The sequence below is a fragment of the Typha latifolia genome, chromosome 14 (genome assembly GCF_019914945.1).
Source record: "Typha latifolia isolate L0001 chromosome 14, TyphaL0001v2, whole genome shotgun sequence".
In the NCBI taxonomy this organism is placed as follows: Eukaryota; Viridiplantae; Streptophyta; class Magnoliopsida; order Poales; family Typhaceae; genus Typha; species Typha latifolia.
The window spans coordinates 4807308-4879396 of record NC_133099.1 but is presented as its reverse complement, the minus strand read 5'-3'; the positions used below and the strand labels follow the sequence as shown (position 1 = coordinate 4879396).

At 36.7% G+C, this 72089-nt stretch overlaps 2 protein-coding genes across 5 annotated transcripts; both read left to right on the top strand.

Moving 5' to 3' along the window:
- The first annotated feature begins 30023 nt into the window (after window positions 1-30023).
- LOC140800657 (pentatricopeptide repeat-containing protein At3g53360, mitochondrial-like) lies at window positions 30024-41415 on the top strand. Of its 4 annotated transcripts, none has more exons than XM_073155422.1 (7): window positions 30024-30685; window positions 30758-32206; window positions 33192-33330; window positions 35529-35719; window positions 40659-40755; window positions 40866-40952; window positions 41025-41415. In XM_073155422.1, the coding sequence occupies exons 1-3, from the start codon at window positions 30094-30096 to the stop codon at window positions 33227-33229; spliced, it is 2079 nt and encodes a 692-aa protein (XP_073011523.1). In that variant the 5' UTR covers window positions 30024-30093; the 3' UTR covers window positions 33230-33330; window positions 35529-35719; window positions 40659-40755; window positions 40866-40952; window positions 41025-41415. The 4 variants fall into 4 exon arrangements, with proteins under 4 accessions (XP_073011523.1, XP_073011521.1, XP_073011522.1 ...); XM_073155420.1 differs by adding an exon at window positions 34529-34567 and having other exon boundaries at window positions 30024-32206; XM_073155421.1 differs by having other exon boundaries at window positions 30024-32206; window positions 41038-41415.
- A 10025-nt stretch (window positions 41416-51440) lies between these two features.
- On the top strand, window positions 51441-62882 carry LOC140801412 (AT-hook motif nuclear-localized protein 1-like). Its single transcript, XM_073156519.1, has 5 exons — window positions 51441-52399; window positions 53292-53359; window positions 59363-59494; window positions 61900-62061; window positions 62294-62882. Exons 1-5 carry the CDS (start codon window positions 51973-51975, stop codon window positions 62558-62560), a joined length of 1056 nt encoding a protein of 351 aa, XP_073012620.1. The 5' UTR covers window positions 51441-51972; the 3' UTR covers window positions 62561-62882.
- The last annotated feature ends 9207 nt before the right edge of the window (window positions 62883-72089 follow it).

Genomic DNA, 72089 nt, shown 5'->3' with positions numbered 1-72089 from the left:
AAATATTCGTAGAATATTGTACACATATCTAAATAAAATCAAGCTAACCATGCATTGTCAGCTCGGCCAAGGGGCCAAAAATGAGCCTTGCTGGCTAGTTTTCTCCCGCACAGGCCCATGCCAGGCGCTATCAGCCCGAGCGTTCGATTAGCGTTCGAACCAGTTGGATAAGGTCACCAATCTCTAGATCTATAACTTTGATATTCATGACTTCTCCAGATTCGGAATCTATCTGTGACAAAATGAAAGCTTAATCTGAGAGGTAATCGGGAAGATAAGAATACTGGGTTTAGTTGGTTTGTTAGGGTTTCATATTGTTTTAGGACTTGTTGGCTAGCCTCTATAAATATACTTCTCCCTCCTCCCTCTTCACTATCCCTCCACCTATACCGTTGGCAAGGTTTCTCCTAACTTCTATTCTCCTAACTTCTAATCTCCCTCGACTGTCGAGCCACCGCTCTTCTTTGGGATCTCCACCTACACCCCTGTACCCATCCATAACCCTAACATCCGCTCCACCCATCACCACCACCATCACCCATGTTCTTTCGTATTTTTGTCCCAGTTACAGTTCGAATCTGTGAAGGGCGCAAATATAAAAGTTTTAGATCAGGAAGCTACATATTTAACCCAATTAGTTTTGTAATTTTCTGACTATCGAATAATATTTGACAAATATTTTCCCACAGTTGCGCGGACTGCTTCCTGCAATAAATTCAGATCTTAAGAAATTATTCCGTAGACAATCTTTTGATACAAGAACCCATCAATTTGGTATTAGAGCTTATCATTTGGTATCAGAGCCTATCAATTTGGTATCAGAGTAGGTGAACCTCAGACCTCTATTAATGGTTGAAACAAGGAAGATGACATCAACAAGGAGACCTATGAAGAGTACTCTAATAAGGGAAGATTCAATCCACGATGACCCTAACCATGAGGTCGATTCCTTTGGAGCAACCACGGCAGGATTGAGTCAACTAACGTCCATGGGTTCGAATATGGATGAACTTTAGGGCATGCTCCAAACATTGTTGCATAAAGTTAACAACATGCAAAAGGAACATGATGAATTCAAAGAATATGTCGTGAATCGATTGGGTTCGTCATCTCCTCGACGATGAACGGAGTTTCAAGAAGGACCAGCGATGGAACCTCATCGAACCGATACCCCACAGGTTTCAGGTGCGTCATATGAGTGTCAATGATCTCCTCTTACCTACGCCTTCATATCATACCCCACCTCCGTTACAAAATCCAAGATTAGCGGTGGTAGAACTCGAGAGGCGTGCGAAACCGGTGTGCTCCGTCGATGAGGAGGAGTGGCACTATGAGGATGACGTTGATCCCTGTGGAGATAGTGATGGAAGTGCTCAAGGATTTAGAGAATGTGATCACCATGCACAAAAGTTTAGACCTGAACCAAGGATCTTTCGCGAACCCGATAATGATATTCGGGAGAGAACTGCACACTTGGACTTTTCAAAATTCCAAGGTGGTGATCCAACGGATTGGGTGTTTCAAGTTGAACAATATTTTGATTGTCAAGTTACATCGAAAGATGCAAAAATCTAGATGACAAGCTTTCACCTCCAAGAAACGGCATTGCATTGGTATAGATCGGTTATTCGTGGTGGTGGATTTACCGGATGGGCTAATTTTTGTAGGAGGATGACACGTAGATTTGGGACAACGACATATAAAGATTTCGCTGCCATATTAAGCAAGATGGTTCAGAGGACGACCGTATTGGAGTACCAAGCTAAGTTTGAAAGAGTTAGTAGTCGTTGTGAGGCACTGTGGCCCGAACAGACATTGATGAGCATATTTATTTTAAGGGCTGCGAGATGAGATACAAGCAGATGTTCATGCTCTATGTTCTACTACTCTTGAGGAGGCCTTTGAGAAGGCCCTGAGGATGGAACAAAAGCATAGGGCTCTAAAGATGGTAGTGAAAACCAATTGGGGCAACCGAGATGGGTGGTTTGCACCAAGAACACTGACTAGAAATTCTGCGGTTTCAAAAATAGCAGCTGCGAGCATTAGACCACGACCACCTTTGAGAGCTTCTTCTGATGTTAGAGGAGGCACTAGATCCCCCGTTCGAACTCTCACATCTTCCTAGGTGGAGGAGCGAAGAGAGAAGGGCCATTGCTTTCGATGTGATGAACGTTTCACCCCCGGTCATCGGTGTACTAAACCGATCGAGAATGTGATGCTTATCGACTGTCTTGAGGAGGATGATGAGGTTGTTGATGATGAGGAGTGTCCAGAGGAGGTCCATGAGGAGGCTGTTGTGGAGGGCGTGGAGGAAGATATCCAAGCTGAAATATCAATGCATGCCTATTTGGGTACTTCTGCACCGATGACGTTACAGGTAGACCGACTCATTAGAAAGCATTGTGTGCACATCCTCATCGATTTAGAAAGTACACACAACTTTCTAGAGGAGAGGTTAGTGAGGAGATTGGGTTTGGATGCCGAACAGACTACGAGATTTGACGTTGCTATTGGAGATGACACAAAGCTTAAGGCGGAGAGCTTGTGTCATCGGATTGGTATACGGGTGCAAGGACACGACATCATTGTGGACTTATATCCATTGGCACTACGAGGTGCGGACAGAGTTTGGGACCCGCCACATTTGATTTCCGGAGCATGTGGATGAAATATAAACAAGGAAACAAAGATGCGGCTTGATGGTGTTCAGTCTTCGATAATTCCTGCGATTCAGCCTTTGGTGCGGCTGCCTTGTGCGTATGATTTGGCCTATCTTTTTTAATTAGGACCAGCAGAAGATGAGCCTCAATCGAGTTCAAGTACTACTATTGAATTGTTTAATTTATTAGATAACTTTTCTAGATTGTTTGAGTAACCATAAGATTTGCCACCGAGGAAAGCAACGAACTATCACATAGAGATTGTACCCGGGGCTGCACCAGCGAACGTGAGGCCATATTAGTATCCACATATGCAAAAAGAAGTTATCTCAAAATTGGTAACCGAGATGTTGGAGCAAGGCCTCATTCAACCAAGTCATAGCTCATACTTATCCCCCATGCTATTAGTGCAAAAAAAGGATGGGACATGACATTTTTGTGTTGACTATCGAGCACTAAACGCTATTACCGTTAAGGACTGGTATCCTATTCCAATTATTGAGGAGTTGTTGGACGAGCTTGCAAGGGCGACTATATTTAGTAAGCTTGACTTGAGGGCCGGGTATCATCAAATTAGAGTTCACTCGACGGATGTGCACAAAACTGCATTTCGGACTCCGGACGGGCATTACGAGTTTCGAGTGATGCCTTTCGGTCTCACCAATGCTCTAGCTACATTTCAAGGCCTCATGAATGATATATTTTTGCCTCTATTGTTAAGGTATTTCTTGATATTTTTTGACGATATTTTGGTGAATAGTAGGACTGAATTGGAGTATTGGCGGCATTTGGAGGACGTGCTGAATTTGTTGAAGCAAAACCAATTGAAGATCAAGAAGTCCAAGTGCCTATGGGGAGTACCACAAGTGGAGTATTTAAGCCACATCATTTCAGCGATGGTGTAGCGGCGAATCCACAAAAGGTTGCATGCATGACCGCTTGGCCTATTCCTACTACTACCACCGGATTGAGAGGATTTTTGGGGCTGATCGGATATTATCGACGCTTCATCGCCGGATATGGCAAGATCGCTGCTCCTCTTACTTCTTTGTTGAAAAAGAACTATTTTAGATGGACGGATGAAGCCACTTCAGCATTTGAAAAATTAAAAATAGCAATAATGACGGCACCCGTTTTAGTGCTACCGGACTTCACCAAAGAGTTCATTGTGGAATGTGATGCGTCGGGTGTTGGCATAGGAGCTGTACTAATGCAAGGAGGATGTCCCATAGCTTTTCTTAGTAAGGCTTTATCATAAAAATCTTAGCAATTATCGACTTATGAGAGAGAGAGAGAGATGTTGACAATTCTGCATGCGGTGACAAAGTGGAGACCTTATTTAATCAGTAGGCGCATTCCAATTAAATTGCTGAGGTATCACTATCCGAACCGATCAGAGGAGCATTCCATGCTTTATACGACAGTATATACACACTCCGACACAGCAGTGATGGGTCACAAAATTACTGGGGTATGATTATGAAATCCAATACAAGAAGGAAATGAAAAATAGAGTGGCGGATGCAGTATCGCGCCAACCCGATACTGCCGAGGTTGCAGTCTATTCTTCTCCTACCTTTCCCTTTCTTGACGAGCTGAGGTATGCATGTACATCTGGCCAAGATATTGGAGATTATTGCAGGAGGTGATGGATGATCTAGATCGCCATCCAGAGTTAGAGAATCGAGGCAGTTTGCTGCTGGACCGCGGATGCATTCGAGTGCTCGCAAATGATCAATTGCGGCAGAAGTTGTTGGAGCACTTCTACCAAACTCCAAAGGCTGGTCATGAGGGTGTATTGAGGATTTATAGGAGGATATCTCAGAGTTGCACATGAGACAGGATGTGAGGAGTTTTGTCCGTGCTTGCAAAGTCTGTCAAAGGGCTAAAGCAACCACCTTGAAACTAGTCGGATTACTACAGCCTTTACCTATACCGGACCGTGTTTGGGAGGACATTACTATGGATTTCATAGAGGGTCTTCCGCTGATACGTGATTATTCTGTTATCTTTGTGGTGGTTAACAGATTGAGCAAGTATGCCCACTTTTCGGCATTATCACATCCGTTTTCAGCTAAGTTGGTGGCTGAAATTTTTGTTAGAGATATTGCTCGGTTAAATGATATGCCACTCACGATTGTCTCAGATCATATGATCGTGTGCGACTTTTGGACGGAGATTTTCAGATTGCATGGGACTCGATTGAATTTCAGTTCGGCCTACCATCCACAGATGGATGGCCAAACTGAGGTGGTTAATTGAGGCATTGAGTAGTATTTGAGGTGCTTTATTGAAGAGATGTCGAGACGATGGTTGGAGTTCTTACCATAGGTGGAGTGGTCTTATAACACTGCCTATCATAGCAGCATTGACATGAATCCATTTGAGGTGGTGTATGGACGCACGGCTCCGATGTTATGCACTTTTGATCTAGTGGCATATACAGATCGGACGGAGGTAGACTTAGCGTTGATGGATAGAGGCGCCACATTGAGGAGGTTGCGTGCTCATCTTAATCTTACTCAAGACTGCATGAAGCAAGTTTATGATCGTAGCCATAGGGAGCAGGAGCTTGACATCGACAGTTGGGTGTTTGTGAGGGTGCAACCGTATTGATAGTTGACCTTACGCCTGATGCAAAACCAAAAGTTAGCACATCGTTACTTTGGTCCGTTTCGGGTGTTGGAGCGTATTACTCCAGTTGCATATCGTTTGGAGCTGCCGGAGAGGTCAAGAGTGCATCCTTTATTTCATGTTTCATTGCTGAGGGAGCGCATTGGAGATCATGAGATCGTTGGATTAGTTCTACTAGAACCATTGGAGGAGATAGAGACTGTAGAGCCAGTTCATGTACTTGCTAGGCACCGACGACGACGACATAGTACTGGATTGGAGATGGAGATTCTTATTGAGTGGCTTGGCAAGCCATTCGATGAAGCAACGTAGGAGTTGGAGACTGACATTTTGGAGCATTTCCCTGACTTTTCACCTTGAGGGCAAGGTGGGAAAGCGTGGTGGATTGATACGAATCGAATCAAATTGGATCACATTAAAAAGAAGATTAGGTTCAATGGATTGAGTCTAATTATCTTATTTGGTTATTTGGTTATTTGGTTTAGTTAGAGTCTTAGTAGGTTTGGATTTTATTTAATTAGCTAAATTCAGCTGTGCATAATTTTGGAAAAATATTCGTAGAATATTATACACATATCCAAATAATATCAAACTAGTTGTATAAGGTCTCCAATCTCCAAATCTACAACTTTGATATTCATGACTTCTCCAGATTCACAAACTATCTATGACAAAATAAAAGCTTAATCTGAGGTAATCAGAGAAAATAAAGAATATTGGTTTAGTTGGTTTGTTAGGGTTTTATATTATTCTAAGACTTGTTGGCTAGCCTATTTATATGGATGTCAGCCAACTTCATTATAGAATTGGATTATTGATTTTTTACTTCCTATTTTCTCTCTACACTTCTCTCTCCTCTCTCTTTATCATCCTTCCACCTCTACTGTTGGTCTACCATTAGTAAGGTTTCTCCTAACTTCTAATCTTCCTAGACTGTCAAGCCACCCCTCTTCTTTGGGATCTCGAACACTTCGTTTTCTTCGTCTACTTTCGTTAATCACATCCACAATCCACCTACACCCCATACCCATCCATAACTCTAACATTCACTCCACCCGTCACCACCACCATCACCCACGATTTTTTATATTTTTATCCTAGTTACAGTTCGAATATTTGAAGGAAGTAAATATGAAAGTTGTAGATCAGGAAGCTACGGATCTAAACCGATTAGTTTCGTAATTTTTTGACTATCAGGAAATATTTGACAAATATTTTTCTACAGTTATGCAGACTACAATAAATTCAGATCTTAAGGAATTGTTCCGTAGCCGATCTTTTAGTACAAGAACCCATCAATTTAGTATTAGAGCCTATCATTTGGTATCGTAGCCTATCAATATCCTTTAAGTAAAAAGGGCAAAGCTTTGCATGCTACTTAAAACAATACTAATAACTTTGATGATGAAGACTCATCTAAAAAAGAAATGTATACCTTTTACCAATGTTTTGTTTTTTGTTGAACTTTTTAACGACTCTTTGGGTTATAGACGAATCAGATTTAGATAGGTCAGATTTTAAAGATAATTCAAAATTATAAAAAACATATAAAGAGTTATATCAAGAGTTATATAAGTTATAAAAGATAAATAAGAAGCTCTTAACCAAGTTTATAGGTGCTGAATCTGAAAAAAGAAAAGCTTCAAGGAAAATATAAAGAACATGAACATTTATTGAGACAGCGATCAGTTGAACGAGCTTAAAGAGAAATTAAAGGATGCTGAAATTTTAAATGCCTAAATCATAGGCAAAGACATGTATACGGTCTTAGTTAAACTAGAAATGATGATGAAGCCAAAGACAAACCATAAAGTACCTAGGAAGACAAAGCCTAAAGAACCTAGGAGTACCATAAACAACGTCGGTGGTGGCTATTTATGAAGTGGAAGAAAGATCCTCCTAGTATCAAAACTCACAAGGTAAGAATCACAAATTTGGTACCTACTTGTTTTCATTTTGGTGCAGTAAGATACATTAGACCGCACTATAATTTATTACAAAAGATCTACACATATTTTCTTATATATGGTGAAAAGTAGAGAGGTGTGAATTAGGACGAAAGATCTTTTTGCACCTTTCAAGATGGTGCTATTGAGTGATTCATTAGTGTGATATGCTAGCTAAGGAGAGTTTAACTATTTATTTATATTTTATAAATATATGCTTTTATGTGTGTATTATAAAAGCTGTCTTGGTTGTGTTCAATTTGACACTATGCTCTATTTTAAAGTATGTTTGGTCTTCATGAAAATTAGAAAAAAAAATATATGTGCATTGCAAGAAAATAATTATCTATACCTGTTGAAAGCCACTATTGTACCGATGTTATTAAATAAACAAGAAAAAGATAATTAAAAAATTTGTGGGGGGCAAGATAGGAGTCTTAGACAGACTAGGTTTAGAGATATAAAAAGTCAAAGCCCAATTCAAAATCAAAAGTCAAAAACTGAATTCTAATTGGTTTAAGAAAAATTGATTCCTACTAGATCTAGAAAAAAAAAACAAAATGAATCGAATAAGGAAATTAGAATCAAGTAGAAAAATCTGAATTCTACCGTTATAATAAACCAAACTCAAGTCTGTATGTGGAAAACTAAATAAGAGTAGAAAACTAAAATAAGAATACAAATAAGAAAAGTAAACACGATTAACACAAGCTGACACATTTTTTATGTGGAAAACTTTTCTCAAATAGAGAAAAAAACCACAAACCCCTCTAAAGCTAATATGATCTTATTTCACCACGTAATAAAAACAAGGCATACCTATAATCCCTTCCGATATTCTAATGTCGTAATGTTAAGTAACATTTTGAATAGGAACTATCTAATTAATTATTCTGTGAAAAAAGAATTGCCTTCTTTTGTTTAGCATCCGAGCAATAGATTAATACTTTATCTAATGTTATTCAACATCATAGTATAAGAAAAGAAAATGAAATTAGTTAAATAAATACGTAATAAATTTTTTACACTTTAAGAGAATTAAAAATACTTATTAGTTTTCTATTAGGTGGCGTTTGACTTGAGTTCATGGCTAATCTCCAAATATGGTTAGAGACCCTTAGCTATATTTAGTAACCAAACACTATTTTTTCTATCAAAGTTCAAGAGACGAGAGAAGAGAGAAAATATAAATGAGTATGTATAAGTTTAGATTTGTGGTAAAATGACTTGCATTCATATTTTACGCCAACTCTATTTGTTTATTAAATATAAGGATTTCTTAGTTGAAACTACCTAAGTCTATAGCGGATATTATAGTGTTAGTTATCTTCATTATCAAGGTAGATTTTGTACCATGCAAGGATGATCCCCTAACGCAATTGTAGTTGTACCAGGAAAAAGATGTCAAGCAAGTGAAGCTTTCATAATCTAGAAATAGTATAGAAAATGAGATGTCTTAGTTTATGGCATCATCGTATTTATATTATACATGTACATATATTTATTTACTATTATTAATGCAAGCAATCTATGTTAATTTTACTTACTATTCGACATAATTACACTTATCATGATTATTATGCATATTCATGAATATGATTATGTATGAAAGCACTAATACATAATAATGATGCATATTCCATTATGTTTGTTTGTATTGTATAATATCATAATACTAGCACACATGCACTATCATGAATGTAATAATATATGCGTTTTGATAGTATCCAACACCTCCCCAGCCAAGGTAAGGAGTGAAGAATATATATTATTAATATTATTATAGTATAGTTTATGCTTGAGATCTTAGTCTATTAATTCTAGACATTTAGAGAGAGAGAATGGTAAGATGACGTAGACTTAATAGTACCTGATGACGTAAGGTGAGGATGTCCTTAAACGAAGACTCATGATTTTCATATGATGGTGCAATGATGTGGAGTTGAGGGCTCGGAGGATAGTATCGATGTGCAATACAGACTTATGTGATTGGCTTATGATTGAGATCATTAGTCTGCGGTAGCAGACGATCGGTCATGTTGTTCGTTAGGTGATGAGTAGGTGATTCTATTGCTAAGGTCTTTCCTCTATTGCGGGTGGGTGTGAGTGTTGTTATAGCCTACAAGCATTGCTCTACATAAGCCTAAGTGAAGACTTGATCATCTGATTTGATGCATATCATATGTATAGTGCTGATATGGCCTATGAGGCCTACAAGCATGGCTCTATATGAGCCTAAATGAAGACTTGATTATTTGATTTGATGCATATCATGTATATAGTGTTGATATAGCCTATGAGCAGAGCTCTAAATGAGCTTGAGTTTGATAACATAATAGTCTAGATTTATGCATGTCATATTATAGATTACTAATATATGTGCTCATTTGATATAAATATGATGAGTATATGGTATTAATGCATTGATTGTGATCATGATGGGCATATTCATATTTACCACATTGTTACAACTTTATTTACACTATTTTTAGACTATATAAGTGTATATTTGCTAGGCTTTATACTCACCACCTTTTGGTTGAAATAGTTTTAAATTAGTAGATTATCCCGAATCTTCGGAGGAGCTTATGAGGATAGTTGATAGTGTTTATATTTTATTTTTATTCTAGTAATTTCACTAGGAATTATTGTGGCCCTTACGCGAGCATTTGGACTTGCTGTATGGATATGTATTTTGAGGTTTATTGTAGCTTTTATATCTTTTTTAATTGTATTATTTATAGAAATATTGGGCTTTTATTCGAGTATATTGTGTAGAAACTTTGACTAACAAGTGATGCGGAAACCCCAAAATTTACAAGAAATTAGGCACTCGATTTTTGAAACTAGTAGGTTGGGTATTAGAGGCTTGTATAAGTTTGAGGCATGCCAAACTTTTTTCATAGATTTTTATTTGGTAGGGTATGAAGATTAATCCAAATAAAGTTTGGCCCGTCTCAAAGATAATTTTAATAGTTTTTCCTTAGTTTTTGATATTTACAATCTCTTTGAGAAAGAAAAGTTTCTTGTTATTTATGGTTTCGTCTATCAACGGAATATATGGATGAGTTGTGGGTTCAAATTAAAATATTTATCTATATTTTTCTATTATTATTTTTTTCAGTGGAAACATGAAGTGCAGAGTTGAGGTATCCTCATGGATATTTGTCTTCATTTTTTATTATCTTGGATGAATATCTACTAGTTGGATATGGCTGATTTAGTCTAGTTATAAGCTATCATGCCAATTTGATATTCTTGATTCTCGTACATGGTTAGAGTGAACTTGTTCTCCTATTTCAAATATCTTCGTATTCTATTGAACTCTATTTATCTTCATCTCACTTTTGTAAATTCTCGTAGGTTTTAGTAATCCCTATGCTAGTGCCGAGATCTTATACTAGAGAAGATGTGGTAGAGCTCCAATGTCATGGGAGTGATGTTTGCTTGCATTGCGCGCTAAGGGCTTGCTTAGCAGCTAGAGCAAGGCTTGTAGAACCTGGTTAGTTTTCTGTTAGACTTGTTACATGAGTTCATCATGGAGACATTCTTGTGCATCTTATGATTTATGGGTATTTTATTGCTCCACATAATACTCAGCATCTAGCCTTGTTCTTTATTCTTTATAGTAAATATTTTGAAGTATGCTTGTTCAGGCATAGTGTCATTTTCTTTTATTAGAATTGCATCAGAGGATTGCTCCATATACATCACAACATAATAGTGTGCCCGAAAGAAAAATAAAACTCTAATGGATATGGTCAATACAATTTTTGATAATTCGAGTTGTTCGGACAATCTTTGGAGTGAAGCAATCCTAACGACTACACATATTCTTAAGAAAATACATTCTAAAAAGAATATGTCTTATGAGTTATGGTTTAACCGAAAACTTAACTTAGAATATTTGAAATTATGGGGATGTCTAGCTTATGTTAGATCGCCTAATATGAAAAGATTAAAGTTAGGGCTAAGAACCACTAAATGTGTTTTTATTTGTCATGCTTCTAATAGCAAAATATATCATTTTCTAAAGATAAATACAAAAGTCGTGATTAAATCTAGGGATGTTGAATTCTTTGAAGAGAACCTTTAAATAATCTAAATCTCTAGAATCTAATTTAAATAATCAAGGGAAATACCTAGATCATAATTCTTTTAAAGATGTGAAAATTAGAAAATCCAAAAGAAATAGAAAAGAAATGAATTTTGGTCCTAATTTTGTGACATACCTTAGAGAAGAAACTTTAAATTCTATTTTGAATGAATTATTTCTTTGTCTTAATATGAAAAGTGATCCTTCTAGTTTTGATGAAGTAATAAAATCAACGGATGCTACTTTTTAGAAGGAAGTTATCATTGATGAAATTGAGTCTATTTTATCTAATAATATTTGGACTTTGGTAGACTTACTTTTAGAATCTAAACCTATTGAATTTAAGCAAAAGTTTAAATATGATGGATCCATTAACAAGTATAAGACTAGATTGGTAGCCAAAAGATCTAGACAATTTAAGGGCATTGATTATTTTGATATCTATGCTCATGTGGCTAGGATATCTTTGATTAGAATCTTACTTTTATTGGCATCAATATATAACTTTAAAATCCATGAAATAGAAGTGAAAATGACTTTTTTGAGTAGTTATTTGGATAAAGAAGTTTATATGGATCAACTATAAGGTTTCATTTTGCAAGGTTAAGAGAATAAAGTATGCAAATTAGTTAGATCATTATATGGTCTAAAATAAGCCTCTAAGTAATGGCATGAGACGTTTGACAATATTGTGCTTTCTAATGGATTTCAATTAAATTAGGCGGACAAATGTATCTATTATAAGATGATTAATAATGATATTGTGATCATATGCTTATATGTGGACGATATTTTTTTTTTAGTAAGAGTAATTTATGTATTAAAATAACTAAAATTTCTTATCATCTCACTTTGATATAAAAAAATTGAGTATTGCAAATACTATTCTTGGTATGAAAATATACAGAAATGGAAACTATCTTGCATTATCACAAAGTCATTATATAAAGAAAATTCTTAAGAAAATTTCTCATTTGTTTGATAAAATTTCAAGAGTTACTTATAATACAAGCTTAAAGCTTGATATGGATAAAAATCGATATATATCACAACTTGAGTACTCACAAGTTATTAGAAGTCTGATGTATGCAATTTGAGTACACGCCTAAATATTGCTTATGTCGTAGGCAATTTAAGTGGATACACTAATTATCCTAAATTTGAACATTGAAAAGTAATATCTATTATATTAGAATATCTATAAAGAACTAAATAGTTTGCACTATATTTTGGAAGAAATTCATATGTTATTGAAGGGGCTAAGACCAATTGAATAATATTACCAAAGGATGATAACCCTACCTAAACCATGGATTTTTATGCTCTAGGTTCAAAGTGAAAACAAGTCTGAAGTGTGATGATGTAGCAAGTGCTATGCTCCTGTAATGAAAAAGTGAGGTTGAGTTAAACTCTTAATTTACATGAGAACTGAAAAAAAAAACCTCTACCTATGTGAGTGCAAAGTCAAAATGCTTCTGTCAAAGTTCGGTCAACTCTTAGCACACTCGTGAAGTTGGGATCTGCACATGGCCATTAACGCACAATTAGAAAGAACAATGAGATTTTGATATAGATATATGTGAATTCTCCATTGTGTCATAAAGTTTGTCAATTTACGTCTATTAATACCTTGATACCATTTTAAGGATTTTACAAAAAGTGAAAATTTAAACTCTATGGTATTTTCACTTATGTATTAATGTATTTGTATAATAGCAAGTATATTTTGAAATCAAAGTTAAAAAACAACTGCGCCTTGGTATTCAATAGTGCATGAAAATATATCAACAATAAGTACAAACTATGAAACAATATTATAGGAATGCTCAAAACTTCAAATAAATGGAACTCTAAAGAACCTAATTATCATAATGCCTTGTTGATCAACAATCAAAGAAAATGAGCAATGAGCATTTGCAGGTCATTTACACCCACAACTTTTGTATTGTTCTTTAATCAATTTTAAATATAAATGAGGTCAAGTTTTTTCATCTCCACAGGAAAAAATGGCTGAATAAAAAATAAGTACTATGTGCTCAATAAGTTTTACATCATCATTTATCTATCCATCCACTACATCTATTGTCATAATAATTATGTCAGCAACCAGAGTAGCAGCTTCAGATCTTTATACACCTGAATGTGCGAATAGAATAAAAAGATAAACTTGTCAAAATATTCTCTTCGACATTCAAAGAATGCAGAACATGTGCACATAGAAACAATAGTCAACTCTACATTGTCAAAAACCTACATGCATTCCTTTAGTTAACAAATGAAAATATTTCACCAATTCTTTCTGCAACATCATCAGTTGCTCTAATACCAGCAATGTCGAGAAGAGAGACAAGGATACCCTCTGTTAAGGAGGTTACATATGTATCCACGTGTCCATCACGCAGTCCTTAATTGTAGGATCTACCAAACTATTTGTTAATTATTACAACTAGTTGTTGTTATAACCAAGTTGTTATTATTATAACTTATAACTAATCTGTTAGCCAAACCCTTACTAATAGAGATTAGCACCACTTTCGACGTGTGGTAGGTTTTACAAACATTCTCATGGTATTAGAGGCATTATTGGATTAAATCTCTTTCGATCCAAATGACCTCTGAAATCTCTTCTTCTTTAACCTCTTCTACATCCATCTCCTTTCAACACTATGGTCCATATGATCACCATTAAACTTTCCTCCTCAAACTTTCTTCTATAGCGAAGTCAAGTGACACTACTCCGCAAATGCCAACATCTTCTTGGTTATGTCGACAGTAATATCACTATGCCAGATGCCACTATCTCTTCCGGCAACTCCACTATTCCAAATCTCAAGCATGCGGATTGGAAGCATCATGACCAATGTATTCTTAGTCCTTTTCTCTCCTCCACCAAAGAAGCTATGGCCAAGAGAGTTGGTCTCTCTACCTCTCATGAAGTATGGGTTACATTAGAGGACTCCTTTAATCATAAATCTAAGACGAGGTCGATTCATCTTAAAGATGACCTTCAGTTACTAAAGAAAGAAACACGTAGTGTCGCTGAGTATTCTCGCTCCTTTAAAGCCTTGTATGATCAACTAAGTGCCATGGGTCATAATGTTGATGACACTGATAAGGTACATCGGTATCTTTGAGGGCTTGGTCTCGAGTTCTCCAACTTCACCACACAAATGTCATTATCTTCTTTACCATCCTTCAAAGATCTTATTTCCAAAGCAAAATGTTTTGAGATTTTTATCAAATATCTTGAACAACCTATTAGATTTGTTGCTGCCTTTATTGCTACCAAAGGTTCTTCAATTAGTAAATTTCATGGAGGAGGCAATCGTGGTAGAGGAAACGGATGCGGTCGTGGTGGATCATCTAGTCGTGGTCAAGGAGACTTCTCGCTACCAAATTTGCAAAATCGATGGTCACATCACCGATTTTTGTCATAATCGTTATATACATGCAGATTCCTCCGCCAACATTGCTGAAGCTTTTTCAAATTGCACTATTGCTGATGCTATCGATTCAAATTGGTATTTTGACACAGGCCCATCAGCTCGCATGACATCTGATTCGACGCAATTGTCCAAGGTTGACCCCTACACTGGTAAGAAATGTGCTATTGTAGGAAATGAAGACTCTCTTTCCATCTCTCACATTGGTACTTTTTCTCCTACTCCACAACTTATACTTTTGGATGTTTTAGTTGTTCCAAATATAACCAAAAATTTGTTATCTATTAGTAAGTTGACACCTGATTTTCCTTTCTGTCAATTTTACTGACACCAAATTTACCACATAAAATCACATAATATGAAAGGTAGTGGCAACTGGTCAATGTGAGAATGGTCTTTATATTTTAGAACATAGCCACAAAACTTTTATTTCTATTCTATGTAATAAATCTTTGCATTCCTCCTATGAACTTTGGCATGCAAGGCTTGGTCATGTGTCTCATTCTGGCATTTCTTTACTCAATAATAAGGATATTTGTAAGTTACTTTTTTACTTCCTAATCCTAATATTTGCAGCTCATGTCAGCTTAATGAAAATCATCGCTTACCTTTTTTCTCTAATGAGAATCATTCTACACAGATATTAGAACTCATTCATGGTGATATATGGGGTTCCACCCCCGTTTCATCCAACCTTAGGTATCGTTATTATTTAATCTTTATCAATGACCACTCCAGATTCACTTGGTTCTATCCTATAAAATTCAAGTCTGATTTTTCTTGAAGTTTTCCAAACTTTTCAAACCTTTGTTGAAAATAAGTTTTCGGCTAAAATAAAAATATTTCAAAGTGACAAGGGAGCTAAGTTCAATAGCAATCGGTTTAAGTACCACCTTCAAGTTTTGAGTATACAACATCGAATGTCATGCCCAAATACTCCTCAAAATGGTCGAGTAGAATGAAAACATCAACACGTGACTAAGGCGGGTCTTGCCATGCTTTTTCACTCTCATGTTTCTAAAGTATTGGGTTGATGCCTTTAACATGTCCACTTACATCATCAACAGGTTGCCTATGCTTGTTCTTGATATATTTCACCTTATGAGATCTTGTATAGTAAGTCGCCTAGCTATGAGAATTTTCATCCTTACCTATGAGACTACATTGAAAATAAATTTGCCCCTCGGAGCCTTCCTTGTAGTTTTCTTAGCTATAGCATGTCACATAAAGGTTTTCGGTGTCTCGATGTTCACACCTCTCACATGTATATCACTCGACATGCAAGATTTGATGAATTAACTTTTCCGTTTTTTTTAATTCATCATCTCAATAAGAAAATAGAAATCTAAATATTTCTAGTTTCTGTGAACATTCATCTTGTCATTTTTCTCTAAAACCCATTCATTTTCTTTATCATGTCCATGCATTGCTTGTGGTACTAACCCTTCAAGTGATCATGTTCAGGTCAGTTCTTCTCTACAAGACATAACTACTTTATCGCTGCCATTGCACATGGAGGACACTCTCTCAAATGTCACTACTAAGCCCTCAATTTTGCCACCTATAACTATAATTCCATCATCCACCATCACCACGACTAATTTCATCTCACCTCCCTTCTTGAGCAATGCTCATCTCACAGTGACATGTGCCAAGTTTGATATCTTCAAACCCAAACATTATGCACATATTTGCTCAATCTAAGATTATCTATTGATCCATTCCTTAATGGTTATCAAGGAACCCAAAGTTTTTAATTCTGTAGCCAAAGATCCTAGTTGGATTGCAGCCATGAAAGATGAGATTCGAGCTTTCACCATTAATTGCACTTGGGACTTAGTTCCCTAGCTAGCTCATACAAATATTGTAAGCTCCAAATAGATCTACCTTGTCAAGTATCTTTCAAATGGATCTATTGATCTTCTCAAGGCTCATCTTGTTGCAAAGGGGTACACTCAACTACCTAGCTAACACCTTCAGTCCTATTATCAAAACATCTATTATTCGGGTTGTCTTATCTTTCGCAATCTCAAACAATTGGGCACTTCAATAACTTGATGTCAAAAATGCCTTCTTAAATAATTTCTTGTAAGAAAAAGTCTACATGGAACAATCTTTAGGAAATATTAATCCGAAGCTGCTCAATCATATCTGTAAATTAAGAAAGGCTATTTATGGTCTCAAACAAGCTCCTAGCGCTTAGTTTCATAGATTTAGTACATTTCTCCTATTAGTAGTTTTCATTGTAGTCATGTCAATCCTTCTCTCTTTATGCTATCTCGTCATGGATGTCTCATATAACTTTTGATTTATGTTGGTGATATTATGACAACTGGGAAAGAAAACTCATAAAGGAAAAAACCTATAGACCAGACTGTAATTTAGAAAAGAAAGAGGAATGACAGCAAACATTCCAACTACATTTATCTTTGTCTTAACAAACAATGAAACGAGCACTTTATCAGTGATCTATGAACAATATCTGTAGACCAGACTGTAAAATTTTTTTATAGTTAGCAGTATCCAATGCTTGTTGCACCTCATGCTGCATATGTTTTATAGTCCAAAGGTGGCAATTTATCATCAAAATCTAAACGAGCCTCAATTTCTGCAAGCAAATTGATGCATTGCATCCTTAAAGATTTTACTAAAGCAGAAAAGTCTCCCTACAATCCTATGTATCATATCCTTAGAATCATTAGTATGCTAATAGCATTAATATGTATAAAATGTCTGTAGACCTTCCAATGCAGATTCTGCTACATCCATTGAGACAAGTCGAGTTTTCCATTTAAGAAAGCATGGGGAGTGACTTCACCTATCAAAGAGATCGCTCATCCATGCCAAACATCACAAGATTGCTTAAACGTTACCAAAAAGAAAAGAAAAGACATGACACAAAACTTGTTTGTTCACAAAAAGCAACTTCAGACCAAACACATGAGAAATATTTCGCTCGAAAGAGAAGCTATGAGATTGGGAAACTAATTTATAGGAGATGATAAGCAGAAAGATATAAGCTCTAATAAAAGTTAATGTTTGAGAAACTGATAGAATATAGCGAAGATGAGTAAAATTAAATGTCTGGGCTCTTTGCAACAGTCAGGCAAAGATAAATCTATCTCTTGAACAAATTTATTGTCTACTTGTTGCTATTAAAAATTACAAAGACAATATGTTCTCAGGATACAAGACCGTCACGAATCAAGATACAACTCGCAAACTTGATCTTTGATCTAAATAAGAATAAATTGTAACAATAAGCACTAAAGTCTTTTCATATTTTGAAATAATAGCACCATCTTTTATTTATAGAAAATAAAAATATACCAACTAAAATGTGCTAGTAGTTAGATAACTAAAATATAATTAGGATAGTTAAAAAATAGCTAAAAGATAATTAAAAGATCAGAAGATGCAATTAAAAATATGCTAGTTAAATAACTAATAATTAGCTGTAATCATGAAAATGTGTCTTATCTAAACATCCATTTACAAAATTATTTATTTATTTTAAAATAACACCATAGAAATTAATATTTCTAACAATCCCCCACTTATTTTAATATATTTTATTGCCACAGGTCCGATATAATTCAACTTCAATTTTATTTTCTTGCTTCTTTTTGCTGAAATAAATTTTAAGTTAATCGGATTGATGTGAAGCTATGAAACCAAAGATTGTTTTCTTTTCCACCAATGAATAATATGTATCTCTTCGTCTTGGTTTGGTGCCTTTGGGCTATTTCTTAGACTTTTGATTTTTCTTTATGAAGATTTGCTATTCTTTGCCTCCCTCCACATCATTTCTTTCAAAATAAACACGCTGATTATTTTGATTTCTTTTTCCCTCTCTAAAACAGAAATCGGCATGCTCCACTCCACCTATTATACTTGTTATTAATAAAGTAGGCTGTGCGCCATTTGTTTAAATGGAACAGTTTGAGAAGATTAATGGCCTCTTTAGGAAGTACTAGATGTCAGGGGTCTTAACCCTATTCCGTATCACCTTTATATTTTACTTAGATCTTGTTTGCTTTGAGTTAGACTCTCCTAAATTGGTTCAGAGATCTAAACTAGTTCAGTAATCAAACATCTTTTTATCTTTTTCATATATAATCAAGTTTACTCTTAAAAAACTCAAGACTAAGAAGGTCTTATATGAAAGTCTTATATTTTCTTTTGCATCTATCACATTATGGTGTGATCCTTCAGAATAGAAGAAGCTTTTTTTAAACTAAATTTATCAATAAATGAGGAGTTGCTAACGAACTTTTGGACTATAGCCCTTAGGGAGATAAGTGGGGAAGGACATTTACCAACATTTTTGGGAAAGTGAATCATAGTAAGTTCTGTTAATAGACACTTATCCACTTATTAAGCAATTGTTTTCGTCTTTTCGTATGTATGAATCATTCATTACAGATTTTATACAGGTGGAGTCTTGTAGAGCACTTGATTATTGAAACACCTACCACCAAATACACGTGCCTCCTATGTGGGTGGAACTCACGTGGTTTCCACATGACCTATTGATCAAGTTTCTACATAATAACAAGATAAATACCCTATATTTCTACAAATAATTTAACAAAAGAGACCCAAAATATCACAAGCCGCAACAAGCCCCAAAATACATATCCATATATATTAAATAAGGTAGATACCTACGTACCACAATGAAATAGATAAAAGAGACTATGAACAACTTTTCATCAGCTCCTTTGCAGACTCGGGGTCAACCACGAATCTAAAAATATTTTCACCAAAGGTGGTGAGCACAAAGTCCAGCAAGTATACTCCTCTACAGTCTAAAAGTAGTGTAAGAAAGGATGTCACAAAATATGCATGTATAATAATATGATCATAATACTACATCCATGCAACATGTCTATCATGTTCATATCTACAACTCACATATAATAATAAGAGAATACATTATATGCATCGTTTAAACTATCAAATCTTTGCTCTCATGCTCCCACAGAGCCATAGCCATAAATCATCATGATATGCTCATCGAGCTATCCACCACATCATAAACATATGCTCACCAATCATCTCATACATAAAGGAGGGATAGATATCTAGCGATACTATCGCCCGTACATGCCTGGCGACGCTGCATATGACTAGTCGTAAGCATATATCTCCCTCTCTACAAGCATCACTATCTACAGAGGGATAGTCAAAAGCACTCAGCTCAATAATGGATGTCATGACCTTGCGTTATTAGATACTACTAGGTCTAAGACCCCTACCTCCCAATCATAGTTTCATATCACTAGTGTCTAATCTCTGACAGAGTAATATGGTCGTCTGAATGCCACTCAGGCTAACAACCTCAGGCGTGGACCATTTACTCATAGGTACCATATAATAAACTCTAACCTTAACCCCGGGTTGAGTTAGTAAAGGGCATTGCCTAGTCTGAACTAAACTACGTGGTAATACATGCAAGTAGTGCAATGATCACATCATCAATCATATGTCATGTACATTAAAATTATCATACTTATGTACCAACTATAACACCCCCGCCCGACACAGGCACGCCCACGTGCCCACACGGTACGCGCGGCGCACGCAACAAGTCGGGCGGGGCTCATCACGCACAAACTCTCTTGTGCACATATAATTATGACATCATCAAATAAAACCTGCTAACCTATCCATGATCAGATAATCCATCACTAGATAAATCATAATATTAACCAAATAAACCTGTTAACATATGAATATCCCAGTCCACAATAATATATACTAAACCACTACATAATCTGGCAGGACCCACATAGGCCACAACAAACTATCAATATACAACTAAAATAACTAATACAAGAGTACGCCATGATTTGACCTGTATCATACAAATTATCGTCTAATACAAAAGAGTACAAATATCAAATACTGGTACAACTCAATTTCTATATAAACTATTATTTATACCGTCTCGCATCTATAGCTTACCTCATCTTTGTTCTAAAATATCTCATCAGGGTATCTCAAAGCAGTATCACGTACCAAAATATTTGTGAGGGTTAAAAGAAAAAAATAAAAAGAGTCATGAGCAAAAGGCTCAGTGAATAGACCTTACTCCGAATCAGTAATGTCAAACAGAGAATAAATCATGTACTGAATAATATGAATAAGAAAAAGCATGATGTCAGAAATAAATATATGAATGTTCCTCAATAATACATAAATGAAAAATAGATAGCATGTCATGTCATAACTGATAAAATATATAATCCTCAACAATGTATAAATAAATCTCCATGTCATACCATCACTATAACTCTCTCTCAAATATGACACATGATGCATGCCGACCATGACCATGCTATGATATCAAATGCAACCATATATGATGCATATTAATCACTTGATAATTAGATAACCAAATGATAATGAAATCATATGCATTTCTCAACATCACAATCATCACCATCATCTCGGTATAATATTATCATACTAGACCACTATGCACAGTCAACACTCGGTACCCGGTCTCAACATCATGCCCGGAGGCTCAGAGCATACTCTGACATCCGAAATAAGTATCTTAAATATAATCATACCCTGCCATCTGCTAAGGGTATCAACAACCATCCAAACCGGGCACACTTCTAGCTGATAGAAACCTCGTGAAGATAACTCGCCACATATGCCCTAGCGAACAGCATGTGTCCGAATGTCTACTGCGCACACAGACTAACGACCTCGGACGTAAGGCCAACAGGATCGCAACTATGTCGAGCGATCAATCATCCACCAAGCATGTCCTAACCCTCACGCCCATTTGAGTATCCTCACGTTTTCTATCAACTATCCTATCAATCACATTTCATGCTTTCCTTCTAAATAACAGATCATGCGCATATATCCAATACGATAACAAGTCAATGCATAACAGGAATTTAGGTGGAACAGGAATCAAAAGAAAAATAATGCAATATAGTCTCTGATCATGTAGTCAACAGATGCATACTCAAGCTAATCAATTACATGCATACTCTATAGATCAACTGGACATAACATTATAACAGTATAATCATCTCTCATCATCTATATATATCACCAATGTACTCATATCCCAAATCAACCTAATCAGAGGCATGATAAAATATGCTCGATTGTAATCATCTCTAGATAAAGTCATATAATCATACTGGAGGCCAAAACATGCATATACATAAGATATAATATATCTTAATTTGAGAAAGGCGTTAAGGGGATAAGACTACTCACCCTGATCGGAAGACGCAAACCACGTATCCCTTACATTCGCTAATCAACCGAGTGACACTTATCGCTAGCAAGGTCCACGGGGTTTCAAATAAGGGGTTCGGGATCTGAAAATATTCAAGTAACATAAAGTTAGTTGTTTATCCCATTATAATCCGTTCGACTAAAATATGATGATTTATTAGATTTTAGAATTTCTACTTATTTTTATAACTGGCTATATTTTTAATTATAAATAAAAATATAAATATAGATAAAAATCTAATTATAATTAAATTATATCTTGATTAATTAGGGACTATGTAGTCATTACTTTATAAAATAATAAATAAATACATAAGCCGATTATTTTATTTGTTACAAAATAATAATGTATAATAAATTATTAGAATTATTTAAAATGTATCTCATAAAAATATTAGTATATAAATTTGATAATTATAATTTACAAATCTATATATTAATCTAATAGAGATATAAATAAATAAATATGAGTATTACTTATATTTATACCTAATTAATCATTGATTATACAGATTATAATTAATACTAATCATATTGAAGATTATAGATTATTATTAAAATAATTAATGTCTAAATAATCTATTTGCATTAATTAATAAGGAAAATAAATAAATAACATCAATAAAATAATTAATTCATTCATTAATTAATTAAAAAAACTGCCATCAGTGCTGGGCCGATGCAGAAAAGAAAGAGCAGAAACTGAGGAAGGAGAAGAAAAAGAAAGAAAGAAAGAAAGAAAGAAGAAGGAGAAGAAGAAGAAGGAGAAGAAGAAGAAGAAGAAGAAGAAGAAGGGAGGAGGGGAGGGAGGTGCGGACCCGGGTCGGCGGGGAGGGCACCGGCAGCTGGTGGCCAGCCAGCTGCCAGCGTCTCGCCGGCGGCTCGGCTCCCACGGGCCCGAGCCCAAAGCAAGAAAAAGAGAAAGAGAGAGAGAGATAGTGATAGAGAGAGAGAGAAGAAAGAAGAGGAAGAAGGAGGAGGCTCACCTGCGGCAGCACGACGATAGTGGCGGTAGGTTGATACGATTCGGACTTCACCGACGTCGTCTCGAGCATGGATTCACTTTAGGAGTGTTTTTATTTCATGTTTTAGTGTTTAATTTCCATTAAAATAAGTTTTCTGTAAGTCGCGTTTGAACGCAGTCGGGCGAGTTCGAACGCGGTCGACGAAAATTGTGTTTTTAGGGTTAATTTGAGTTGTTGGTTAGCCTATAAAAGGATGTGGTAGGCAACCAAATTGATTATTGATTATTGAGATTGAGTTTTGCCTTGCCTCCTTCGTCTTCTTCGCTCCCGTTCTCTCAATCCCCGGCAACGCCGCTTCTAACCTTCCTCGTTCGGCTAATCACCCTAGTCCCTTAGGGGTGGCCCTCTTCTCCCCCTTCGTCCAATCTATCCAACACTTGCCCTAATCCTTCCATCAACCACAACCCTTCCACCATCACTTTTCACCGGTGCCACCACATTAACGCCGGTCCTCCACCATCCACCATTACCTAGGATCTCGTGCCTCTATCCACGGATCCAAAATAGAGCATCCTGATGTTCGTCCACTAAACGAACGATATCTCGAGATCCCCAACTCCGATTCGCCTGATTAATTTGTTGGAAATTTCTTTTCCGAGCCTAAAACATATCAAAATTTCACGTCAATCCGACGGCGGAATATTTCGGGATATTATTTCAAAGTTCCGTGCAAGATCTAGTCCAAATCTGAGAATTAGAAAAGATCGATCTTTAGCCCTAAAGGAGAGATCGTATCTATCTGGTTATCGAGCCTTAGCCCCAAAGAGAGGTGGCGGGGGGTTGGCGGTGGCTGCGGCGATGCGAGGGGGTGCGTGGCACCCCCAACAATCCGTAAATAACCATGAAGCAATAAGTAAATATGATAATGTTGACTAGTAATTAAATTATTTGCACACATGTGATTTGTATATCATGAATTCATAAGGTCAACATCACATTAATGTTACACTATTCTTAGACTATAGATGATTTACTTGCTTGACAAGTTTCCAAGTTAATCAACTTCAATCGCGCCATGGATCATCCTTGCATAGCAAGGAGTCCACCTTGATAATAAAAGAAATGAAATATGAGCATAACAATTCTACCAGTAATTAATTAAATAACCCTACTGATATTCAATATAGGTTTGAGTAAGTCCATCCGAAAATCCTTACCTTTATTAATCCAATAGAGTGGGTATATTAATTATGACGATCTCACACACCATTAATAATTATTAATATAATTCTCATCATATTTACTGTTCCACTAGGTACTGTCAATTCAAAGTAAATAAAATATACCTTATTGGGTTAATTTACTTTATTGAATATATACCCGCACATCCAATATGATTATCAAATTCTAATTATAATTAAATTCCCATTAAAAGCAAATTCATAGAAATACTCAGATGTCACTGCCTCATTTATTAATATAACAATTATTATGGCTAACTAGACTACCTTCCAAAGGTGATTAATACTTAAGGCTCAATTGACAAGAATAACGCATAAGATGACTAACATAAATTTAAATAATTGTGGTGTTACCAATCTGCTTGGCCCAGCTCAAGGCCAAGCACAAATCCCCCAAGATTGGGCCTGAAGCCCCAAGGCAACTAGGCCTAAAAGCTTTTTGGGCTGGACCGCAGCCTAACCCACCAAATCATTAGAGCTGAGCTAAGCCACACCTACCCCAACCACTAGAGTTGGGCTGGGCTGCACCCAGCCCAACCCAAGCTGAGCTGGACTGCACCCCAGCCAGCTCACACTCACCTCCTCCTCTCTCACACAACAGCAGACTCACCAAGTGAGGAGATGGCTGCCAATGGTAAGGAGGAGCCTGCCAAAGAGCCGAGGGAAATAGTAAGGAAGCTTGAATCCAGCATAACGAGGAAGTCAACAAGTACCAATGGTCGGCCAGCCAAGGTGGCCGACGACAACGGGAGGCCTCCTCCATGGCCGACGGCCATGGAGTTTACTAAAACAACCCAACGAGCCATAAGAGCCCCATTAGACGGTTGCTCAAGCTCCCATGAAGGGAGAGGAATGCGATCGACCTAAGAGAGAGGGGACACATCGCCCCCGGCGGCCGAAAAGCCTTGAGAAACTTGGCAACGGGAGGCTACGGGGTGTAGCCTCAACCAGCAGCCTATGAAAGGTACCTAGCAAGGGAGGATGACATGGGGAAGCTCCCCGGTTCATCACGGTGTCGACATGAGGTCGCCGCTCGGCCTACTGCTTGACGAAATGAATAACAAAAGGGGGGAAGAAGTATACAATGCGCTAAATTAACAAAAATTAAATTCACAAGCCGAAAGGAGACTTACCGGCAAGTCGGATCGTAGGATCGACGGGCTCCGATGGCGCTCCGACGCGATAGGAGGAAGAAAGGGAAAATGGGTGGATGTAAGGGGAGAAAAGAAGAGAAGGAAGAAGAAGAAGAAAGAAAAGAAGAGATGGAGGGGGAAAGGGTAAGGCAGCGCACGTGCTCAGCACGTGCGCTCACTTTTTCTTATTTTAGAGCACGTGCGCTCACTTTTTTTCCTGGAATGGGATGTTACAATTACAGTAGGTCTCGTAGAAGATTATCCAATAGTCTACAAAGTTGAACTACTTGGTGAATGTGGTAATGGATAACTTGATGACAAGAGAGACATGATAACTATAGGAACGAGAGGTTCTTCAAGAATGTCCAATGATCATAGGTGTTGGATATAGAAGTACTTCAAGGTTCTAAAAGATAACCCAACAATCAAACATGCACCTTCCCTACATTATTAGGAAAGCCAAGACCATGACAATCTAAAATCAAGTGTTCGGCTGTTCAAGCCATATAAGAAATGCTTCTATTTCCGTAAGATAGGTGTAAATCAAGTGGTTAAATATTCAAGCCATGTAAGGGATGCTTCTAGTTCAATAAGATTACTTTAAATCAAGTGTTTGGATTTTGGATGTGGAAGCCATGTAAGAGATGCTTATGTTCAGGTTGGTTTAAATGAAGTGTTTGGATGTTTATGCCTATCTTTGCTCTACACCCTGAAGGGTCGTGAAATTATGAAATATTTGCAAACTTACAAGACTAAATTTCAAAAGTAATCTGGAAGCTTCATTTTCTTGATTTTATTTGCAAGGACTGGATCATATAATACCTGTTACATTCTCAGCTAATTTTATCAAAAGTTTTCCAAGTGTGATGTGGCTTTGGAGAGAGCTGTAAGATATATGGAGATCAAGAAGTGTTGAGTTCATTTAAGATCTAATGAGAGGAACAAGTTAGGGAGTTATTGATCAACTTTGACTGTTAAGGTGGATCTTCTTGGGATATGTTGCATACTTTTGAATTTTATAGGAAATTCTTTTGAGGCATATGGTAGATATTAACTTCCTTTGCCAAATGGAAACGAAGGTGGTTTAGGATACTACAAAATTTTGGAGTTATAGATTTTGCATGATAACATCTAACATGCAACATAATAGCTGACAAAGAAATGGACAAAGATGTCATCAGAATACTAGAGAAAGATTTCACTATCTCAGACTTGCCCAATTCAGGAATTTATCCTCCAATGAATAATGGGAGATTTATCCTCTTTTTTTAAACCCTTTGGACAAAATAGTTTACTCTTTGATCATCTAATTTTACAATCTAATAAGCAAATCTACTCATGATTCTGGAAGCATGTAACATAAATGCATGCATTTAGGTGTCAAAGTTCATTAAACAAAACTTAATCTACAAATTCACAAGTATATTTGATTTAGATCCTATAATTCTCCTTACTATTCTAACTCTTTATTCTTTTCCTTTTAGTTAGTTCGTCCCAAGACTGACAACGTTCCATATGGTGATTGACATTTCATAAATTGAGTTAGAACTTATGGTGCTAAATTATTTATTTCTACCATTAACCTCGTTCTATATTGATGTAATTTCAGATTCACAAGCCTCTCAGGCCTCAGCCATCCTCTGTAGCTTGGGAAAACTTTGAGAAATCTGATACTTGAAGGAATTTGACAATTTTTTACCATGCACCAACTTCATCAGCTGACATATTTGATGATCTTCAAACCTTAATCAAGCCGAGCCACAAACTATTAAGCTGAAGTTTAAAATTTTAACCAGTGTAATTAGAACAAAAGCCAATCAAATTGAGGATCACAACGGAGGAGGAGGCTTGCCGACGGTTGGAGAAAGAGGACCAGAGGAGGCCAAGCATGGCAACGGTGGAGAAGGAAGAGGAGGCTTGCTAACAGTTGGAGGAGGAGGAAGATTGGAGGAGGCCAAGCTTGCCGACGGTGGAGAAGGAGGAGGCTTGTCGAGCTTGCCGATAGTGGAGCAGGAGGATCGGAGGAGGCCGAGCTTGTCGACAATGGAGAATGAGAAGGAGGCCGAGCCTGCCGAAAGTGGAGAATGAGAAGGAGGAGGCTTGTTGATAATTGGAGGAGGAGGAGGAGGAGGAGGAGGAGGACTAAAGGAGGCTGACGAAGGAGGCCAACAGAGGAGGAGGTCGAGCTTGTCGACAGTGGAAAAGGAGGAGGAGAAGGCTTGTTGAGCTTGTCGATGGTTAGGGGATGAGGAGGAGGAGCTTAGCTTGCCGACAGTGGAGGAGGAGGACGACGACGAGGAAGTGATTTGAGAGTGACTCTGTGAATTAAGATTTGAGAATTTAGGGGAATTAGGGTGAAAACGAGATTGATTAAGTCTGACCCGATCCGCTACTCAATTCGGATCGAATCAGATACAAATAAAAAAAATAGGGGTGTAGTAAAATGTTCAGGTTTCGATCAGGATACAAATAGTCTGTTAAGAAAACATTCGGATCCGAATAGAATAAAGATATGGGTATAACTAATATTATAGGATACGAAATTGGACAAGCGATATCAAGTTTAATCGCTTATATAAATTCCTAATGATCTAATTCTAAACCAGCCTAAGCCTGCCCTATCTGGCTCTCCATCTCTCCCAAATCCCTCCACCCCCAACTCTGAAATCTCTCCTCGCCATCACCGATCACTGTCTTCGTCACCATCACCTCTCCAGTCGCGGCGTCACCAACCTCTGCCTCCTCCGGTCCTCCCTCCTCGAGGTCAGCGTCACTAAGCTCCACCTCCTCCATTTCTCCCTCCTCGAGCTCGGCGTCACCAAGCTCCGCCTCCTCCGATCCTTCCTCCTCGAGCCCATCGTCACCAAGCTCAGCCTCCTCCGGTCCTCCCTTCTCGAGCTCGCCATCACCAATCTCCGCCTCCTCTCGTTCTCCCTCCTCGAGCTCACTGTCACCAAGCTCTACTCCTCCTCGAGCTCGTTGTCACCAATTCCTTTGATATGACCAACATAGCCTCATAATTACATTTCATTACTACTCTCCCATAAATCATGAATTCCCATTTCCCAAAGACCACTTAACCCTCTACAAATTTGAAACAACCATTCAGAAAAAGAAACAATGGTTATTCTTCTTCGTCTTGGTGAGTGGTGCCTGATTGTCTTCCACTTCCTCCTCCGTCGGCTAGCTCCTCTGGCAGCCTCCTCCTCCGTCGGCTTCCTCCATCGACAAGACATCGCCGCGTCCTCCATCTGCCTCTTCATCCTCCTCCATCGCAAGTCGTCACCGCATCCTCCTCTTCCTTTGACAAGCAACCTCCTCCATTGGTGTCCTTATCCTCCTTCGGCAAGCCACCATCCCCGTCCCTTGCCGCCCTTGCCTCCTCCTCCTCTAATCAAGCTCAGGCTCAGGCTTGGCTCGGGCTCTATCTAGGTCAAGTTGAGCTAAGCCGAGCCTAAACATCAAATTATGTTTCAAAACTAGTTTCAAGCTGAGTTTGAGCTAGAGTCGGCTCGCTCATGCTTCTCTTGTTTACACCCCTTTAGTATAACAAAATGAAAAAGATGGCAAGGTAGTAGCTATTAGTTAAACCCTTTATGCAGTTATAACCTTATCATATATGATAATTGAAAATACTTCCTAGTCATGGACCTCGTTGTAAAAGACAAAGGACCCGATTCATTCACCTATAGGATAAACTTAGGTGTGATATGTTAGGCAAGTATTGGTAGTTATTAAAACTGGACCAATTGTTAGACCTTTATTCAATCAATTAGTCATTTTATATTTTTAAATAATTATAAAAATAAAAATATATAAAAGTAATTGATACACCTTGCTGGAGTTTTTTCTTATTGTACTAATTGTTTATTTAAAAAAAAAAAGATTTTTGTAGGTCGTGTTCGAACGCACCTCTTTCCGCGCATTCGAACACCCTTGCGAACGCTTGCAGGCGTTCACATCGAGTCATCGACAGAGAACGCAAATTGTGCGTTCAAATGTGATCTGCCACTTTTGAACGCCTACGTGCGAACACCTACATATGTTCGCATCGATAGAAAACGTATTTTGTGAATTCGAACACGGTCGACCCCGTTCAAATGCGATCGGCGAGAGTCCATTATTTTTAGGGTTAATAATTGTCATTTTGGCTTATTTGGTTAACCTCTTAAGATGTGGATGGCAACCAAAATTATGATGATAAATAAATATTGATTTCTATCTCCTTTCTATCTTCTCTACCCTAATCTCCATTCCCCTTCCTTCAAGCCCTAGTCATGTGCTATCTCGACGTCGGTGTTCTTCTAACCTCCCTCGTCTGTCGAGTCCTCCCTCCTCCTATGGGAGAATATCTGGTGAATATTTTTTATCAGTTGCACAGACCGTTTTTCTACAACTGATCCAGATTTTGAAGAGGATGTTATGTACCTAAGAGTAATATAATTGTATTTCATCCATTATTTAGCTTCTTTTTTTAACTAATATTTCGATTGAAGTATGTCAAATCATATAGATTTGTACAAAATCATATCTTAATTATACTTTAATAATTTTAAAAAGAAATATCATTTTCTATCCACTAACAAAATGGAAAAGGCTTAGGGTCTGGTTCAATTCGTTGGTTCACATGTTCAGTCCGGTCCGCATAACTATGCTAGTAATAGTTCCCATTATTATCTTTGTATCTTCTACTGACCTATGTCATGTCACTCTCCAGCCTCCTCCGTGCTCTCGGCGATGTCCGAAGCATTGCCAAAGCAAGGATGGTCCATGCCAAGTTTATCGTATCTAGTTTTCTACCAGATGTCGTCGTAAGCAACCATTTGATGTCCATGTATGTGAGATACAATAACATAGAACATGCTCGCAAGCTGTTCGATCGAATGCCTGAGAAGAATGTTGTCTCTTGGACAATTTTGATAGATGGATACTCAAAATTGGGTCCTGTGGCGCGTGCTGTGTCTTCTTTCAGATCGATGGTTTCGTCGGGCTGTAGACCAAATGACTTCACTTATGTTGCTGTTCTCGTGGCTCTTGCTAGCATTGGCGCAGAGAGAAATGGGAAAGAGATACACGCAAGAATTTACAGAGTTGAAGGAGGTGTTTTCAGTAGCTACGTGAGTAATTCTTTAGTTAATTTGTACGCCAAATGCGGTATGATGCATGTTGCAAGGAGAGTGTTTGAAGGGACTCTTCAGCTCAATTTGGTATCATGGGGTTCGATCCTTTCAGGATACTGTCAGTGTGGAGAAAATGAAGAAGCTTTGAGGCTTTTCCTGCATGCATGGGGAAAAGGTGTCAAAGTCAATGAGTTCATTATTGCTAGTATCTTGAATGCTTGTGTTGACTTGAAAAATTTACTGGCAGGTAAGCAAATGCATTGCCTAGTAATCAAGAGCGGACATGGGAGAGATCTGTTTGTTGAGGCTGGGATAGTTGATATGTATGTAAAGTACAGTGAGTTAGATTCAGCTGGCAAAGCTTTCTTTCAAGTCGATACACCTGGTTTGGCATCATGGGCTGCATTGCTTGGAGGATTCGCCCATCAAGGCCAAAGTGAGCAGGCTATGACTCTCTTCCTAAAGCTGCATTCATCTGGATTGAAGCCGAATGAGCACATCTTTCCTTCCATTCTTATTTCTTGTTCAGCATTGGATGCAATTGGAGAGGGAAAGCAGCTCCACTCGCTTATAACAAAATTGGGCTACACAATGGCAGCATATGTTGGAAATGCTCTCATAGATTTCTATGCAAAATGTGGATTATTCAACGATTCTTTAAGAGTTTTTCAAGAAATGGAAGAGCGAGATAGTGTTTCATGGAACTCTATGATTGCCAGGCATATTGATCGAGGCAACTTGGTAGGAGCAATGGACCTTTTAAAACAAATGTTTTTTGAAGGTATAGATCCTGATCTGTATACCTATTCAACAATTTTAAAACTTTGTGCTGATCTACCGGCTTTAGGATGGGGAAGACAAACACACAGTTGCATCATTAAACCTAGAACCGATAAACATGTCGTTATAGGCAGTGCACTCATAGATATGTATGCAAAATGTGGACGATTGAATGATGCCCGTAAAGTTTTTGATATATTGTCTTGCAAAAATCGCATATGTTGGAATGCGATGCTTGTTGGATATGCTCAACATGGCTTTGGCAATGAAGCACTAGATATCTTTAAAATGATGCAAATGGAAAGCATAACTCCTAACGACATATCATTCATTGGAGTTTTAACTGCTTGTGCCCACATGGGTCTTGTTGAACAAGGGCAATTTTACTTTTCTCTTATGAAAAAATATCAAATCATTCCACAGATTGATCACTTTGCATGTATGGTAGATCTATTTGCACGAGCTGGAAAGATTAATGTGGCCTATGAATTTATAAAAAGTATGCCTATGGAACCAAGTAAGGTCATCTGGCGCAGTCTCTTGGCTGGTTGTAGAGTGCATGGACAATTGAGTATAGGGAAGAATGCAGCAGAGTATATTCTGGATATTGATTCTGCAGACATTCCAACACATCTCATGTTGTCTAGTACTTATGCAAACGCTGGCTTATTGGACAACAAAGCTGAAGCAAGAGAGGTTGAAAAAATGGGATCAAAGAAAGTTCCTGGGTGCAGTTGGATAGAGATTAATAACAAGATTCATTGTTTCCTGGTTGGTGATGCAGTGCTAGGCTCAGGAGATCAAATTAATGAGACTTTGAGTGGGTTGGCAATTCAGATGGCTGATTTGATATGTCATTCTGACAGAACAATACTCCACAACAAAGATCGTGTGAATGGATTGTTTATAAAACAAAGTAAGCAAGTTTTTTTTTTTTTAAACTAGTATCTCTGTTTCAAGCTCTTATGGTTGATTTTTGTGAGATTTTTTTATAATATATGCTTTAAGTTATACACTTACAACAATACATGTCGCATGGTGTGTTCAATGACAATGCATTTTCTTCATTTTGAATTTATTTCACATAGAGTCAATTTGCCCCCCTTAACATATGAGATTTCCCCAAGCCTCATTATATTACAATCACTGACAATAAATAGAGGAACCTGATACTATTTCTTAGATATCAAATCCTTGATTAATCCCTAGAATTTTTTATAAAAAACCCACTTGGCCCTGTTAGTTTCCTCTGCTTTATTCTTCCAAGATTAATCTTCCCTTCTGACTTGTAATATACAGATAAGCTAACACTCACCTGTTGTACAAACTACTGCAAAACACTTTGCTACCCAGAATTTACAGGAAATTAGGCGCTCGATTTTTGAAACTAGTAGGTTGGGATTAGAGGCTTGTATAAGTTTTGAGGCACGCCAAGCTTTTTTCATGGATTTTTGTTTGGTAGGTATGAAGATTAATCCAAATAAACTTTGGCCTATCTTAGAGATAATTTTAATATTTTTCCTTAATTTTTATATTTAAAATCTCTATGAGAAGGGAAAGTTTCTTGTTCTTTATGGTTCTATCTATCAACGGAATATATGAATGAGTTGTGGGTTCAAAATAAAATATTTATCTATATTTGGCTATTATTATTTTTTCAATGGAAACATGAAGTGCAGAGTTGAGATATCCCTATGAATATTTGTCGTCATTTTTTATTATCTTGGATGAATATTTACTAGTTGGATAGGGGCTCATTCAGTCTAGTTATAAGCTATCACGCCAGTTTGATGTTCTTGATTCCTGTACATGGTTAGACTGAACTTATTCTCCTATTTCCAATATCTTCATATTCTGTTGAACTTTATTCATCTTCATCTCACTTCTTTAAATTCTCTTAGGTTTTAGCAATCTCTATGCTGGTGCTAAAATCTTATAGTAGAGAAGATATGGTAGAGCTCTAATGCCATGGGAGTGATGTTTGCTTGCATCATGTGCTAAGGGCTTGCTTAGAAGTTGGAGCAAGGCTTGCAGAACCAGGTTAGTTTTCTGTTACATGCTAAGCGAGTTCATCATGGAGACATTCTTGTGCGTCCATGTCTTACGATTTATGAGTATTTTACTACTCTACATAGTACTCATAGCTTTTAGCCATGTTCACTTTTCTTTGTTGCAAAGGAAACATTTTGAAGCATAAATGAGGCATTAACTTTTATTAGAGCTTATCTATTTCTGCTTAACATCTCTTATAAATTAGTTTCCCAATCTCATGGCTTCTCTTTTGAGTGAAATATTTTTCATGTCTTGGTTTGAAGATTGCTTTTTGTGAAAAAATGAGTTTTGCGTCATGTCTTTTCTTTTCTTTTTGGTAATGTTTAAACAATCTTGTGATGTTTGGTATGGATGATCTGACAAGTGATCTCTTTGATAGGTGAATTCACTCTTTATGCTTTCTTAAATGGAAGACTCGACTTGTCTCAAGCTGAAAATGTTGGAAGACTTTTTTCAGCTAAATCTGTGGCTGCAGTAGGATTGTAGTTATTATTATATTAATGATTCTGAGGATATGATACATAGGATTGTAGTTTGATTTGTGCAAAAGTTCTACTACCAATAAATGGCATATTTTGACATGTAGGGAGACTTTTCTGCATTAGTAAAATCTTTGAGGATGCAATGCATCCTTGCAGAAATTGAGGCTCATTTAGATTTTGATGATGAATTGCCACCTTTGGATTCAATGAAGTTGATAAGTACTATAAAACATATGCAGCATGAGGTGTAACAAGCACTGGATACTGCTTACTATGATAAACTTTTACAGTCTGGTCTTCAGGTAATGTTCATAGATCACTGATAAAGTGCTTGTTTCATTGTCTGTTAAGACAAAAATAAATGTAGTTTGAATGTTTGCAGTCTTTTCTCATTCTTTTCTAAGTTATTTTTCTTTGTTTGAAAATTTATATTCGAACTTTTGTTTATGTTTTTCTTTCCGTAATGAGGATTTTTCGGTTTTTCCCTTGATTTTACATAGAAATTGTTGTTTAATCATGTTTCAGATTTTTTTTTTCTGACCATAATATACACATTTTCTTTCAAGAAACTCTTATCTTCTAATTTATCTAGCTTTTGTTTTTCTCCTTCCCCATGTATTGCTTTAGATATTGCCGATCTTATAAATGTGATTTTGCAATTATTGGACTTTCTAACATCATGCTGTTTTAAATTTTGCATATAGATCATTGGTGCCCAAATGTTGGAAAGTCAATGGAGCAAAGTAGGTTATTTTTTATTTTATTCACAACTTGAATATGCACTGCATATATATAAACATGGAGGGTGACCGAGTAATAGTTACTTACTGAGTTATGGTTTAATTACTGAGTTATGGTGCTTCATAGTTCGTACGACATTGTTAAAGCCCCTGGAGAAGTCTATTGCAGTCGGATAAGTTCCTATGCCATGTATTACATAAATAACTTAATGACATAATGGACCCTAGTAGATCCAATTGGGCTGTCCTTGGTCTACTAAATCAGACCAGACCGATTAGTTTTGGGTGTAGGTCTTCCGTTCTCAAGTTAAAAATGATGATGTGTATCTAAATGTTCACTGCAAGTTCAATTCTTCTTGGTTAATGCTAGCTTGCAGAGTAACAGAGCAATAGTTATTGAAATTGCTGGAACTACAATTAGGGGTGGCAAAAATTGATCCGACCCAATAACCCGACTCTTAATCGTGTTTGAGTTTAGTCTTATTGGGTTCGGATCATAAACGGGTAAATCTGCCTAACCTGTTTAATAACCGGGTTGTGTTCGGGTTTATACCGCTGACCCGTTTAAATATACAGGTCGGGTCGGGTCAAAACCAAACCCTAACCTCACTCACCCACTCTCTTTTTCTCCCAACAACCACCTCATCCCACAATTCGTCTCTTCCTTACATAGCTGCCTCCTACTCCCACTCTTCCTCACGTCGCTGCCCTCATCGGATCTCCTCTCTGCCCCTCTCCTTCCCCATCACTCCTCCAGCGACAAACCTCTTCTCACCACCAAGACCAGCACCCCCTTCACTAGCCACAAGACTGAGAGGTGGAATGAAGATCTGAGAGCGAAATCTCTTCATTTCCCTATTTTTTCTATAATTTCGGCGAGACTAACTCATATATCTGCTTAAAATTCTCTCCTTAGCTATCTTTTGATCCTTTATGGCTCTAACAGATTCTTGTCTTTATACAGAAGATGATGGAGGGGAGATGGAGATGGCCGAGAGGATGACGCTTCGGGATCGAGGAAGCAAGAAAGCTCCCAAGAAGATCGACGAGATGATAGGTGTCGCAGTGGTGTTAGTGGCGTTGCTGGGATGAGACTGTTTAGATGGGTTAATGGTGTTGCTAGGTATTGAAGATTAAGGCCTCCAACATACCCAGGTGAGACCACATGAACTATAGTAAGAAAGAGGTGCTCTTTTGTAGTTGAAGGCATTTAAACAGGTAGAATATGGTGAAAAATAACTTTGAGAAAGCAATGAGAGAACACATGATTACCCTTTCATTGACAGAGTTCCTTGATCAATATCTGGAAAGAGGGCAAGCATGTGAGGTTTCAATCTGTGTGAAGATGCATATAGACATACCCTCATATGATTGCCCTGTAATATTGAGATGTAGGATTTCATAAATTATTCTCTCTTTTTTCAATTTTCTCTTGGCCATAGAATTTAAGCAACTATTCTTGATATATTATTAGTTACGATCCGATCACATTGGTTAAGTCAAGTCAAGTTAGTTAGCTAGCTTTATCTTATTATTTTGAATTTTAAATAAATCGGATAATTTGTATGTTGATCCAATCCGCTAGGACTCTACTCCTATAAATAGGAGTAGTCATATATTGATTAGAGCAGTCGTGGAATGAAGATTAAGTTATTTTATTATCTCGTATTTATCTTTTACCGTAGCCGTTAGATTATCCTTATCTTTCTAGGAGTAGATAATAGCTGTAGAAACATTCCGACCTTCTATACCCTAGCCATCTGCCTCTACCAGCAACCACCCTACCTTACGGCCGTCCACCACCATCCTTAGCCGTCTGCCACCCTTCGACAACCGTCGCAATGTCGGCTAATTATCGTTTCTGCCCTATTTGACCTTGCTCCACTTTTTTATTATTATCTTTTCATTTAGATGTCGAATTCTTGTGAAACTAGATTCATTAGAACCCTAATTTATGAGGCTATCTCCATATAAAATTTCACAATTTTTTTACGGCCAGATTTGGTCCGTAACATGGTATCAGAGCTGACATTACTTAGACAATAGTTATTACGTGATCCAAGACGAACGATGACAGAGCAACCATGGAAGACTAGGAACTCATCTTTGTTCCTGTGGGAGTTTCTCTGGTGCCCCCTCCACCACCAGCAGCTATCGATGACGAGCCGTTGACATGGGCAAAAGCATTTTTTAAAGAATTTCCGACCAGAGTCGAAGAAGAATTCAAGGGAGATCCAAATCACCATTAAGGACTTGATCCAGACCTTGACAGAGGTCTTACTGGCTGCCCTCCACTACCCTGCACCGTCGGCCACGGCGAAAATAGCCCAACCACGGCCATCAACTTCAAATCGTGAGGGAGGTGGAGAGGAGACCCAACAGCCGACAGAGACAACCCCCAAGTTGTCTTCCCCAATCGCAGTAGGAGCTAGGGCCAAAAACCCTAGCTTCCCATCGGCGGCCATCCAGCTGCTCTTGACCCCAACCGCCACGCCCACTCATTTCCTCGGACCAACCGCACTCAGGATGTGGCCTCCATTCATGCCAACAATCGTCGGAAGATCGTCAACGACAGCAGTTATCGCTGTAGCAAACTCGCGGCTGGAGGCCGCAGGTCCGGTGCTCCCACGACCACCGGTGGCCACGACTAACTTCCTTCAGTCGACTGTCGGCCAGTGGTGGCCGCCGCAACTGTCGGCAACCATCGGGTGGCCAAACCTGACAGCCACCATCGCAGGAAGCTACCCCTACATTAGGGTGGCTCTACTGCGGCTTCCCACCGTCGCCTCTTCCCTAATAGGGGCACGGGTCCCTTCGGCAGCTGCCGAGGACCCGCCAGCGACGCTCCATGGCCGCCGCTACACCAGCTCGAGCTCGAGTTCGGCCTTCCACCACTGCTCGCCATCGTTCCGCCTCCATGTGGACCTACTAGATGGTGACTGGCGCTAGCCACTACTAAGGCTACAACGGCCTGTGGTGGCGCTCCTAAACCGAAATTCAATTTCAGCCCTAGGGATAGGGCTAGGGCAAGCACATGAAGATGTTGAAGTATATGATTTTCGAGGCAAGCCAGATTTTCATGAATCAATTCGATCACCTCGTGCGAACCAGTTTGGAACCAATGAACATGAGCACGAGAATGAGCCCGAGGATGAATGGTGGAATGACCCGGTGGGCCCGCGCCATTAGACTGAGTCGAACCCACGTGCAGCCCGCGAGCGACATGAGTCGGACCCGCGGGCCCATGCCCCACGTTACCAGCCTCGATTGCGAGGTTATTTATGTAAGAACCGAAAAAAAAAGTGTTGAGAGAGGAGGGTGCACGTGCTCTGCACGTGCAGCCCCCTCCTTTCTCCCTCTCCGGCACGCGACGAGGCGCAGCGGAGATCTCACCGAATCCGAATCAAGTTAGATTTGGATTTTTAACCTATAAATTAAACATTAATTCTCTCTCTCTCCTCAAACCCCCTAGCCTTCTTTTCCTTTTTCTTCTTTTCTCCTTCGTTTTCTTCTTTCTCAGCGTCGGAGTCACACCGTAGAATCGGCCTGCCAGAGTGCTGCCGGAGCCATCGGAGAACACCACGTGACTGCTTGGTAAGCCCTCTCTCACCCCTCAATTTTAATTAAAGTTTAATAAGGTAAAATGAAAATACCTAAATTGGGTTTTGCGGCTTCATCGGCAAATCAGGCTGACCGGCGGCTTCGGGCTGCTGCTGCTCGTGCTCAAGAGCTCCAAGTCGTTGGCCTTGCACCATGGTTGCCTTTTGGGAAAGCCCTCGTGGCTCCAGTCGTCGTCGGCTTTGGAGTCGGCCGTCTGCGTTAGGTTCTCCACTTCGTGAGGACGACGAAGTCACAAGAGAGAGAGAGAGAGAGAGAAAGGGGCTTGAGGGTGGTCGTGAACCGCCGCCGGAGGGGTCGCCGGTGATCACTCTCTCCCTCAACTCTTCTCTTCCTCGCGTCGGTCACAGGAAGAAAAGGGTTTGGGTGGGGCTCGGGTTTAACCCTAGCCAACCCTTTTCTTATGAGTTTCGGGTTCAGGTTCGGGTTTGGATTTCGGATCCAAAGACCCGACCCGAACCACTTAAACGGGTGGGCTGCGGGTTAGCCCGTAACCCAATCCACTTAATTTGGCTAGGCATTGGCCTAGTCCGATTAGTTTTATTTTTGGAGTGGGCCGGGCCAGCAGTAGCTGAGCCCAATCCAATGGGTAATTTAACCCATTTTAGTTCTTTTTAGTTTTTTAAATTTTAGAAATATTGATATTATTCAAATTAAAAATTTTATTATTATTTATTATTAAAGGTGGTGATTTTTAGTACGTGAGCTAGAGATTTGATATTTTGGTTGTCTTACCTAGACTCAAGTGAATGGGTTCACTCACATATTTATTTTTATTATATTTCGTACCTTTTATCAGACCATGTAATTTTCTATGTGCAAAAAATTATTTATTTTATACTTACGTGCAAATTTAATTGTTACATTTTCTGTGTGCATTTAATCATTATACTCAGTGCATCGCCGTACCTTGTGCAAATATTAAATTTTAATGAAAAGAAAAAAATAAGACCAGTACTGGTACCACTTAGAGAACAGTCCTAGTATAAATCCCTTGCGGTTTTCCGTGGTGACTCAAGTCTATCTGAAAGTAGTCATAAATCAGATCACTGCGGTGACTTTCTTAGGTGACTCTGGCGGGGTTAGGGAACAGTCCTAGGATGAATGAGAAATTTCCTAGGTGACTCTAACTTCTCTCAACGGTTAGTGGAAAAGACAGAGTGTGTTTATCATATAGTGATACCATCTGATGATCTTAACTAGATCAGCTATGAAAAAAAGTCTCGAGCGTCATCTTGAGGTGACTTGTAGTTGATGTGGATCCATAGGGTATAGACCCATTGAAACATAAGACAGTATAAATATTGGAAAGATGTTAATATGTTGAAACTGTGCAGGGTTACAAGTTGTGATTCTCTATTATTATTATTGTCATTATTTAAAAAGCATGCCTATTGTAAATTGTTATGTATATTGTTGATTTTAGTTTTTTTTAATTTATTTGATTTTCGAGTGGATTCCACTCACTGAGCTATAGTTGTTGGCTCGTGGATTTCTTTTATTTATTTATCTATCCTAGGTAATAGTCAGCGTAGCGATTGAGCGAGACGTACCCGGACTCCATCTCCGCTTAGGATCCACCTATTTATTTTTTCGTTCATTTAGATTTTATGCTTTAGATTAGAAGTTATATTTATTTTGTTTAGAGACTCAAAAATAATGACATTGTTTTATAATAATTGCAATTAGTTTTAAATTTAATAAAGCAGATCTTCTTCGTTTATTTATTTTTGTCATCGTACACTTAGGAAGTATTAATAAGGCTTCGTGTATCTCAAGCATATTGAGGTGCATGGCCGGTCATAATTCCTATTTCGGGTCATGATAATTTAGCCCGCGACAAGTTGTACGAGTACAAGGACATGAGAGACTGGTCACCTTGAGGACAAGGTATCGGACTGGTCACCTTGAGGACAAGGTATCGAAAGTGTGGTAGATTGTTACAATCCGATTACATAGGTTAAGTCGAGTTAAGTTAGTTAATTTTATCTTATTGTTTTGAATTTCAAATAAATTAGATAATCTACATATGGATAATCTGCATGTGGATCCAATCTGCTAGGACTCTACTCCTATAAATAGGAGTAGTCATATGTTGATTAGGTCATCCTTATTTTTCTAAGAGTAAATCATAACTATAGAAACATTCTGACCTTCCAAACCCTAGTCATTTGCCTCCACCAGAAGCCACCCTACCTTACGGCCGTCCACCACCACCCTTGGCCATTTGCCACCCTCCGACGACCGCCATAACGTCAATTAATTACTGTTCTGCCCTATTTGACCTTGCTCCACTATTTTATTATTATCTTTTTCATTCGGAGGTCGAATTCTCGTGAAACTAGATTCATTAGAACCCTAACTTACGAGGCTACCTCCATATAAAATTTCACAATTTTCTTACGTCCATATCAGTTCAGATCTAGTTCGTAATATTATCTTAGACTATGCAGTCTTTGCCATTTATGTTGTCTAGGGCTTCTTTTCACAAATCTTGCTGGTGAAAGGCGATTTGCATCAATAGCTGCAAAGAGATTAGAGACACTTGGAGCTTTAACACAAGGAGATTGCAGGTAAGATGATCATAGTTCATTCTTTATAACCGAGAGCTATGATAAGCTTGTTCGTCAGTATAGTAGTAGGAATATGTTCTACAAGTCATATTGTTGGTTAACATGTGTAGGGCTGACCTTCACTGAGCGCTTGTCATTATGATAGCAATTATGGAAAGAGGGCCCTCATGATGATGTACAGGGGAATAATGGAACAGGTTTGTAATTTTATCAATGTCTATTCAGACTTGTTTACTGTTCCTTTTTCTGCTAATGTGAGAAGTTCTCAGGACCCTCTGACAGTTGTGCCTCTTGGATGTTCATCTGAGAATCCAGCTAGCATTCAAGAATTTATCACCAAAGCAAAAGCTGCTTTAATATCAGCAGGAATCGTCAGGCAGATGGAATGGATGCCCTTGCTATGAAGCAAGCATGCAAATTTGCTAAAATTTTGATGTTGGATGTCGGTGGCTGTGATTGAATTGTGAACTTAAAGTTGAAACTATGTTGTAGTTGTAGTGGAATTGTATTAGATTTGAAAATTGAAACTTAAAACTAAAAGTTAATACTTAAAATTTATTTACTTAATATTGGTTGTTGGTAGTTGAATTGGTGTAAGAATTTGTGTTAAAATTGAATTTATGGTTGAATGTTTACAATTTTGATTTTTGTATTGTATAAGTTTTAAGTTGAAAAGAGATTATTTTATTTATATAATAGACCATTTATTTTATTTGATAAATATTATTGTGTTATTTGTGTCGTGTGATCGCATTGTGTTAAATGTGTTATCGTGTTGAGTTAGTGTGTCTTTTTATCAAAGGTGTTATCATGTCGGATTAATGTGTTGTGTCAATATGATTTGTTTATTAAACAGATTACACAGGTCGTTTCAACGAAATTAATAAACGAAACTTGTTTGTGTTTACGAAATGTGATCTGTTAAATAATCAGGTTGTGTTCGTATTTACCAAATGCGATCTTTTACTAAATGCAATCCGTTAAATAATAGGGTGGAAACATATAACTGTGTCTGAGCCCGCAAAAGAAAAAAAAAACTGTAGGTATTACAAATCTCAAACCCACAACCGTACCAATTGAAGGCTGGTAAACATACAACCACTTTAATTTCTTTCAAAAAAAAATTACAAAAATCTTTTTAATAATAATTAATAATAATAATTTTGTACTACTATACTTCAAAATCTGGTCTATTTTACCACATATTCTAATTTTCTCTTCAAAATTAATATTTTTAATTTATTTATATCTAATTCATAGTCAAATACCCGATATTCTTATCCTAATTTAAAATACTCAAAATAACATTAAGAAATGAGTCTGATTAACTACTTTCAGATTTAGAATGGAGAAACTAACTAGACCAGCAAAATATCATAAGATTTTATTTGGTAATTATAATATTCTAAAGAACATATAACGAATAATTATAAGTTAATTATACTTGAGCTCTCCTGAATTATAACTATTTTCCACGTATATATATACATATCCTAATCTTTTTTCTATCTATATCCCTTAATTTAAGAATCTATGTAGTAAATAATTTCTTAGTTGAGAAATTTATATGATAAACACTCAAAAGGTCAGAAAGCGTATATGCAAAATAATAATAGTTTAAAAGTATTAATTATAATTAACCCTAAAAATAAGCAATAGTTTAGGGACATAGGTGTAATTATGTGTTTTATTTAGTAGTGGGATCCAGTTGGTATCCTCGTGGTCGTCTTCACTGGTGTGGACGGTGGTCAACGGTCAAAAGAAGAAGGCAGGCAATGATTATATAGCTGGTAGCGGAGCACTTTTTAAGAAGACGATGGAAGGTGGCCTAATGGTCAACGTCTATTTAGGTGGTCAACATAAGGTTTGGTGGGTGGAGGTTGGGGTTGGGGTTGGGGTTGGGATTGGAGCAGAGAGGACGCTGGCCATGTGACGACGTGAGGAGGCGAAAACTTAATATTAAATTTTTAATCGCTATTGAATTTTTATTTTTATATAAAATTTTCATTTATTTTTCATCATACTAAAATATTTATTTAAAAATACCACATGACTGTCGCATGATTAATTTTTATATCTTTTAGTATCTATTTTAACTTTATTTTAGAGAAAAATAAAAGTAAAAAAGTTCAGAAGATTTTTTTATTTTATTTTCCTTTTTATGTTGACCTAGTCAGAGAGATATTAGACAGTTGAAACAAAGTGTTCTGTCAAAAAAAAAAAAAAGAAACAATCAAAGTGTTACAAAAATAAATAAAATAATTTATATAAAATTGATTGTGTTTTAAAAGATTTAGATGTAATTAACTAAATAAAAACCAAACATCAAGCTCGGTCTAATAAATGGAGATGGATCAATAATAAATAACTTATGAATCTTGAAAAGATTTTAAGAAAAATATTTAGGAAAAACTTGGAGTTCATCTCATTTGTTTTATCCAATATAAACTTCATGACTTGCGTGTTTTATACAGGGAAATTTGCATTAATATCCTTGTTTTAGATATTATGCTTTACACCCTAATTTTTGTTTGAATCTCAAATGATTCTTAATCATTATGTTTTGATTTTCATATACATATGGCACACTAGATTAATATCTAACTCAATAGATGAGTTGGCTTATATTTATTTGGTAGATGACAAAGTGCTTTTTGGACATGACACGAGTGAAAAATAGTGTCTCAAAATGTAATAACTTTGTTATGGATAGATCCTAGTGGTACTCAAACTCTAATACCAAATATTATGTACTATGCTAAGGTGAGTTTTGGTGGAGATGGTAACGAGTAGTTTGGTGAGTGGAATCAATGGAGATGATGTGATTTATATGATGAAAGTGGAAGGGATAATGAAGATGATGATGGTGTGGGGTAAATCTGTGATTTAGAAAGAAAGACAGGGAAAAGATGATTGACCCTAAAGAAGAAGGCAGGTTAATGGATGAAAAAGGAGAAGCTAGTCGACAGCTAGGGTCTAAAGGAGGGGGAGAAGATAGTTGCCTTAGACTACGAGATCAATAGTTGAGAAGGAATGGAATGATGTCGATTGATGAAGTCGACTTTGGATTGAAGGAGAAGAACATGGGAGATAGGAGGCTAGAGATAAAAGAAGATAGAAAATATTAATATTATTCAATAATCTCAAAGTAACCGTCTTACACATATTTATAGACCAGCCAAAAATTCAAAAATATTCAAATTACCCTAACACAAAATAACTTCAATGCCGGGTGTTCAAATGTCATTTTGAAGGCGTTCAAATGTTGTTGAACGAAGATTGATCTCGAGCTGAGGCGTTCGAATGCCATTAGACATGCATTTGAACATCGTTGGATGGATGTTTAAATGCTTCGACAAAGATTGCTCTTGGGTTGAGTTCGAATATTTTGACATTCTGTTGTTTTTGGATTATGGTGTTCGAACGCCGTTGGATGGACATTCAAATGTTTTGACAAAGAGTGCTCTTGGGTTGGGTTCGAACATCTCGACATTTATTGCTTTTGGATTGCGGCGTTCGAACGTCATCAGCTAGACGTAAACACCTCACTGAAGACAGCTTTTATATTCCATCGTCTGAATGTTGTTAGCTAGACGTTCGCTCTTATGAGCATAATGCCAAAATTTTCTAAAAATAGTAAATAACTAATACTATGATAAATATAGTCGACCCAGCCAATGTTTTAAAAGGCGGCTGCGGATGGCGGGCGGTCACCCCACCACCTAGCGCCTAGGCGGAAGGCGGGTGATAAGACGAGTGACAAAACGGTCTAGCATTTTTAATATAAAAAAATTATAAATATATATATATATAGCAATAAGTTCTAATTCAAATACTAAATAACATAATCACAATTCACAACTATAATAACATAAATACATAATCAAAGATTCAAAATTATCACAACCATAAGTTCCTAGCAACAAGTTCACAATCATAATAAATAATATGATAAAACATATCAAAATCATAAGGTCCATAACAAATAACATATAATTCAAAATTTAAAATTATCAAGTTTATAACAAATTCACAACTATAACATAAAGGCCATTTTCTAATATTCTTCACAATCTATAGGAGAAACTTTATCTACCAAAAGATTATCATTGGAATCATCATCAACTTCTAGCTCAACATCATCCTTTTTCATCTGTTTCTTCATCCGACTTAATTAATTGCTCATCTAGAGAAGTGGAAAGAGTACTACTAGTAGTAGCTTGAGTAGATCTAGTGCTCTTCCTTAATCTTAAATATTCTTGGGCTCCTAATGCTTCTGTCACCATTTCCCAAGTTAACCATTCACTTGAAAAGACCTCTTGCTCTACATGATCATTATCCAACCATTTCCTTGCATTATTTCTTTTGAAATGACTAGATCCTTCTCTTTCTCTATCTTTCGATCCTTCATTCTTGCATTAAATTGTATATAATAAGATCATTTAGCCTCTTCACTTCCAATCTATTTTTCTTCTTTGAATGAATCTGAAATCATCAAATCAAAGACTAAATCAATTTGATAATAAAATTCATTAATTTAGCTTAGTCAATATAATGATTAATGATATATTACCCATTTAAAGGAGCTCTAATTTTTTTTCACATCCTGAGGAGCTATATATTAAATTAAGAATCTTAACTGTCATACATTTCAAGTATGGGGCACCAACTCTATATACACTCCACCAATGAGCTATAACCATAAAAATTAAAAAGTAACTTAGTAACATACAAAGAATAAAACTGTAAATGATATGTTTACACTTTTACAACATGTGCTAATTAATAATTATTACCTGGGTTGAATTCATCATTGTTAACTTCTCTTATTAATCTTGCTAGCGGTCTCCTAAATACCCCAGTGGCATCCTTATATGCTTTCATCTCCACATTTGAAATGTGAATTTGAATGGCTTGATTTGGATAAAAATTCTCAATACAACTAAGAATATCATCCATTACATTAAAATCAGTCTCCATCTCATCCAAATCTCTATAAAAATAGTATAAATTTAAATAATATGCAGCAGCGTAGAGATGTGTATCAAGCTTTCTATTTATGTAGTGATTAATTGTATCTAGAAAAGACTTGGAAGATGTCTCATTATTATTGAAGATATTTTTTATTTCTTTCTTGACATCTTTCAACCCACCGTATATGAATCCCATTGGTGGCTTTCTTTCACCATCAACAACTTGTATCAACTTCACCAAAGGAGTGAATACTTTAACTGTTAATGACACTTGCCTCCAAAATTGGTTATTGAGGATAGTAGCATAAATCATCTTTTCTTTTGCAGTTTTTTACCATTTGCAACTTAAAAATTCATCGGAAGTAAATATAAGCTTTAATTTTTCTTGCTTCTCCAAAAGACTCTATAATGGGAGAAATGAAGTGGCAAATCTTATAACCCCGGGTCTCACGATCTCCCTTGTTTTGTAAATTGATGCATCAAACTCAATGTTTTGTGATGTCCATAAATGAACATAGTGATTTCCCTTCCACGTTCAATTGAACCCTTAATCCTTCCTTCCTTTGATATCATTTCTAACATCAAATATATACGTGGGCAGCACAAAATGTCCAATGTATACGAGGATAGTTTTGCTTTAGCAACCGTGTAGCTGCTAAATTAGCAGCAGCATTATCAGTCACAACTTGAAGTATATTTTTCTCTCCCACTTTGTTGATACCCTCAACAATAATATTGTAAATGTATTCACCTGTATATAAATATTTAGAACAATCAATTGAATGTAGAAAACTAACCCTCAGCTCACAATTGACACATAAATTCATAATGCTTCTTCCTTTTCGATCTGTCCAAGTGTTAGTTAAAATAGAGCAGCCATTTTTCTTCTATGCAGCTCTATGGTTCTCTAAATCATCATTTGTTTTAGTCACTTGCTTCTTCAAAAGTAGCTCACGTAACTCATGCATAGTTGTCGGCTTGAACCACGGACCATACTGACCAACTGCTTCCATCAATACATGAAATGATTTATCAGTAACAGCATTAAAAAGAATGCCACACTTATAAACCTAATGAGCTAAGTACATTAGCACTCTATCTCTTTATTCCTTTGCAAAAGTATCTTTTATACTTGTCTGTACCATCTTCTGCCGCTCTCTAATTGAAACTTTTGGATCAACAAATGTGTATTTGTCTAAATGACATCTACTTCTTGGCCTTTTACTTCCAACTTTTTAAATTTGTAGATCTTCCCTTTCTCCAAATATGTTTACTTCTGCTCTCGATTCTGCTTCCTCTTTTGATTTATCCTCCTTTCTTCTTTTACATTTCACCGTGTTGACATCAATTTTATTTGGAAGGTATTCATATTGCCACCCTAGATCATTGGAGTCAACAGGCACAAAAAATTTAGATGAAGTTGACCCAACCACAGACGGTGTTTGAGAAGAATTAATGGTCATATTTGACTACATGTATTCTGTAATGAAATTGGGCAAAAAATAAATATGATTGATAATAATAATTCACATTTCAGATTTAAAAATAGTAATTAATTACTATTTTACCTCCTCCAGTAAAATAGATAGTAAGATATTTACTAATTATTGATTACTAATTTACTCTCTGGTTAATACTTAATAACTTAATCCAGTAATTGACTAATTCAAGAGAAATGTTAGAAACAGATTAACACTAAAAGTTAACTCACTGTTAAATATTAATCTATAATCTTAATTTCTGAATTAATTAGAGGAATTAAGTAATAAGAAACAGAGAAAAATATATTATCAGACAATTACTGAATTAATTTCTAAATCAAGTAATTAACAATCTTAATTAACAAAATTAGAGAAAAAATAGAAGAAATGAGGAACTAAGTAATAAGAAATAGAGAAAAACTGAAAAACATATTATCAGATAATTACTAAATTAATTTATGAATTAAGTAATTAACAATAATTAATAGATTACTAATTAACATTCAAGTATTCAACAGATTAGCAAAATAGCAGATAACTACTTCAATTAATTTCTAAATTAACTAAAGGAATTAAGTAATAAGAAACACTGAAATAGATAAAAACTAAAAAATATGTTATCAGATAATTACTAAATTAATTTCTGAATTAAGTAATTAACAATCATTAATAGATTAAGTGATTAACTAATTAACGAACATATTATCATTATTATCAAATAATCACTAAGTCACTAATAGATTAAGATTTAACTACTTTAAACAGAATTGAAAATTTAAAAAAAATTAACTACTTCAGTGTGAGACAAAGTGAAACTGTGAGAGAGGAGTGAGAGAGTGAGAGGTCCATACCTCTGCAGCGATTGCGTGCGCAGTGAGAGCAGGCGCAAAGAGAGAGAGAGGGAGTAGCGAGAGAGGGATTAGGGATTTAGGGATATAGGGATTTTAGCGAGAGAGAGAGAGAGAAGAATAATTTATATTAATGGTTAATGGTTAATGGTTAGTTTTTTTAGTAGATATTGGGTAATCCGATCTGCTATAGAAAAACCCGATAAGATGGGTTTGGCGGCCCGAACCACCAACCCGCCTTATCGGGGCGCATGGCTCGCTAGTGCCTTTTGGCGCTCAGGCGGCCCGCTAATGCGGTAGACCGCCTTCTACGAGCGCCGGGCTGATTGGCGGGGCGGCCGATGCGCCGCCTCGCCATGGCGGCCGCCTTTTCCGCTTTTCAATACATTGGACCCAACGAATCCAATCTCTCCCATGAGATGACACGATTAGGCCCGCATCACATCAAACTTAGTGTCAAAATATAATTTTCCCCTTTCATATCAGAGGGTTAATTGCACTTTGATTCAACTCATTCACATTGTTCATGTAAACCCTATTATTTATTTTGAGATTTTTACAAATCACACCCTATATTTTGCCTATTTTATGATTCGCATCTCGTCTTTGAGGATTTTATAACGCGATCCCTCATTTTTCTTGTAATATTCATTTAACACCTTAACATTAGTTTAGCTAACTGACATTAACCGTGTTATATGATTTATGTGACTCTAGTTCAAAAATTACTAAAATACCCTTAAGAAATCATCACCTAACCCAAATCCTCACAATCCTCTCTCAGAACGAAATCTACCCCACAAAATCCTTTTCCCCAAACTTAAACCCTACCCCACAAAATCTAAATCCTCTTTTTTAAACTAAACCCTACCCCCACACAATTAAAATAACAAACCCCACTACCTCACAGTAATCTCCAAAATATTTGCGACGTAAAAGCCTTAGAAGCTTCACCCATTTTCTCCTCTCTCCAAACCCTATTTTTCTTAATCTTTTCCCAAATTTTCTCCATCCCCTCTCTGTTTTTGAGGTCGCAAGAAATAAAGTCAAGGTTTCTTTAGGAAGCAACCTTCGACTACTTGGTGTTTTGGTGATGTAGGCTTTGGGAAGCTCTAATTCCAAGTTGCAACCTTCCGACTACAAGCTCCTTCAACTCTGATGGCTTAGTGTTTGGGGAGCTACTACTTGGGGTTTGGAAGCTTTGAGGTCAGCTTGGCATTTAGGGATGTTCTTCATAGTTTGGGGAGCTATGAGATAGTAAATTATAGAGGTTTAAGTTATGAATAAAATTAGAGATGAGTACAAGGGTAATTTAAAAATATTATAAATTATATAATAGATTATAACAGAATATTCTCTTTATGGTATCGTTCTGTTTGATTATAGTTAGGTTAAGTTAACTCAGGGTGTTAAATGAACATTACTATAAAAAGGAAGGGTCGCGTTATAAAATCCCCAAAGACGGGGTGCGAATCACAAAATAGGCAAAATATAGGGTGTGATTTATAAAAATCCCATTTATTTTTTAAAACACTTTAATCTCTTAATTAGGTGAGTTTCGTGACCACGCATCAGATAATAATAATAATAATAATAATAATAATAATAATAATAATAATAATATATTAAAAATTACTTAATAACATAATATTTAATTGGAGATAATTAAAATATATTTATAATATTTGTTCTATACTAAATAAATAAAATTCAAACTTAAAAAGTATAAATGCCAATAATTTATTATTCTATGAAAATAAGTAGATTTTAAAAGTATTAATATTACCATTAAATATTATTTTAATACTAAATACTTAAACATAAATAAATATATATTTAAAATGCTTAATAATCTGATATTTAATTAGATATAATAAAAATAGATTTACAAAAGATGTAGTATTTAAAATAATTTTTATGTACTAATAACATCAAAAGTATAATATTAATAAACCAACATGTTATCCAATCAAATATTTATTCAAAGATAAAATACTATTTACTATTTAAACTTTGTATTTTCATTCAATCAAATCTTTCTCTCTTTGAATAACAAAATAAGAAATTTGAGAATAAACTTAAAATACATTAAAATGTAAGTATATTAATAAGCTCATATTTTTAATAAAAAAATATGGTTTCCACATATAATAATATTTTATTATTGTTGACTATAAAATATAATACATTTAAAATTTTGTTTTGTTGTAAGCACGAAATACATAGGATTAAATGTAGAAAAGTATAAAGTAGAAGGCTTTAAAAGCATTTTAGTTTTTAAAATAGCAAAAATGGGCCATTGTGTGCGTCTCTTATACGTATTTTATTACAAAAAGATGTGTTTAGTATAAAAAATGAATTCATTTAGTTTCAAAAGTTCAATTTTACTATTATGAAAATTTAGAGTTTTTTTTTTCTACAAATAGCTCATTATTAGTAAACCAATATTCTATAAAATTAAAATATATTAAAATTATAATAATATATTTTTGTTATTTTAAATAATATATTAGAATGCATTTATTACACTCTTCTTTATAATAACAAAAATATATACCAATTTACTCTAAAAATATCAGTATATGAAATTTTGAATATTTAAATTTATTTATATATATTTTATTTATTTTATAATAAAAATATATTTTATATGTATAATATATATATATTTATAATCGTAGAATATATAATTTAGAAGGGTTTAATTTTATCTATGAAAAATTTAATATAAATAATTATTTTTGAATCATTGGTTAATAAAACAATACATTGATCATCGATGATTCCATCTGGATGGAATCCAATGAAACCATCCATGCAAAACATACATCTTAATCTTAAGTTTTATGTTTTCTCTCTTAACAAATTAAACGTATAATATTCTCCAGAGCATCAAAAATTAATTATATAATATTATTTAAAACAAAAATAAGAGGAACAACTAGTGAACGGGTTTTGCACGATGACATAATAAAAATGAGAGTATAATTAATAATGTCCATCTCGCTCCGACTCCTGTGTAAGCTCACCTGGAGATTATCCTTGATCCAGTAAAACTAGTCAACGTACTTGTCGGCTTCACTCGCGGTGAGACATTTACTCGCTCACTCGTCGGTGACAAGAAGCAGGCAGAGGCGTAGCACGCTAAATTCGCCAAAAGGGCGCGAGGGAGAGCACGCGAGAAAGTTATCAATGGAAGAGTGGCATTCTCGTAATTCCGAGATGAAATGTAGATATTTAAATTGCCCCACTTTTTAAACTCTTTAGTTGGGGAAAGAGGACAAGGGGGGCAGGTAAGTGGTGGCGAAAGGAGGGTCGTCGTCGGTCACGCCGCAGCTTTACTCGCGCAAAATTTAAATAGCAAAATAGCCGAGCATTTAATTACCAAAAAAAGAAGAGGAGGAAAGTCATACTTTCCCTTTCCAATTTTACCCCTCTCTCGAAATTAATAATTATCCCTTCCGTAATGCGCGGGCCAAAAGAAATTATTGATGCCAAATCGCATCTATCGATTTTTGTAACTCGGGCTATTAAAATATTTTGCATATTTGTTTAAATTATTGTCAAATAATTATTATTTTTCTTCTCTCTCTTTTCTCTTCTTTTATTTCTCATTTTGTTTTAACTTTTTTTATTTTATTTTTATTTTCTCTTTCGCTTCTCTTCGCTTTGCTCCCGAATAGTGCTTGGTGTCCGGTGACCGCCGTAAGTGGTTCGCGACGAAATCGGTAGCTGTTTTCCGACACGACAGCCGGTATTCCGACCGATATTTATTTTGAAAAGGAGGGTCTTTTTTGAAAAAAGATTGCTGAGCTCGAGCTCGAGCTCGTCTCTGGTTTCCAATGACGAAGAGGTCGAGGAAACCCTAGGTGTTCGGTTTGGAGTTGCTGAAGTTGTTAGGGGTTACTTCTATGAATGAAAGCTAGGGAAGGAGGGATGACTGCAGAGGCGTCTGTGACGGGGGCGGCGGAGGCCGCAAGATACTACCAACCGCCTTCTCCGGCTGCGGAGGCGACAAGGCTTGAAATCCCTGGCCATGGTGGCACCGCGATGGAAGCGCTGGAGGTGATTCCTCCAACTACGAGGGCCACGGAGGCGGTGGGGCCCACGGCCGTGGCCGTGGCCACGTCGGGGTCGTCGGGGATGAAGAAGAAGAGGGGGAGGCCGAGGAAGTACGGACCGGACGGGAGCTTGTTGCGGCCGCTGAATCCTGTGCCGATCTCGTCATCGGTGCCGTCGTCGGAGTACACGCCGGCGACGGCGGTGGGGGCAGCGATGAAACGGGGTAGAGGGCGGCCAGGGGGTTATGTGAGTAAGCTGCAGTATGGATTCGAGTCTTTAGGTACTTTGGCAAAAAAAGATCCCATTTTTCTCCTTTTCCCCTATTCTGAGATATTTCTAGCTCTCGTACTTACTCTTTACTTAATTTTACTGTGTCATTGGTTGGATTTTCTTGAAGAATTGGGAACTTTGGTCTATATCTGTCTTTGCTCTGTCTGCGTCTTTGCTTTCTTTTCCATCTCTGTTCAAATTGGTCATTGGCTTTTAGTTTGGAGTTGATAAATAAGTTTGAGTGGGACCTAGAGGCTATCTCCCCAGATTTGCCGTGGTATTGCATCGAGGTTCTTGTAAAGAGAGGCAAGTTTGGTGGGGTTAGCTTGAGAACTGGGGGCCTGAATTTGAGTAATCCCAGCTTTGATCAAGAGTTTGTGATTTGGCAATGATTTGAACTTTGTGGCTTTGGAATATTCTGTGAATGATTAATGGCAAGTGTAGTGAGGTAGGATGTCAGAACTAGTTGCTCTACACCTTGAACTGTTAGGATACGATTCTGACTAAAAGATGCTTTTGGCTTTTGGCTTTTGCTGATCACAGTTAATTAGTGAAGGAATGTGGATATCATATTAATGTTCCTTTGTGAACGATTGGATCCCACATCAGATTAAATCTGTCAATGGCTTACTGTAAACTTAGTGTCACTGATGAATTTTGGGTAGTTAATCTTCGAAAATTGTGAGACTTGTATATGATTTTATGCTTTTCATTTCTTTCCAAATCATCTTCGACTTGGATATTTGCTTGCTACTTATTTTTCCTGCAATGTTTAGTTACAGAATACTCAACTAAATGGAATTTATGCATGGCCTTCAATTCTCCCCATTTACTAGAGTTTTGTGAACCTTTTTAATTTTTCTTTGTTATCTGTAACTCTGAGGCATGTTATTGCTATGCAGGTGAAATGGTAGCATGTTCTGCTGGTGCTAATTTTACTCCTCATGTCATCACTGTTGCTGCTGGTGAGGTATGGCATATTTGAACCTTCTCTTAGCTGTCAATTTGTAAATTACTAAATGCCAAAAGTCAATCGGTTATTATGACTTTAAATTGTGACTATATTTTCTATCCAATGCATGTGCTCTCTCTCTCTCTCTCTCATAAATGATTATCGTTTTCTGTGAATCAGATGATTAATTGATTTTTTACTTTGACCTGGATATCTGTTGGTATTGCTTGATGTTTGAATGATATTAGGACTTCCTATTTAGTAGGATCTCTTAATAGGTTGAGTGATGACAAATCTGAAATTTCTAATTTTTAAAGTAGGTTTACTTTTATCTAGTTCTGCCATAGATGTTATTGATTCTTCTGGCTTGAATGGGTTTTGATGTGTTTCCATGTTTTATCATCGTAGAAATTTCTTATCCAAGGTATTTTTGACTTATAGCCAGCTACCCTATGACCAGGTCCTTATCCTGTGGAGCTTGAATTTTTGGTTAGTCCAGTTGATGTATATAATGAAAGAGATAACCAATTAAATGCATATCCTTGGTGCTTATCTCTATATACTTTAGCTTATTTTGATAATGGGTAAGTAAACCTGAGCTTCCACTAAACAAGATAGTGCCAAACTTTATTTCCCCTAAATGATTTGGGCAGTTTTTTTTTATAGTTTTGACAAAAAGAACTATTCAGAGCTTGTAGATTGGCAGAATTTATAGTTCTGGGATTGAAAGAGGATTACTTATCATAACTTTGTTGTCCACTTTTGGCTGGCTTGGTAAAGTTTGCTCGAGCTAAGAGTTAATATTTGTGTGAAGTAAAAATTGATTAAGTGAATTGAACTTGACTTGTGTTTGGCTAGTTAAACGAAACTGGTTTCACATGTCGAGATTCAAATTAGGTCTAGTATAGATTTAAGGTTGGAAGTATCAGTTTCAGTTTTGGCTCACCTCCTAGAGTTTCTATTTCGATAGTTTTAGCTGCTTCTTCCTAGGATATATTTCGAGGAACCTACAATATGCTGTCAAGTAGTCAGAGGGGTGAGAGTCAAGGCATTAATTACTTTATGTTGTTTTGACGTCTGTTTTAGACAAAGGATGTTGGGTTCCTAATAGAATTATAGTGGAGTCCTATATGATTCTCAAGATAAACAACAAAGTTTAGTGCTAGCATTCAGCTGTGTAAAGGTATGACTGCCATGACTAACAACTTGTATTGAAATTGGATTGTTCTTTATAATTCCATGTGAGAGCTTAGTGTTACTACTCTTTGGTACAAGTTACGACATCAATTGGAGTTTGCCTGTATACTCATCCAAGCAATCTTTATGAAAATAGCTTATCACTGTATAGGCAAGACTTAATTGAAGAGTTTAGGGTTAAGAGAGAGGTGTTTGATTTGTGATACAGACTTACCAATGGACATATTAGCTTGTTTGGGTTTTATTCACTGGACCCATGGAACTCACTTGATGATATCATTACCTAGTTATGCACATCGTTAGAAACTCATGAGTCATGACACATTTGCATATAACAAAATAGTCCTCTCACCCATGGTTCGCTGGATCGACCGATCCCGATACAGATCGGCCGATTCGGATTGGGATCAGTCGAACCCGATCGATTCAGGCTCGATTCAAACTCTCTCTCTTACTCTCTTTCTTTCTTTCACTTTTTTTTTTCTCTCCTTACCATATAACCATTATTTCTCTTACAAAGAGATTTAGCTCCGACGAATTTCAGTAGATAATTTTTTAATTTATTTTTGTATTTCTTTCTCAATTTTTTCATTTCTTCCACTCTCTCCATTTTTCTGCTCTCTTCTTCTTCTTCTTCTTCTTCTTCTTCTTCTTCATTGCACAATGGTTTTTCTTTCTTTTATTTGATTTTTTTCCACTCACTCTCTTTCTAATCTCTTCTTCTTTTCAATTTTTATTGCACCATAGTTTTTTTATTTTTTATTTTCTTATTTTTGGTGAATTTTTTTCTAAATTTTTAGAAGTTTTCTTGTATTTTTAAATAATATTTAGAATTTTACGTATTTAAAAAGTTCAATCCAATCCAAGCAATTGATTTGACCAATACAGTCTATTCGGTTGATACGTATCATTTTTTCGGAAGGCAAATTTCGATCTCTATTTTTCGAACCTTGCTCTCACCATGACTCCATATTTTTCATTTGCACAAACAACATCCTAGCTATCATGATTTGCATACTTTTGGTTGTGTTTGTTTCATCCATTTGCCCCCTCACAAATGTCACAAACTTTCATGTTTCTTGTAATATTGTTTTCTTTCAGAACTGGTATATCTTTCCCAGTCATATTACATCATCTCATGCAACTCCTATTCTTCCTAGTTTTGATGATTTTATCTTTCCTCCTGAGCGGTTTAAGCCTAGGTTTGTATATGAATGATGTCAATTGATTGTGCCCCTTGTTGAGTTCGATCTGCCACATGATCCTCTTTTGCCTCCTCTTCAACGATCTGGTTGAGTTTCTTATCTCCCTGCTAGGTATGGTTTTCCTCGTACATCCCTTATGACAACCTTGTCCACTTCCTACAAGCTACTCATAGGTAGTCAAGTATAAGTGTAGGGATGCTCGTAGACCGAGTCGGGCTTGGCTCGGCCAAAATAATATCGAGCTCGGGCTTGGACAATACTTGGCCCAATCCAATAGACGGGCTAAGTGTACAAACTCAGTCCATTCAATGTATCGAATTAAAAAAAAGTAATATTTAGAGTTTGGAATCAATTATTTGAAAAGAATGTTTTTATATGGTTGATAATCACAAGACTCTTAACTGTTGGTTTGATTAGTTTAAATTCTTCTCTTAATTTATTTTTATTATTTCCTTTTTTATCAATTATGCAAAAAAGAAAAGGTTGTCAAAGACAACTTTTCTTTTCCTAAAAGATTTGAAAGAGGCTAACTTTTATTAAAAAAATATTACATCAAATCGTTCTCTAGCTTTGGGTGAAGTTCAAGCAAAACAAAAAACAATAAAAACCTAACACGATGTAATTATGGGATTATAGTCCCTTTAATGAGAGGAACTCTCGAATAGAGGGCATTTAGCCAAATTGACAACTAGTAGATTCTTGACTAGCATTCCATCATCATTGGGTTCTCAATAGCGACATAATCACTCATATATGTTTACATGGATATTGGTTTATCACCTACAAGGTAAACATTGGTGATATGATTTTGACGGTGAATGGCTTGACTACTAAATTCATCAAAGTTGGGTCCTTCTACTTGAGAATATTTGATGGAATGGGAGTTGATATGAACTGGGTTAAATTAGATCGTATAATGAAGATATTGGGCTCGATGGATATAGTCTATTAATCTTGTAATTGATTCATGCTTATATAAGTCATGTAAGTCACTAAGGCAAGTCTAATTAAGTAATATAAGTCTTTAAGACAAGTCCTAGTTCAAATTGTATAAGCCTTTAGAGCTAGTTCGAGTAGAATTCATTATACACGATCTTTATATATAAAGGCATTGAGCTTCTTTATTTAATAATACAAGCATCTAAGCATTAAGAAATTATTTTAGTCTTGAGTATATCTTAGGAGTAAGAGTAAGATAATCAAAGAGTAGAAATAAGTTAATTATAACCATTTATTTTCCTACGAGTAGATCTAAGTTAGAAACTCTAATTCTACTTCTAACTCATAGCTACCATCACCTCTATGAGCCACCCTACCTTACGGCTTCTGTTATTCTCCTACGATTGCCGCAACGTTAGATATTTATCGTTTTACCCTGTTCTGACCTTGCTCCACTATTTTAATTTTTTTTTCCATCCAGACATCCAATTGACATAAAACCAGAACTATTAGAACCCTAACTTTCGAGGCTACCATTACCTAAATTTTCATAATTTTCTTACTTACGGATTGATCCAGATATGGTTCGTAATAGGAGTGTACTTAATTATGTTCACCATCTGTTGGATTTGAAGAAGAGCTTGCTTTTTCCTATTCAAATTGGACATTGAAGGCTGCAAGTGGAAATATTGTTTTGGGGGGTGAGGGGGGGCATTAGTAGATAAATTATATGAGATTCATACGGTAGAAGGTGACAAGCAGAGAAGCCAATGCAAATAGAAAAGATTAAATGACACCTTCCTTTTAGCTTCAAGAGGGTGGAGCATAAAACTTGTGGTTAGCTGAATAATGATGATTGAGTGACATTGATATATTGGAGATTTGCTGTGTTTGTGGCATCCAAATTAACCAATAAACCATTTAGCCTTTTTTTTTTTAATCCACTGGACCCATGTAATGGTTATATTTTGTTTGTGCTTACTTGACCTGTTGGTAGGGCTCATGATGTTGGGCTATGTGGGAGAATTGTATAAGAGGGCTATTTTTTTTATTTTCTTATCCACTGGACCCATGTAATAATTATATTTAGCTTAATTTTTTTTATCCACTGGACCCATGTAATGGTTATATTTTGTTTGTGCTTACTTGACCTGTTGGTAGGACTCATGATGTTGGGCTATGTGGGAGAATTGTATAAGAGGGCTATTTAGAATCAATGTTCTAAAAATCGCGCAACTAGTTTGTAGCAACTGAGTGGTTTCATGGCATGAGGCGGATGGCAGGTGACATGAACCCACGGCGGCTGTCAAATAAAATTATTACAAATATATTTTTTCTAAGCTCTCTAGCCAATATATAATCAAAACAAAAAGATGGTATTTGACAAATTATCAACATTCAAAACATGATATCAACAAATTAATGAATTATGTAAAATTTGGAAGCATTTGCAAATAGCATTTGGATGATGTTTCTACAATTTTGGAAATAAAATTGTGAATGTATTTGTTTTTTATCTTTTGTATCTTAGTCAAAAGGAAAAGGAAAAAGAAGAAAAAAAATTGACGGCTTTAGGAAAGTTTTGCAGTCTTCTTCACCACCGAATGCTGTAACTTCCGACTAGTTAAAACTATTGATATAAGCTTACACTGCAACGACAAGTTTTAAAGAATTTTTATTATCACAAGAATTTCAGATAAAATCTTTCAAGTACATAATGAATTTTAGTTACAGATTGTTAGTAGACACACTTTAATTTTTCTTTTCTAAGATTTAAGAGAGTACAAATTGAGAAAATGTCCGCTACCTGCTGAGGCGGCCGCCACAGTCCTAAACATTTTCATGTCTCGTGTTGAGGGCAAATCTGCCATGGCGGCAGCCGTAGCCTTCTTTTAGAACACTGTTTAGAAAAGACCCATGTGTAAGTTGGTAAAAGCATGAGATATTTGTCAATTTGGCTCTCTTCTCGTTGTTGAGAAGAAGGATTTGGTGATTTCATTGTAAACCTTATTTATATTCTATGATCTCCAACATGGTATGGAGATGTTGCAAATCTTCTTTATATTCTATGATCTCCAACATGGTATGGAGATGATTTGAAAAGCTCTCTTGGTGGTTGGAACATGGAGGGTTTAGCAAGGATGTTCCCTGTGCTGAAGTTGCATGTTGAGAACTGAGTTTCCTGTACTCCTATCTCATTATCTTGATAGTGGATTTGTTCTTCTCCATTCTCGTGGACATAGCTGTTTATTTGGTGAACCTTGTAGTCTTCTTGTTTTCTGTGCTTGTGGCCTTTCCCTCGTGATGTCATCTTTCTTTCACGTACATGGATGTCTTGATTGTGGGCATCACTAGGTTCCAGTCACCTGCTGTGGAACAAAAGTGTGGGTTTAGTGAGAGGTTTTCTATGAGAGAGTTCTGTGGTGTTCTTTTTTATACTCTTTTTTTGTTGACTAAGCTGGTCTCTTGAATGCTTGGTGTTAAGTTCATGAAAGCTTTATATTTCTCTTGTTGATTTAAAGTTGAAGGATATTCTTGTAATTTGTCATATAACTAATTGATTGCTGAAGGAGAAAAATCAAAGAATAAAAAATCTCTCATCCTAATTTTTCTTTTCTAGAATTTACATATTTTCAGAAATGAGATTTTATTGTTGCTTGTTCATTTATATTATCTTCAGGATGTCACTATGAAGATCATATCATTCTCTCAACAAGGTCCTGGAGCTATATGTATATTATCTGCTAATGGTGTGATATCGAATGTTACACTTCGTCAGCCTGATTCATTGGGCGGTACATTAACTTATGAGGTACATTGCACTGATATTTTGACTTCTAAGCTTGCTGTTGATAATCATTCATTATCATTTAGAAGCTCACCATCATCTCCGAAATAGATCAAATATTTCTTTTGACTCGGTAATGGAGTTCACCATTGTTTATCCTCTTAAAGATTACTGAAGAAAATCTGAAGGAACAAATTGTCAGATTGTACTAGTCTTGCATTAAGGTATATTATTGTCCAAAAGGAAGCTTAACCTGTTAGAGGTGTATGAATTAACCACTTTGCAGAATTCATTGTTAATCAATTTTGAAGATACTAGTTGAAATAAAACCTGAGGTACAAAATTTTTGTTAGATTGTGCAGTGGAAGTACATAAAATTCTCTTTTAGCAATTAGAGTTGCCACAAATATCTGAACCATTGAAATAGTAAGGACAAGTTTTGACTAAACATGTGAGAGGCTTTGATGATCAGAATGATGTTCAAAGTCCAAACTAAGTCTTCTAAGAGAACTATCTACAACTACCTATTTATTTGCATCATAATAACCTTAGGAAATTTATTTGCGTAACTGTGTACTTCCAGTTATATATTTTTCATGCAGTTTCTTGACCATTTACATGCAAGGTTTGTCGAAGGAGTTGGCATATAATTTTCTCCTGCTCCACTGTCCTTTCCCTTTACATATGGCTAATTGAACTGTTAGATACTTGGATATGAAAATTTAAGGTCTGGTCTGATAAAGTTAGTGCAAATTTAAACAAAATAGCATCCCAATGCACGAGGTTTTTTCTTAAGTATGGTATAGAGAGGAAATATGAATCCAACCTTTCCCTTGTTGAAGAGGCTGTTGACACTATGCTCACAACTTTTTAGTGCAAGTATCTGCCCTACAAAAATTCAGTTTCAGGATCCATCCTCACAATCAATTGTTAGATGCAGTTTCTTAGTATGGTTCTAATATCAACACAAATTGAAGGTCAATGTAAAGATGTATTGAGAATATGAAATTCTAAATATAGATGTATCTCCTTTTTCTGTGAAACTGGAATATGGTAATATACCCATTTTGTGAGGTGTCGATGGATTCCATGCTTCATGCATTGGCTGATATGATCAGCTTGACCATTTTTAACTCACATGAATTCTGAGTACCAAGAATCCTAGTTTCGGCCGATCCTAATCTTGGCCAAACTAGCCGGTTGGCTGGTTTCAGCTGGGGTATCGGCCACCATGAAAGCCACCAAATCGGTCCCGTCCAAGATTCATTTTCATATCATTCATTGCTAGAATAAGGAAGTTGCATTTTATCTTCATATGTACTGTAATATTACCTAAAATCAATTAATTCTTTGTATAGTAATTATAATTAACTAATTTAAAAATGGAAAATGTAAAAAGAAGTTTGATAATGAGATTAATACTATGTTTAAACTTTAAACAAAATTAACCATAAGAAGTTTAAATAAATCTAGACTAAGGATTGTTATACCAGTGGCACAATGAGTGTCATTTGGCCTGGGGTAGTATGTGCTAATTAGGATGCCCCACATGGGGCAACACATTTTTCTATCAAATAGCATGTGCCAGTTTGGCATATATTCTAATGGTTAATTTAGTGTCTTCTTAAGATCACACAAGCCCTACCGACCTGCCAACTTTTGCTGCAAAATTCTTCAGAAATGAGTTAGTATTAGACATGTCATGCAGTTCTGTGCCAAACAGGCAAAAATTATTTTGCATGAAGATGTGCAACCTTATGGTGACCGTGCAGGTTGGCACATACCTTGCTGATTTCCATAACTTGGCATGATAATTGATATCATGGAGCAAGTAGATGTATGTGCATATTCTTCAAAACTGTAGGTTTTCAGCTACTTGAATATGCATAATTTACCTGATCCTTGTCCAAGCCCTTCTAAAGCTGGGGTGAGAACAAATTGGATATGGATTGGATAGTGGTTAAGTCATAACCGTATCCATATTGTTTTTGGATCCGGATGAAGAACAAACGGTAAACTTAATCCAACCTGTTTTCACCCCCCTAGGCTCTAAAATTAAATGTATAAGCTAAAGCTGAGAGTTTTGTTGCAATGAAACCATCCACTAGGTCCCAGATTTTTTTTCTTCTGCAGTGTCTTGAGCTGTCAAAAGATGTGGTCTTGATTCCTGCAATCTGATAATTCATAGAACAAATATTTGCAGGAAAAAATAAAAGTTTGAGGTAAAACATTTTCTTATATAGGTTAATGAGGCTTTGGATGCAAGTAAATTTCTCTGTCGTACACTTCAGATCTGATCTTTAGTATCTGAAAGTAGAATTGCTGTGACTGGTTATGCAGAATTTGTTTTTCCACATTTGCATCATTGTTGTTGATGCTTTCTGGAAAGAACTCTATTTATATTGCAACTTAGAATCTGTTAAATGTAGGGTCGCTTCGAGCTTCTATCCTTATCTGGGTCCTTCATGCCGAGTGAAAATGGAGGAACAAAAAGTCGATCAGGTGGGATGAGCGTTTCTTTGGCCAGCCCAGACGGTCGTGTTATAGGGGGTGGAGTTGCTGGACTTCTAGTGGCTGCAAGTCCTGTTCAGGTAACACATCTCATTCTGAAAAGACTGATGCTTTAATATCCTATTATGTATGAGTCAGCCACTTCTTTGATGGAAGATGTATCTTATCCTATCTTTGTTGTGTCCAGCAGTAAAAAATTTCCTAGTGCCATCCACAATTTATCATTTTCTTTTACAACATCACGATATATTGATGAGAACTTACACATTTTCATCTTTCTGTACTTGAAACTAATAACTGTCCTTATGTCAGGTCGTTGTTGGAAGTTTCTTACCAAGTTACCAGTTGGAGCAGAAGACGAAGAAGCCAAGATTAGAGACTGCATCAGTCGCTGCACCCTCAGCGGCCATCCCAATTTCCAGTACGGAGACAGTGGAGACCTATGGTTTGCATTGTTCAACAATTCCAAAACTAAACATCACAACATCTTTCAGGGGAGAAAACTGGGTTTCTCTGCACTCTGCACCTGATTCCAGGAACTTGACAGCAGATGCCAACATTTCTGTCCCTGGAGGTTGAATTCATCTTAAATAGACTATTCCAGTCCTGTGAGGTATCTCTATCTTGCTGACCAGAATTAGATGTCCATTTCTCACTGCTGCCTCCACACTTGTTGCAAGAAAGTAGGAAATCACATCATCTCTGCTAACCTGTTAACCTTGTTTGCTTGCATTTGGTTCTTTCGTGTTTCAAGCAATGGACTGTTCATCATGTAGTTGCTCTTGATTTGTAACTTTAGCTACTTGCCCAGCTTTGCCATCTCCAGTGGATGGTGTTCAGATTCTATCACTATTTGTTCAGTTGTCTTGCCAATTAGTTACTCGACACTTTTAGTGTATAATATTGTTGCACTTCCTTAATTACCATAAATAATTTTCTACCTTTATAAGAACGTTCCTGTTGTACTGCTAGTAAGCAACACTGGGTAGATATGCTCTCGATCTGTAGCTGTGTATGTGTATCACGCTGTCCATCCCCACACATCTTATTCCACATTTCAAGTGAAATTTAAGGTTGATAATTAGCATGCAACCTCGGACTCTTGCAATTTAAAAAAGGTGTATTTGATTTGTTGATTTATAATAGTGAATTCTAGTGTGTATATAAATTGTGTGCACCCTATTATAATGAAATATGTATTGACTAGAAAATATATATATATACACTCAGTTTTATATGTAAAATAAAAAATTAAATACAATTAAAATTTTATGTTATAATTTTTCTCTCCGGTGGATTTTGCTTATCATCTTTTTAAGTTTATAGAATGGGGCATATAAAATGGGTCTTATATCGGCCAATAAATATTTGCGAATCTTTTGTCGCTATAGGTCTATACTGGTTAATATCTAGCCTATAGTGATAAATGATGAATGTCGCAATAGGCTAAATTTTTCGTAGTGCAAATATTTAATTATTTTTTATTTTTACTTTTTTCCTAAACCAATATTTGCTCAAGGCTGTGTTCACTTTTGGAATAAGGGTGGAATAAGCATAACTATTCTAATTTTTAATACTAGAAGAAGGGAGCTAATATTAGTATAATCTATTTTATTGTTTAGTTCAATACTAATATAAGGAGTAATAATTATATTTGATATGGCACAAAGTTGATATTAAAGTATTGAAGAATAATAAAATTTTATTGGGAATTAGTGATGTTTTAAATCAAATGATGAAAATACCCTTGAGTATATGTTATATAGTAGTAAGTAGTATTTTTTCGAAATAATATTATTTTTTATTAAAATTGCGGACTTAAAATACTATATATACTCGCATTGTTAAAAAATAATTATGCACTACGGGGTGATGTAGAGTTATAAGTCCACACCATAGGAAAATAACTTCGCACTCTTTATATAAAGTAATCATGCACTAGATAAAGAGGCACTGTGGGGTAATAAGGTCGCACTAAAATAACAGTGCATTAGAGATATAAAAGGGAATTATAAGGTAATGCAGGATTATAAGTCCGCACTCTATGTAAAATAATTATGCATTAGAGAAAATAAAAAGACACTATGAGATAATGCGAGTTTATACGCTCCACTCTATGTAATGTAAAATAATCTTGCATTAGAAGAAATAAATCGGCACTATGGGTTAATACAATGTTATAAGCCCGCAATATAGTATAATGTGAGGTTATAAGCTCACACTCTATATAAAATAACTATACATTAGAAATAAATAGACATTACGAGTTAATACAGTGTTATAAGTTTGCACTGCGATGTAATGCAATGTTATACGCCTGCACTCTAAAATAATCATAGACTAAAAGAAATAAATAAATATGCACTTAGGGGTTAATACAGAGTTATAAGCCCACACTGCGGTGTAATGTGGGGTTATAAGTTCGCACTGCGGTGAAATGCAAGGTTATAAGTCCGCACTGCAGAAAAAGTGTGTGGGCTTAATATTTTTTTCTTTTTTATTTTTATAAAATTTACTAGTTCGAAAAATAAATAAAATCTCAACTGTAGATGAGATGACTAACATTTAAAAGAAGAGATATATGAGAGAGTCTAAACTCTAGCTGAAATGATCAATATTTAATAGAAAAGATAGTGGAGAGAGAGAATCTCAACTGTAGCTGAGGTGATGTGTAATTAAATGTTGTCTAATCTAGGGGCAAACTAATAATTGTAGGTTATTATTAAATAATTTTTTAAAAGTTGTATGGAATAAGATGAGAGAGAATAATGAATTACTATACTAGAATAAGGTAAGATGTTGTTTAGTTATTATACCAGAATAAAGATGCTTATTCTAGAATAAACTTATTTTTATTCCACAAGGGGGCTCAATTTCTCTTGTTTTTAAGTCTTTTTTTTTGTAAAATAAAATTTCATTAAGAAACTAGAGCAACAGCCCAACACACGGCCATTGCAGCGAAACAAAGTCCATAAGCTATTATTACATAAAATGGTTCTAAGCTCAGGGAAAGTTTTGTTTGGCTCGGACCCCAAAAATTCGAATAGAGATGTGCTAGCAAAATTAGCCAACCAATTGGCGACTTGATTGGCTTCGCGGCGAGTATGACATAAGGAAGTATTTTGAAAGGTTTTAATTAGCTCTTTATAGTCTTCAATCAAGTTGATCATTTGCCAAAGGGAATCCGATTCTATTTCCAAGTGAGTGATGTCCAAATTACGAGCAATCTTCGGTGCCTCTTTCAGCGTTGTGGCTTCTGCTTGGAGTGCATTATTTAGCACATTAGTTGGTTTAGCCCCTGTATTTAAAACCAACCATTAGTCACGAAGGACCCAACCAATATCAATGTTAAGACAAATCTCACTATTATTGCTAGGCGATCTCAAGCAGACTTGCTTGGTGGCACCAGAAGTTGAGTCACGGTCCTCGAAGCCATAATGCATATAGTCATATGTCATCAGAATACTCTTCCTCCATATGATATAGACATGGGTCTTTATGGAGTTAAAAGAGGCATTGTTTCTATTTTTTTAGATATGCCAAAATGAATTGACAATGATAGCAAGGATAAAAATCCTTTGGTCCTTCTCATACATGTCCCCCTCTTTTAACCAATCATCTCTAGTCTAATTACCACTGTAGCTGATGATACCAAAAGTGGACATAGTAAGTCCCAAATTTGTTGAGCAGTTACGCAAATAATAAATAAGTTTTCAACATTGTCAATATCAGAGTTGCATATTGTGTGCATATAGGGTTTGAGGATTTATCAAATTTCTAACTGGTTGGCAGTCTCCCCCAAGTCATCTTCCATAGAAATGTATGAATACGAGGAGTAATGGGGAGTTTCCAGAACAATTTCCAGAGGGTCTAATTATCATCCTCTCGGTTTTACTTATTTTACAAGAAATGATAAGCAGACTTAGCTAAGAGCAGGCCTTCAGGGTCTGAAGTCTATACCCACTTATCCGGCTTAGGCCCACTTTAGAGCTGTAAAGTAGTGATGACATCAGCCAAGGAAGGCCCAAACAAGAGATAAAGCCTGTTAATATTTCACATCTCTTATTGAATTAGTGTAGCCACTTTCTTAGCACCAAACCTAATATCCATATTGATGTAGGTAGGTTTCTTTGAAAGTGACATTAAAAAAATCTAGGAGTCATTGATAATTATAGTACTTTTACCATCCCCAATATTCTTAGAGAAGCCATATTTGAAATCCACACTCACCTTATTAATAAGGTTGAAAATAGTAGACCAGTTTTTTGTCATCCTTTTCCCACCCCACAAGTCTAACTTACTATATTTGTGCCATATCAATTTCATCCATAGCATGTCATCGGCATTTAAGATTTTGCAAATTTTAGGCGCTATGATCGCTTTTTCCATAATTATGAAATATTTGATATTTAAGCCATCACACTCTTTATGTAATTTAACAATGTCCCAATTAACAAAATGATGACCTTTTTTCTTGTTACATTCCCACAGAAAATTCCTTGTGCTCATGGTCACAGAATCAATAATGGATAGAGGAACAACATAGTTGCTCATCTTGTAAACATGAATAGCATTCATGGTAGCGTTGATAAGCATGATCCTACCACCTTGAGATAGAGGATACAATCAATTGTATCATTAAAAGCATTAGCTCTCAAACAATTGGGGGAGATATCAATCCCCAAGTAATGGAGGGGAAAAGAGCCATGATTAATTTGCAGTTCATTCTTAATGTTCCTAATAATATTAGGATTGGTCTAGGATGGTACATAGAAAGTAGATTTGTTTTTGTTTACTCTTTGATTAGTTAGTTTGCTTTAATCATGAAAAATGTTCGGAATACTAGTGCAATTCCTACTAGTGGCCTTAGTTATGATTATTATGTTATCAACATACATCATATGACATAGTTTGCAATTAGCATCAATAGAAAAGCCATCAAGGAGCCCGACATCCATTTTAGTATTTAGCATAGTTGAAAGAATCTGGGCAGTAATAATAAAAAGGTAAAGGGACATTGTGTCTCCTTATCTAATGCCACATTTACTCTTAACCCATCTAGAAGTAGAACCATTTATCAAAAAGGAGTAATTCGTAGAAGAAATGCATGCTTTTATCTAAGAAATCCACGTGTCCGAAAAACTCATATGATGAAGAGCAGTAAGGATAGCATGCTAATTCAATCTATCGTAGGTTTTTTTCATATCAAACTTAATTAGCATGTAAGACTCTCTTACATGTGTTTAAATTCAATTGAATGCACTATCTCATGAGCTAAAGTAATGTTGTCCTCGATATACCTCCCAGCTACAAAAACTAATTGCTCAAGACTGACAATTTTAGGTAATAAGCTTCATTATGTTCACTATGACTTTGGTTAATAGTCTATAACTAGCATTGCATAGAGAAATTGGTTTGAAATCAGTAACTCTACTGGGGTTCTCTTTCTTGGGAATTAAGGTCACATAGGTTTGGTTCCATAAGGTCGAGAGGCTTCCACTAGATTGAAATTGTCTTAAAGCATTGCACACATCCGAACAAAAAAATTTCACATGAAACCCATCAGGGCTAGGGGCCTTTCCCAAGGGCATACTCCACATAGTGCTTTTGATTTTATCATCCGAGAATGGTAGAATCAATTCATCATTGCAATTTTGAGGTATTGAGGGCAACATATTCCAATTCCAATCAGAGATATCACCATCATCAAAGTTGGCCCATATGTTTTTATAAAAGTCAATAAATGCATTTGTTAGGTTTTTATTTGTTAGCAATTGTGTATAAAATATTCTAAGTGTATTTTTTCATATATATGAGCTTTACACAAGTCTAAAATATCTCTAGTTTGAAGAATTGCAAGATTATTGGAGAAAAGCCATCGAGTTCCCACCGCGTTCACAAACGCGTTCGAACGCAGAATCTGCGTTCACACAGACAGAGAGCCGCATTCACAAACACGTTCGAACGCGGATACTGCGTTCACACAGACAGAGAGCCGCGTTCACAAACGCGTTCAAACGCGGGTACTGCGTTTACACAGACCGAGAGCTGTGTTCACAAACCCATTCAAACGCAACCTGAAGAATTCAAGTTGTCGCGTTCGAACGCACTCGGGCCCGTTCGAACGCACCTGAGTTCAAGTCATGCCGTTCGAACGCACCCGGGTCGCGTTCGAACGCACTGACGAAGTTTGATAAAATTGGACTTTCGTGAGTACGGATAAGACTTGGATTTGGCTATATCTTGGAGATCATATATAAGGATTGTGATGCCCTATCTTGAGGGTGGTTGAAGAAGCATATTGAAGGAGACTTCTTGAGGCTACATCGGTTCTTCAACTAATAAGGTTTCACTCATCTACAAAAATTAATCTTTCGTCTTAAGGGCTATCTAGACGAAAGATCAATCTCGAGGGTTACTGAGGTTGGACTTCAATCACGAGAAGCAGTGAATCGTGGGTTCTAGCGAGCAAGACTGAGAAAAACAAAGTCGTTTGGATCGACGGGTTGTTTTGTGAGTCAGTCTTGTAACTGCTACTATTTTAGTGATTGGTTTTGATCTGAGTTTGGATCCGTGGTTTTTTCCCGTTTGGGTTTTTCCACGTTAAAATATTGACGTTCATTTCTACTTTCGTTCCTAATATTTCTATGGACTTTTCCTTAAGCGAACGAGTGATATCATTGCCTAGTATTTAGATACATACTTGTGTCTAAGGGTTTTTTCAGCATTTTGAATATCATCAAAATTCAAAACAAGAAATTCAGAATCGAGCAAAAGAGTATTAATGCTGTTATATCTGCATCAAATAATAACAACATTGTGAAAGTATTTGGAATTCTTATCCCCCGCCTTGACTCAATTATCCTGGGTCTTAGCCATCCAATTAACCTCCAATTGCCTCATCAAAGCAGCATGGTTGGTTGTAGAGGCTTTGGAGATAAGGGTTGCTAGGGGTAATCAAGGGGCTATGGAGCTCACTTAACTCAAGCTCCTAAATTTGTTTAGCCCCCTTGTCAATCTTATTTTCTATTTTCCCCAAGTCATTATGGTTCTAATTACAAACATGTCTTCTTAATGCAAACAATTTATGATTTAAATCCTTTGGACTATTAGTACTATCAGATCGAAAAATATTAGCAACCATCTCATCCACCATAGGATAATCGAGCCAAAAATATTCAAGTCTAAAAGGTCGTTTACAAAATTTATTTTTAGAAAAAATCTCAAGAAGAAGAGGAGCATGATCAAAAGCCGAACGATGAAGATGAGAGACTTTAGCCCCAGGGAATCTTTGAAGCCAATTAGGGTTGGCAAAACATTTATCAATACAACACCAAACCTTGACACCCTCATCCCGATTATTAGATCAGGTAAAAAGGGGGACCGCAGAAACTAAGTTCAACCAACTAAGAGATTGCCAAACATTTAGCAAATTCCCTAATAGCCATGTCCTTTACGAAAGGCCTACCACCTTTCTTGTCATTAGGGTTAAGAATGACATTAAAATCACCCCCACAAATCCAAGGTAAACCAGCATTTGCTATGAAAGTAAAGTCATTCCAGAGAGATCTAACAAAATAGGAGGTCCTAGCGTAAATACTTAAGATGATGCAAGAAAAGTTGGAAATTTTTTATGTTACGACGGCATGAACGGTTTGGTGCGAACCCTTAAGAACAATGGTTATTACTTTATCATTATTCCAGAGCATGATAATGCCACCAGAGAGGCCATAGCTAGGGACCGCATACATATCCCAACTTCTGCCAAGTCTTTTGGCCACCTTCATCGCTTTATATACCTTAATCTTCGTTTCTAACAAAAACAAAACATGAACGTTATGAGATATGAGAAAATCCCTACACCTATTCCAAATGGACCTCTTACTAGCCCCCCTACAATTCTAGAAGATTAAATTTATGGGAGAAAAGGAGTTTAAAGGGTATTTTCCTCCTGTATGCTCTTCGCATTAGTGTCCACCTTTCTAGCTTTTCTTCTAGCCAATTTAGCCTTGGCACTAGCTCCTTTCTTGGTTCTGAAAGCTTCTTTAGATGCTTGTAATGCTTTTTGGAAGTCCATGTGCTTGCGGTATTTCTAGGCTTCATCTGGGATCCTCCTAGCCTTTGGTTCGCCTTTTAGTCCTTTTGTCTCCTTAGTACTATATGACGAGGATGGTATGGATGCCAAAGCCTCGGTTGCCTTAGCAACTATGTCTTTGGGAGTCTCGATCATTGAGGGTTGCTGCACCTCCTCCTTGTTGCTAATTTCTTCATAGTTGATGGGGTCAAGGTCCATACCTAACAAGCCAAGATAAGTATTAGAATTGCCTTTATCAAGACTTAACCCCTTACTAGCGTTTTCCTCCCTTCTAGACTCTTCATTAGGTTCAGAGATAGCCACCTCGTAACCACCAACATTAATGAACTAGGTATTCCGTCTATTTTGGTATCTAGCACCTCGGGACTCTAAGGGTTGCACTGAGCTCGGTAACAAAGAGGTCACTATACTCAGAGCATGCCCAATTTTGTCCGTTGCTTTCTTAGAATTGACATCTAAGTGGAACAATGCAGATTACCCCCAAGAAAGGACGTTTGGCATCGACAGCATGCGAAGGTGCATGCATGCTCTATTCTCGAGGTTGGGTAACGTGACCAGTCATACGCTCTTTCACCTTGATGGCAGTAGTTGAGAGGTGATCATCTTCCTCTAATGGAAGAGGTTTGCTCTGAGCACGACTTAAGCCTCCTCGTCCCCGATCACGTCCACGGCCGTGAAGGCCACTTCGAGCAAGTTTCCTACTAACAAGGATCCATGGGTAGACATGACCATTAGGCCCGAACCTGCCCAAATTCGGCCTGAATCTACCTAGTTTTAATCGGGCAAAGCCTAGCCCGAGCTTGCTTTAGGCCCTAACTCGAGCTTGAGATGGTAGTGGGAGGCATGGGCTAAGCCTTTGCTCGCTCGGGTCAGCCTGAAAGCCCGATCAACTACTCTCATCTATGGCCTGACCCATAATGCATGCATATTCCTATATTTATTTTAGTTCCACAATGGATATTTAGTAAACTATATATCAATATATAAGTATGTTATCATGAAAGATAAACTAAAATATCTTCATATAAGCCCATTAAATTCAGCCCAATAAGATATAATATTTTTTATATTTAACATGTTATGTTTGACCCATTATACCCAACCAAGCCTAAAATCTAATGGGCTAGTGGGCGATAATGGGCTAGAATATTCTAGCTCGGTTCGAACTCGGCTCGGCTCGAGTAATTGGTGTGTCAGGTTGTGAACAAATATTTAAGCCCGGTTGGCCCGAAAAGCTCGACTCGCCCAATGATCACGTCTACCCATGGGCCATATGTTAGATTATCCTCCCACTCCTCCGACACTACCGTGGTGGTGGATTTCATATCCAAGTTCCTTGTAGGCTCATCCTTGCTATCCATAGGCTGACCTTTGCCGCTAAAGCAACAAAGATCTGAGGCTTCTAATATTCGTCCGGCAAGTCATAAAATCTCACCTAGATCGGTGCCATTGTTATGGCTTCCTCTCTAGGGCTGAAATTTGTTTTCATCATATTAGGTTTAGGGTCATACCCCTCACTATCCACAGACCTTCAGTAAGGACTTGCATCATGTCATCTTCAGAGCAGAATAGAAATGTGAAAAACCCTTAGCCTTATCAGCAATCATCACCGAGCCTGAGGTATGCCATTGTTTGGCTAATTCTACTTTTACCAAGATTAAGGGAGGAGTATTACCTAAGAAATTACTTATCGAAGCATTTCTCCATTCTGCTTTGCTCTCAACCAAAAGGTCAGGGTCAATTTTCACCACATCTATGAGAATGTCTTCCTTTGGCCATCGAGGTTCAAGTTCTTAGAGCTTGTCCGCTGCTAGCATCCACTCTCTATCCCTTAGTAGCAGTTGCTACTTTGGTAGGAGTGTCCTGCCTATCTTTTTTGCCAGGGAGGCTAGCTTTGGATTCGTCTTTCAGGGGGGCGGAGGACTTAGGGGAGGCGTGCTAGGGGCAGCCTCACCCAGGTCCATGAAAGCTAGGGCTCAGAAGAGAAGTCGCATGGGAGTTGGCAAAAAATCG

What these genes read in the sequence shown, in the direction of transcription:
- LOC140801412 (XM_073156519.1), top strand. Translation starts at nt 51,973, where the DNA reads ATGAAAGCTAGGGAAGGAGGGATGACTGCAGAGGCGTCTGTGACGGGG. An exon ending in GTATGGATTCGAGTCTTTAG is followed by an intron (nt 52,400 to 53,291) that starts GTACTTTGGCAA and finishes ATTGCTATGCAG; the next exon opens with GTGAAATGGTAGCATGTTCT. An exon ending in TCACTGTTGCTGCTGGTGAG is followed by an intron (nt 53,360 to 59,362) that starts GTATGGCATATT and finishes TATTATCTTCAG; the next exon opens with GATGTCACTATGAAGATCAT.
- LOC140800657 (XM_073155421.1), top strand. Translation starts at nt 30,094, where the DNA reads ATGTCACTCTCCAGCCTCCTCCGTGCTCTCGGCGATGTCCGAAGCATT. An exon ending in TGGATTGTTTATAAAACAAA is followed by an intron (nt 32,207 to 33,191) that starts GTAAGCAAGTTT and finishes AAATTCTCTTAG; the next exon opens with GTTTTAGCAATCTCTATGCT.